Here is a 71,844-nt window from a genome sequence, read left to right as displayed (position 1 = left end):
TGAGAATGAGATCTGTACACCACCAATGTGTTGGTTTAGTCTTGACCCCTGCTGTCCGTCGCGTCAGAGGGCATTGGGTGATGGGTAGGGTAACCTGTTGATTCCCGAGGCGACTCAGATTCAGGTAATAAACATATCGGACATAAAAAGGCCAAAGCTATCGGGTGCTTATTTTGGAAAGAAAAGGAAAGAATAAAAGGAGAAACGGTCCAAAAACAAAGGTATGTAGCTAATGTTCCCTCTGTAGCGTACGACTGTAATGAAAATGGGCTAATGTTAATTGTTTAGCGGTCATTAGTTTGTTTGCTCTTTGGTGTGCTAGTTATAGTTAACCTGAACATTATCTGAGTTAACATACATACATAGGAATAAATGTGTCTACGGTGAAGCTATCACCACCTTTGCTGTCATTGCTTTGTGACCATTTGGTTATCGCTGGGTACTGTATTTGGCCGTCGGGATTTTCCGTGCAGTAAGCTGGCCTTAAAAAGACGGACGTTGCCCTGTCTGTCTCAGTATAACGTTAATAGAATTTGGGCAATGTAGCATTTCTACTTACCTGTTACTAGCATGTAATAGGCGTAATGGCATTAAGTGATAGCTAATGTATTTAAAGGGTGTCGTTCATGCATGTTTACACTGATGCACTTTTCCAGGGGCACTGCTAAAATATTTTGGAGCGCCTCCTGCTCAGGATGAGTCTCCAGCAACAGAGGCTTCATCTGTAGCAGAGGATCAGGAGATCCCATCCACCTCTATGGCTGCTATGGCTTCTGTGGCATCTCCTGCCATGTCTCAGGAAGGCCATGAGGAGTTTGCTGCTGCTTCTCCTCAGCAGGAGCCTATAGGTGGGTGGTATTTTGCTCTCATTTGTGTGTGTGTGTGTGAAGGTAGAAGTAGCAGTGTGTTTTTATCTGTGAATCTTACCTGCCTGTACACATTTTTTTCCCATTAGTTGTGATTAATCCAGTTTTGCTATTTCTTAAAACCCTGTTTTGTTCCACTGCTGTGTGCTTTGAATAATGTGCCAAACCAAATGTGCTGTTCTACAGAAATGCCTGAACCCCCACAAAGTTAAACTGCCACTGGGGAAGAGCCTCTTTCAACAGACCCTGCAGACTGGCTATCACCTCTGACAGACTGCACCACAGAGGCTATTCGCCCAGGGTGCCATTCAGGCTGGGGCTGCCACTGAGTTTCAGAAAAAAGGAAAAACAGTAAAATTTTGTGACTGAAGTCAACAAAACTTTACAGACATGAGGACTTTTCATCATCCTTGAATAAGCCTGTTTGGTTATCATTTTAAGCCATTTTGGTTGATAATTTTCAGGGTATGATTACTGAGAAAAGAGAACTCACCATGCAGTCCAAATGCCATCCACCAAATGACTTTCTACTTCCTGTGTAAACAGGAAGTACAATTAAAGATCCAAAAATAATGAATAAAATAACTTTTAATTTTTTTTTATTTTGTTCAGCCACCTTGCGCTGTTTTCAATTTACTCATACAAGTTATAATTTCAATTCTACATACTCTCAAAACAGTAAATAAGCCTACACTGGAATCAGCTTTTAATCAACAAGTCTGTGATAATCCTGATGTTAAAACAAACAAAAAAATCCCCAGAAAAAAAACAGAATGGTTGATTAGCAAAAGCCCCTAAAAATGTCTTGAAAAAATGTCTTGAAGTGATATATCTTTCTCCGGCTTCCTCCCACAATCCCCAAAACATGCACATCAGGTTAATTGGCTACTCTACATTGCCCCTAGGTGTGAGTGTGTGAGCATATGGTTGTCTGTCTTTGTGTCAGCCCTGCGATCGACTGGCAACCAGTCCAGGGTGTACCCCGCATCTCGCCCGTAGTCAGCTGGGATATGGTCCAGCCCCCCCACAACCCTGACGGATAAGCAGCATAGATAATGGATGGATGGATGATATTCCTGTTCAGCTTTGACCTCACTGGATGCGTCTCTCCTCTCTCTCAGCTGGTGTGGTGAGCCTGTGACAGTGTGTACACAGTAACATCTAGATTGCTATGGCCATCATTACGGAGGATCTACTTGCTGTTGGACATAAAAAGTAGCAGAAAGCGATGCTAACGGACCTCGGTGCAAGTGCGTTGATCCTGACTGCATCACTGTCGTGCCAAAGAATAAAAATCAAGAACCATGTAGAACTGTTTGTACCTCACACAAACAGTGACCTCTGTGATCTCTGCAAATGCATATAAAGGTGCAAGTGTGTGGCACAGCGCGTAGGCCGCCACCACATCCAAGTCACATTAATGTGTTTGTCTTTTTCTGGAGGCTTTTCATCAAGTGTCAAAGTGAATGATCCTGGCTTAATGTGCAGTCTCTTGCTGCCATCTAGTGGCCCTGGCATGAAAACTAATTTCAGCTTCCTCCTCTCAAAAATGACTGTTCTGGAGACATCAGCAAGATATGACTGCCAGTGTTAGGCATAGGCAGAGTATTATTTTTGCACTTCAATATTTAAACAATGTTGAATGACAATAGCCACAGTTATAATCGTGATTACTGTAATAATAAAAAACACAATTCAAACTATATGTTTTTATTTTTTAATTTTTCTTTCCACTGTCCTCATTCCCGCTCCTCCCTTTCTCCCTCATCCATGTCATCAGCATCCATTTGTTTTAAAGGCAAAGATAATAATAATTGTGTGACCATATGTGCTGACAAAAATGCCCTGTTTGGCTTCTGCACCCTGATCTATAGCATCAAGCACCTCCTTCAGCAGCTCCAACCTCCACCTCTACTTCACAGGGAGTCTGAAGACCTCCATGCTGGGGCCTGGACCATCTACAATGGTGTTCTTCTGGCCAAAGGCTTTCTATTCTGTTTTTAAAAACAAAGGATAACAGAAGTTTGTTTTAATGTTGTTATAAGCAGATGCACATCTCTGAGGGGTCCTAATGCAAGGAGCAATGATGTTCTTATTGGTGTATCCAGCTCTGGAACAACTTAAGAGACCACTGCAAAATTATCAGTTTCACTAGTTTTACTATTTATGGTATTTAGGTATGTGTAAATTGAAAATTTTTGATTTTTGTGTTATTCTATAAACTACTAACAATATTTCCAAATTCCAAATAAAAGTATTGTCATTTAGAGCAATTATTTGCTGAAAATGACAACTGGTCAAAAAAAAAAAAAGATACAATGTTTTTAGACCTCAAATAATGCAAAGAAAACAAATTCATATTCTTTTTTTAAACAACACAATACTAACGTTTTAACTTAGAAAGAGTTCAAAAATCAATATTCAGTGGAACAACCCTGATTTTCAATCACAGCTTTCATGTGTCTTGGCATGCACTCCACCAGTCTTTCACATTGCTGTTGGGTGACTTTATGCCACTCCTGGCGCAGAAATTCAAGCAGCTCAGCTTTGTTTGATGGCTTGGTAATATCCATCTTCCTTTTAACCACATCCCAGAGGTTTTCAATGGGGTTCCGGTCTGGAGATTGAACTGGCCATATAAGGGTCTTGATCTGGTGGTCCTTCATCCACATCTTGATTGACCCGGCTGTGTGGCATGGAACACTGTCCAATCCTCAGAGTTAGGGAACATTAACAAAGCAAAAGGAAGCAAGTTTTTTTCCAGGATAACCTTGTACTTGGCTTGATTCATGTGTCCTTCACAAAGACACATCTGCCTGATTCCAGCCTTGCTGAAGCACCCCCAGATCATCACTGATCCGCCACCAAATTTCCCAGTCAATGCAAGACACTGTGGCTTATAGCCCTCTCCAGGTCTCCATCTAACATCTAACCATTAGACAACCAGGTGTTGGGCAAAGCCGAACATTGGACTCATCAGAGAAGATGACCTTACACCAGTCCTCTATGGGACAATCCTTATGGTCTTTTGCAAACCTCAGCCTGGCTCTTCTTTGCTTCTCATCAAGAGAAGCTTTTTTCTAGCTTTGCAAGACTTCAGCCCTGCCCCTAGGAGCCTCTTTTCAACCATTTTTGCCGTGCATTTCACCCCAGCTGCCATTTGTGATTATTTTTGTCGTTTTCATCCTCTGCTGGTCTGTAGCTTTGTTGTCCCCAATGTCTGCTGCTTGAGCATGTTGTTATGAACCACTGCCTTTGAAATTTTAAGGATGGAAGCAGCCTGACACTCACTGTATCCCTCTGCCAGTAAAGCCAGAATTTAACCCTTCTTTTCCTCTCTCAAAACCTTTCTGTGTTGAAATTCAAGAAACACTTGAATGGAATGCCTGCCATACATGTAGAGATACTGATTTAAGAAAAATTTGGAGTGGTATTAGTGGTATTACTTAATATTTTCCGGAGCTGTATGTATCAGAATAAAATGCTGTATTAGGGCATCTGCCACACACTCCCAAGTCCATAACACTTTCAGTTCCCGAGATATAGGCCAAAATGTCTTTCCGGTAGAAAGGAAGGGGCTGAGGGGCTGTGTGTGAAAATTTGTCGCAGGGTGGCAGCCAAAACGTTTTCCCCAGAAAATGTTTAAGAGCATGTTTCTCCATTTGGAGTGGATTGATACCACTTTTGGAGGACTGTTCCCTAACCCTTAACACTTAATTTTACTGTAAAACTGTAACTAGTTCTTTTCAGTTTAAGGCAGGAATAAGCTCTGTTGGGTGGAGACTCCCCAGGATCATAGAGACAGGTACCCAATCAAAGGTAAGTAATCAAAGGTCAGTAAAAGTATGTTAATCGTTTATGCTTAAGGTACACTGATCAGGTGTAACACCGTGACCACTGACGGGTGAAATGAATAACACTGATAATCTCTTCCTCATGGCACCTGTTAGTGGGTGGGATATATTAGGCAGCAAGTGAACATGTTGTCCTCAAATCAGGAAAAATGGGCAAGCGTAAGGATTTGAGCGAGTTTGAAAAGGGCCAAATTGTGATGGCTAGATGACTGGGTTAGAGCATCTCCAAAACTGACGGGGCTATTCCCTTTCTGCGGTGGTCTGTATCTATCAAAAGTAATCTAAGGAAGGAACAGTGGTGAACCGGCGATAGGGTCATGGCCGGCCAAGGCTCACTGATTCACATGCAGAACGCAAGGCTGCCCTCTGCCCTGTGTCATCCAATCCAACAGACAAGCTACTGTGGCTCAAATTGCTTAAGAAGTTTGCTTTGTCAGTGCCAGTGTGCTCTGGCCCATGCTCTGCTGCGATAGCACAGTCTGTATTCGCGTCTTGCAATACTGACTGAGAAAGCAAATTGCCCGTGGGGGACAATAAAGCATCAACTGAATTGAATTGAATTGAATTAATGCTGGTTCTGATGGAAAGGTGTCAGAATTCATGCATCACAGTTTGTTGCATATGGAGCTGCATAAATATTTGTGTAAGTTTTAGTTTGAATGTATGTAACCATTTTTTTATCAGGTGTAGCTCACCTCCTGCCACCCCACCGACACCCCCAGCCTCACACACACCCACACTGTACCAAATGGCTTGAGCCAACCCCCAGCATTCTCCTGTACAGCACCTCTCCATCTGCCCCTCCTCTTTCTCCCCCACCTCCTCCTCCTCCACGGAAGACATCATCAGCCCAACGGTGACTACAGGCCAGGTTAGGAGGCAGCTGGATGGCATCACACCCAGGATCCTGGAGACCTGTAACAGCCAGCTGTCTCGACACTATGGAAGACGTCCTGCCTGGTTCCAGTCCCCAAGAAGTCGATGCCATCTGACTCGGCAGACTACAGACCAGTCGCCCTCACATCTCATGTGATGAAGGTCCTGGAGAGACTGGTCTTAGCCCAGCTGAGGCCACAGGTGAGGATGTTTCTTGACCCCTTACAGTTTGCATACCAGTCCCATTTAGGAGTCGACAATGCTGTCATCTACCTGCTGCAACGAGGCCATTTGCATCTGGATGGTGGGGGAGGCACTGTGAGGATCACATTGTTTGATTTCTCCAGTGCTTTCAACACCATTCAACCTCTGCTACTGGGTGAGAAGCTGCGGGTGATGGGTGTTAACGACGCAAGGATCTCCTGGATTACTGACTACTTGACAGGCAGGCCACAGTTTGTCCGTCTGGGCAACGTCCTGTCTGATGTGGTGGACAGTGATGTAGCAGCTACACAGGGAACTGTGCTTTCTCCCTTCTTCTTCACCTTATACACCACTGACTTTCAGTACAACTCTGAGTCATGTCACCTGCAAAAGTTTTGCGTGCCTATCGTATACACTATATTGTCCATTGCACTAGTGATTTATAGCTTAATATAACATCTGTAAATATCATTTGTAAATTGTGTTATAGTTTCCGCCTACACTGGATGCACATTAAAGCACATATCCATCTGTATAGTATGTTCATAGTACTTAGAATCCCTGTATATTATGACAACAATCTGTATATCATATTTATAGTATACCTGTAACATAGACACCTGTACATACCCTGTATATACTGTAAATTACTGTATACCTGGCACTTACTGCTTATTGCACTTCTGGTTAGATGCCAAACTGCGTTTCGTTGCATTGTACTTGTACATGTGTAATGACAATAACGTTGAATCTAATCTAATCTAATCAACAGACTGGACTGGACATCTAACACCGAGGCTGTGTACAAGAAGGTGATGAGCAGGCTCTGTTTCCTGAGGAAATCCTTCAACGTGTACGGCAAGTTGTCGGAGATCTTCTACCAGTCTGTTGTTGCCAGCGCCATTTTCTTTGCTGTGGTGTGTTGGGGCAGCAGCATCAGAGCCAGCGACACTAAAAGACTTGATAAGATCATTAAGAAGGCTGGCTCTGTACTCGGTCTCAGGCTGGAGTCTTTTGAGACCGTGGTGGAGAGGAGGTCACTGAACAAACTGTTATCCATCATGGACAACGATCAGCACCCTCTCCATCATACAGTTGACAGACAGCGGAGCACCTTCTCCCACAGGCTGCAGCAGCTCCGCTGTCAAAGGGACAGATACAGGAAATCTTTCCTGCCACATGCCATCACACTGTGCAATAACAGCTAAACTCTGGTCATACATACAGTCACTAGGCACTTTATATGTTTTAAACACTCGGTTCACTGCACCTTACATTCTACTTTATTTTGCACAACATTACACTGCTTTTTGTTGGATATGCACTTTTTTATATTGCTTTGTATGTTGGTATTTTTAACATATTTTGTATAGCTTATTATGCATAGTGCTGCTGCTGCTGCACTGTAATTTCCCAGCCTGGGATCAATAAAGTATATCTATCTATCTATCTATCTAAAACAATGACAGTCAGAGCATGTAATTTTTCATCAATATTGTTGAGTTTCTCCTGCAACACAGGAATATACCTGTTAGGGACTTCCTAACTCTGTTGTAGGTGTAGTGGGACTGAAATAGCCACACATAGAAAAGAGTTTGGTCTCGACCTGCTCTAATTGGAAAGTGTCATGAGATAACTTTTGTTGTGAATTGGCGCTATATAAATAAACTGAATTGAAATTGAACATATAGTTTATCATGTTAACAGACATCTCTTCTTTTTCATTTTAGAGCTTTTACCCATTGCTTGAGCACTATAGACACATGCTTAAACCAAAGTAACATAATGTGAAGTTGTTACTATACCTGGTTAAAATAAGGGCGCGAATCAGAGATGTTAGCCTTGAAGATTGTTGGCCGCCGTCTGAATGTGTGCAGATCTGGTCTGGTAAGTTCAACACGGAGGACTCTACATTTATTTATTGATGTCACTTTACTAAAAGCCCAAAAACTGTACAAGTGACCGTATTGTAATAAATTTCAGATCGACTTGAAAAGGCAAACAAACATGCTTCTTTCATAGTTAGGGCATCAAAAAAGATCAGTGCTCACCACAAAAGTGTTTTCTATAATGTGTATGTGTGCAATCGATAATCCTATCTAAGCTCTATAGATCTTTGCATTACAGGGACTGATCTGTAGAAACTGGGCTTTATTTGTGTTTTGTCTGATGAGATTTGCGTCCACCTTCTTTGCAAGACTACAGTGGTGTTTGGTAATGTTTGTGGATCCGGAGCGACAACACTTCTCTTGCGGGTTTGTATGCACAGATCTAGGTCAAATGGAACCTTGCGGAGTTTTACTTTAGGGGGACCTATAAGCTTAAAAATCTTCTTTCAATTTTAGATTAGACATTTCACAGAAAATAAGACTCGAAGAAGCAGCAAATAAACTTTTCACTAAAACAGTAATTTAGCAGAAAATAAGAAGGAGGATCAGATGCCACGATGAAGAAGTGACTATAATGTCTGCAAAAAAACTCCTGCAAACATCCACAAAAAGATCAATGCTATGATCCTTTAACAAGACCATGGAATTAACCAATCAGAAGAGACTCCTCATCAACTCATCAGCCAATCAGAGTCATGGCATGTGACCCACCTCCTTTTAGAGAGGTCAGTTTGGGGCCAGTCAGTCTGATGATGGCAGGAGTAATGGATGTACCCAGTTACGAGGTAAGCACTAACCTACAAGTTTTCACAAAGTTTGACATAATTCACTAACTTTCACAAAATTTCATAAGCCACTAGATGGGGTTAGGGATAAGTCAGGACACTCTGCATAACCAACCCTGCCTTAAGAAAAAGTAAACACAGGGACTTGTATATTCTGGACTATCACCTACTGCAGACAGAATTTAAAATTTGAAGCTTATGTGTGGTAAGGACTTGAAATGTTTGAGTAAACTATAAGCAATCTAAAAATGTAAATCTTAAATAATGACTTGCTTCACTACTCTAAATTGCCCCTAGGTGTGAGTGTGAGAGTGTGTGGTTGTTTGTCTTTGTGTGTTGGCCCTGCGATTGACTGGCGACCAGTCCAGGGTGTACCCCGCCTCTCGCCCGTAGTCAGCTGGGATAGGCTCCAGCCCCCCCGCGACCCTGACGGATAAGCGGTATAGAAAATGGATGGATGGATGACTTGCTTCATTGCAAAGGTAATGACTTTAAATACATTGTGTACTCTCCTATTTTATTTTGCTATTTTGTTCTGTGTTCTAAAAATGTATTTTTATTTACAGCTTGAGCCAGAGCCACAAAGCGATGAGGCCAAGGGAAAGAAGAAACAGAAACGAGGCTGACAAGGACATAAATGTCCAATTTGTGGACATATGTATGCAGGCATTGTCCAGCACCTGAAAGGGACAGAGCAGGTTGTCAATAAGACAGAACTGCTCCTTTTGAGCAGACTTGCTCACCGACAGTATTTCATCTAACGCTTAGGAGGTTTAATTTGTTTTATATATTTACTGACTCTATGCATTTTATGCACCAATGTTTTTCTTTTTTATTTTTGCATTTCCACAGCTTCAGAGCAAATCTGGATTGCCCAGTCAGGCTCTGTAAATCCAAATACATCAATAGGCTTGATAAGCACCTGATGACAGTCCATCAACTGAAGGTAGATTTTTTTTTTTTGTGATGTATAGCAAATTGCCATGTTCATGCTTTATGGTAGTGTAAACAGCACTTTGGAGACAAAATGTGAAATATACATGTGACTGATAGCAAATAACATACTGGTGATACTGGAATGGAGAACCCTGATACACAGCCCTGCGGCTGTCATTTGAAGAAAAAATTTAACTTAAAGCAATATTGTACATTTTCGGCAACCTATGGTAAAACTGTACATGGAGAAGGCCAGCCCAGATCCACAGCCTCCACCACCTGCTGCTTCTCCCGGTGAGGGTCTCCACGTTTTAGCATTTCACAAGATTGAAATTATAATAATGAAATTATAATGAACTGCTTTATCATTCATGTATGTTTTATGTGCTGTTGAAAATCACTATCCTATCAATTCTATTCAGTTCAATTTCGGCCCGCAGGGAGAACCACCCCGCCGATAGTCGGTGCACAAAAGAATGAATGACAGGCAGATGTCAACAGTAGACATTGGGTTGGTCATAGAGCCGGCTACAGTTCAACATGAAGATCTGGATGGAGAGATACCTGCAGAAAGATACAGAGAGAGAGAGAGAGAGAGAGACAAAGGGAGGGAGAGACACAAAACTACGAGGAGAACTGGACACACAGTTAGTGACATAAAATAATGAACTGTATGTTAATCTGACGAGGGTTTTCACCAGTCAAAGCCTTAATTCAGTACGGAGGGCTGAATTGTGGGAATTGGGGAAAAATTACGAACTGTTTGCACCCCCAAAGCTGGATTTTATCCCACCAGAGCTGCAGCGGACCACAGAGGCTCTTGCCATCTCCCCTCTGTGGCCTCGGAGACGGAGGAGACAACGTAAACAAAAGCGGGGTAAGCGGAGCGGGCTGTGTGCTAGGCTACATGCTAACCCACACAGACCGGCTCTGCCCAGTCTCCTCCTCGCCAACGTCAGGTCACTCGTCAACAAACTGGACGAGATTCGAATGAGGATCGTCTCACGTAAGACGGACAGCTGTGTGGGGACCTTCACCGAGACCTGGCTGGATAAAAACATCCCCGACGCAGCGGTGGAGCTAGTGGGGCGCTCGCTGTTACGTGCCGACAGGACTGCAGCTTCAGGCAAGACCAAAGGCGGCGGTCTGGCGCTGTACATTCACAACTCGTGGTGTACAGCGACGAACATAATAGGAACTTTCTGCTCCCCTGATTTGGAATACCTTGCAGTGAAGTGCAGACCCTTTAAACTGGTTAGAGAACTCAGCTCGGTCATGATCATAGCGATCTATATACCACAGAGGGCTAACGCTAAGCTAGTGCTAAAGGAGCTATACTGCCTGATTAGCAGCCAAATGGACGCTAATCCAGAGGCGGCTCTGATCGTGGCTGGGGACTTTAACCATGTGGAATTAAAGGCTGTTCTCCCCAAATTCCACAAATTCATAAACTTTCCGACCAGAGACTGCAACATACTGGATCAGATGCTGTAACATCCCAGGGGCATACAAGGCTGTAGCAGCTCCTCACTTGGGCATGTCAGATCACATCTCCGTGGAGCTGATCCCTGCCTCCAGACCTCTGATTTGCAGGACCAAACCCACCACCAGAACCATCCAGGTATGGACTGCGGAGGCTTCCTCAGCCCTACAGGACTGCTTTGAGCACACAGACTGGGGAGTGTTCAAAGCAGACGCTGACCTGGAGGAATACACGTCAGCTGTGTTGTCCTATGTTCACTTCTGCACTGATGCTGTCCTACCCACAAAGACAATCACAGATTTTCCTAATCAAAAACCATGGGTGGACGGCACAGTGTGGCCCCTGTTAAAAGCCCGGGATGCAGCCTATATGTCAGGAGATGGCTTACAGTAGGGCCCGGAAAGAACTGAAAAAGGGCATCCAGCTGGCTAAACACAGGCACAAGCAGCGCATTGAGGAGCACTTCAACAACAACGATCCACGTAACATGTGGAAAGGCATCAGGACCATCACAGACTATAAGCGGAATGACCAGCAGGTCAGCCATGTCCCGACCCTACCTGACACCTTGAACAGCTTCTTCGCACGCTTCGGCTCTCCGAGCAGCAGAAGAACTGCTGACCTTCCTTAGCCAGAGGTGCAGCAGCAGCCTCTCGTCCTGCAGCTGCACCAAGTGACCTCTGCTTTGAGGAGGATCAATGTCAACAAGGCTGCAGGTCCAGATAAGGTGTCAGGGCGCACACTGAAGTCATGCGCTGACCAACTGGCAGAAGTCTTCCTGGACATCTTCAACCTGTCCATACAGCTGTCCACGGTCCCTGTGTGCCTGAAGTCCTCCATCATTGTGCCCGTGCCCAAGAAATCAACCATCACCTGCCTCAACGACTACCGACCTGTCACTCTGACCCCGGTTATTATGAAGTGCTTCGAGAGGATCCTCCTGAGATACATCAAGGACGCCATCCCCGTTGGCCTGGACAGTCTGCAGTTCGCCTACAGGGAGAACCGTTCTACGGAGGATGCCGTCTCGCTAGCACTTCACACGGCCCTGACTCACCTGCAGCATCCTAACACCTATGTTAGGATGCTATTTGTGGACTTCAGCTCGGCTTTTAACACCGTTCCCCGGATATGCTGGCCCTGAAGCTCCACAACCTGGGTTTGTCAGACTCACTCTGCTCCTGGATCAGGGACTTCCTCACCAACAGGCCCCAGGTGGTGAGGATAGGGGAGTCTACATCAGCCCCACTGATCCTCAACACTGGCACGCCGCAGGGTTGTGTACTCAGCCCTGCCTTATTCATCCTCTACACACGACTGCTCTGCTATCCACCCCACAAACATGGTCGTTAAGTTCACGGACGACACCACTGTGGTGGGTCTCATATCCAACAATGATGAGACCCACTACAGAGATGAAGTCCAGAACTTGACACAGTGGTGTTCCAGGAACAACCTCATCCTGAACATCAGCAAAACCAAGGAGGTCATAGTGGACTACAGGAGGTCCGGGAAGACCGATCACGCTCCCGTCTGTATACTTGGGGAGGCGGTTGAGCGGGTGGACAGCATTAAATTCCTGGGCGTCCACATTTCCTCTTACCTCTCCTGGTCAGTGAACACCTCACACCTGGTGAAAAAGGCCCAACAACGGCTTTTCTTTCTCAGGAAGTTGAAACAGACTGGACTGTCTACTCAGCTGCTCATGAACTTTTACAGAGCCACAATCGAAAGCATCCTGTGTCTCAGTGTGACTGTGTGGTATGGCAGTTGCACAGCACATGACAGAAAGGACTTAGCCCGGGTGGTGAGGACAGCACAGGGGATTGTGGGCTGCAGTCTACCAGATCTGGACTCAGTTTACACTGCCCGAGTCCAGAAGAAGGCAAGACGCATTGCCACAGACCCCACCCACCCGGGCAACGAACTGTTTGTACCGCTTCCATCAGGAAAGCGGTACAGGAACATTAAAACCAGCATCAACAGACTCAGGGACAGCTTCTTCCCCAGAGCTGTTAAAGCAATAACCCCCCTACAGTGAAACACTCACGTCCCACCCCCATACAGGACTTCACACATACACCCTCCCCCGTCTATCTGCATACACACACTCAGCATACACATAGTCTGGCACTAAGTGCACTTTTTTTATCTACCTCATTTTGTATTTTATATTTTTATATTTTTTTCTTAAGTGTGCAATTTTAATTTTCTCTGACTATTTATAAGTGTGTTTTTAAGCTGAGAATCTGCACAAAATTTCATTATGCTTGCATAATGACAATAAAGACTCTTGAATCTTCTTTTTCAGGGGAGCAACCATACCTAAAACTGTGTGCAATGTGGCTGCAGCGTTATTAACAAAAGAATCAATTTCTGCAGGATTAACGTTTAAATCAGTATGCTCTGTTGTATTGGTACATGGTGCTGAGGGGAGCTGTGGATTTAGGATTGCATCCCTAAATCTGTCTACACTATCTTCAGAGAGGCATCTGGTATAGTAGACCTTTTTGTTGTGTGCTATAAAGTCTGTTAGAGTTAGTTCAAAAATTACAAGTGAATGGTCTGAAAGGAGAGGGTTTTGAGGGACAACTAACAGGTTCTTAGTTTCTAGGCGGGTAGGTAGGTGAGAACTAGATCGAGTGTGTGATTGTGGCAGTGTGTTGGTTCATTCACTATCTATCTTGGCCATATTGGTAGAAATAAGAGCCGCACCACCCCAAGTGGGATGAATGCCGTCTCTGCTAATGAGGCCAGGTTTTCCCCAGAAATTCTCCCAGTTATCTATAAAGGCCACGTTGTTTTCTGGACACCACCGTGACAGCCAGCGACGGAGCGATGACATGCGGCTAAACATGTCATCACTGGTCAGATTCGGGAGGGGACCAGAGAACACTACGGAGTCCGACATGGTTTTTGCTAAATTACACACCGACTCAATATTTACTTTGGTGACCTCCGACTGGCGTAGCCGAGTGTCATTAGCGCCGACGTGAATTATAATCTTACCATATTTACTCTTATCTCTCGCCAGCAGCTTTAAATTGCCCTCTTTGTTGCCCGCTCTGGCCCCCGGGATGCATTTGACTATGGTCGCTGGTGTCGCCTTCACATATCGCAAAACGGAATCGCCAATAACCAGGGTCGGTTTCTCAGCGGGTGTGTCGCTGAGTGGGGAAAAGCGGTTAGACACATGAAGCGGTTGGTGGTGAACCACGGGCCTTTGTTTTGGACTACGCTTCTTTCGAACCGCCACCCAACCTCCCTGACTTCCCGGCTGCTCGGGGGCTGCCGGGGGGCGGCTGACATCAGCTAAAGTAGCTAAAGTAGGCCGGTCCGCACAGGCTAACTGCTGCTGGCTAGCTGTCGGGACTAATGGACTATGATCTACAGTACGAAGCCGGGCCTCTAACTCAGTTAGCCTCGCCTCCAAGGCTATGAATAAGCTACACTTTCTACACATCTCACTCTCACTAAAGGAGGCAGAGGAATAACTAAACATTTCACACACCTTACAGAAGATGGGAGAGGGAGAGGCAGAGGGAGAGTGAGTGGAAGAAGCCATGTTAGCACTAAGCTAATCTGAGCTGAACGACAGACAGAACGGGTATCGGGAAAGGAAAGAATCTGGATGATCGTGCGGTTAATAAACTTTTCCTGAAGTGCTTGTGTACTTATTTGTAAGAGCCAACCACAGAAAAAGCTAACACAAAATATGTCAATTGAAGTACACCAATGCCACCGAATGCCAAACGCTAGCAAGAGAATAAGTAGTGCAAGAACAGGAAGTGACGTAATACGCAATATGTTACCCAACGCAGGTCCTGAGAGGTCCTGATCCTTCACTCTCCTTCCTCCACAGCATCCTCCACCTGCTGTGTCTCCCGATGAGGCTCTCCACGTCCAGGCCAGCCCAGACCCACAGCCTCCTCCGTCTGCTGCTTCTCCCGATGAGGCTCTCCACGTTCAGGCCAGCCCAGATCCACAGCATCCTCCACCTCCCGCTTCTCCCGATGAGGCTCTCCACGTTCAGGCCAGCCAAGATCCACAGCATCCTCCACCTCCTGCTTCTCCCGATGAGGCTCTCCACGTTCAGGACATCCCAGATCCACAGCATCCTCCACCTCCTGCTTCTCCCGATGAGGCTCTCCACGTTCAGGACATCCCAGATCCACAGCATCCTCCACCTCCTGCTTCTCCCAATGAGGTTCTCCACATCCAGGATAACACAGATGTACAGCCTCCTCCTCCTCCTCCTCCTCCCAGTGTGTGTGTCCTTGACATGGACCGCCCAGATTCCAAGCCTCCATCTCCTCTCCTTGACCAGGGCAGTCCAGATATACAGCTTCTTCCTCCCTATGAGGATCTGCTTGACCAGGTCATCCTTGATCCCCAGTCTCCTTCTCTTCCCCGCCCCCCCCTTTCTCCCAAGGAAGGTCTCCACAGCAAGACCAGTCCAGATATACAACTTTCAAACTCCTCCACTAGCAAGTCTCTCCCTGACTCCACAACAGTGTCCTCCATAGTGTCAGCCACAGCTGAGACATCATTACATACATCATCTCCATTGCAGCCCTCAGTGAGGAAAAAACAAGGACCAGCAACCAACAACCAGTTAGATCACCTGCACCTGGGTGCCGTAGCTGCCAGGTTCTCTATACAGAGCTACAGGTCGTGAAGCAGCTACTGGAATGCGAGCTTGAGAGGAACCATCAGCTCAAACAGCTGCATTCTTCAGCCAGTCGTTCTGTGAGTGTTTTATTCCTCCTGTGGAAATGATGAGTGTGAAGAATTATGCCAGTTATGCTCAGGAAATTGATGAATATGCCTGTGTTTTATTTCAGGTAGCCAAGTATGGTCGGCGTAAGCACTTTTTGCCCAGCAAGGCACCACATGGTAAATATGTCCTGTCAAAGTATTTGTATTCACAGATGTAATGCAAAATTGGGTAATTCATATTGTGATTTATAAGAAGTTCAACAGATGTGGGACACAGTGGGTTGACACGGGTGTATAGTGCACAACAATGTAAGATGGCTATTCATATATTTGTTACCGGTTCTTTAAAAGTATTTAATTTGTCATGATCAATAATTCATTCATTAATCCATTTATTAATTTTTGACTTGTCCTGTCAGTGAAACTGGTCCTAGCTTTTCAAGGCCATGTAGAAGAAAAATTCGAGAAAATGCCAAACAGAGAGCCACTCGTGACCCATTTCCTCGAATTCATGGCAGATGGTGAAGTCCCAGCTATCAGCCTCCTTTTCCTACAAAACCATGGGAGAGTTCGAGAGTAAGTATTAGATTTTTTTTTACATGGATTGTCAGTGCCAATATATAGGAAATTAACTGATCTTTATTTTTAAGATACTAATCTAAACTAATCTATTCTTTAAAGATTTTTAGCTCACCTGCAACAACAAGGGTTCAAACCCACAACGCAGAGAAGCTACCTGACAGATGTTGTGGCCTTTCTGAAATACGTCCTTAACATGGCACCACAACAAGTGCGACTCTCAACCAGGAGCATCAATGCCCTCTTGGTTGAAATAAGGGCGCGTATCAGAGATGTTAGCCGTGAGATTGTTGGCCACCGACTGAATGTGCGCAGATCTAAGTCTGGTAAGTTCAACACAGAGGACTCCAAATTTATTTATTGCCATCACTTTACTAAAAGCCCAAAAACTGCATGAAGGACTGTATTGTGAAAAATTTCAGATCGACTCAAACAAACATGCTGCTTTCATAGAGAGGGCACCAAAAAAGATCAGTGCTGCACTCGGTATGTATGAATTCTCACTACAAAAGCTTTATCTGTAATGCGTATGTGTGCAATGTAATCCTATCTAAGCACTACAGATCTTTGCATTACTGGACTGATCTGTAGAAAATGGGCTTTATTTGCATTTCGTCTGATGAGATTTGCATCCACTTTCTTTGTAAGACTACAGTGGTTTGGTAATGTTTGTGTATCCGGAGCAGCAACACTTCTTTCGCGGGGCCATACCCACAGATCTAGGTCAAATGGAAGCCTGCAGAGTTTTACTTTAGGAGGAACCTATGTGTACAAACTGGACTTTCACATATGGATCGGTATGTGGATGTAAATGTCCTCCATTTTAAACACTCTGTGGTCAGTGTGTTGTGTGTTTTGTAGTGTACCGCGCTCCTTTCCTTTGTAGTGTACTTTGTAGTCATAACTATAATTTTCTTATAACTTGTGAAATGTTGAAATCATATTGAGGTGGTAGCAAAAAGTGAAACTAAACAGTTGAGATTTTGTTTTACTTATCTTTTTAGTAATGTCATTTCTCATGTTGTTAACTGCTTTCCTGCCTGTACAACATCCATTGCACGTCTGCCCGTCCTGGGTGAGGGATCCCTCCTCTGTTGCTCACCCTGAGGTTTCTTCCATTTTTTCCTGTTAAAGGTTTTTCTGGGAGTTTTTCCTTAGTCGATGTGAGGGTCGAAGGGCAGAGGATGTTGCTGATGTTATGTTAAGCCCTTTGAGACAAACTGCTTGTAAAACTGGGCTATACAAATAAAGTTGACTTGACTTACTGCGCTCCTGTCCCATACTCTGAATTTTTACTGGAATTTTCAGAGTTCCTATCGAGTCTCGTCCTTAAACCTAATAAAGTAATTATCATGGGCGATTCAACATCGACGTGGACGATAGTAATGATAGCCTTTGCACAGCATTTATCTCCCTATTAGATTCAATCGGCTTCTGTCAGTGTGTACATAAACCCACTCACTGCTTCAGTCACACTCTTGACCTTGTTCTGACATATGGCATTGAAGTAGAACATTTAATAGTCTTTGAACAAAATTTTCTTCTATCTGACCATTGTTTAATAACTTTTGAGTTTGTACTATTTGACTTCATACCACCAAGAAAAAACTCCTACACTAGATACGTGTGTGTTAGTGCTGTGGCTAAATTTAAAGAAGCAGTTCTATTGTCATAAACTTCAGTATCATGTCCAGATACTAGTGAACATTACAGCAATCCCTCTCAAATGGACCATTTTGTGGACAGTGCTGCAAGCTCATTAAGGACAACGATAGACTCTGTTGCCCCGTTAAAAAAGAAATGCATAAAGCAAAATAGACTTGCACCCTGGTTATAATACAGAGGTTCGCAAATGCGAACAAAAACTTAAAAGGAAATGGCATTCCTCCAAACCTATTGAATCTCGCTCAGTCTCAGTCAAGACAGTCTTAGATCATATAGGTAGGTCCTACAGACTGCCAGAGCAGCCTATTACTTGAAATTAATTGAGGATAACAAGCATAATCCCAGGTTTCTCTTCAGCACTGTAGCCAGGCTGACAGAGAGCCATAGTGCTATCGAGCCTTGTATCCCTGTGATCCTCAGCAGCAGTGACTTTATAACCTTTTGTAACAACAAGATTTTAAACATTAGAGACAAAATTCAACACCTATTGACCTCAGCTGGTACTGATATAACATCAAACACTGGTGCCTTAGAAACAACAGTAGAAACAGATAATCATCTTGACTGCTTTTCTCCTATTGACCAGCTATATTCACTTATATATTCATCCAAGTGCAGCCATCTTGCACAAGAACTTTGCACTACTCTTTTCATTTGCACTACTCTGCCATTTGCACAATACCGCCGTAAATATTATTGTCATCCCAGACATATATATTTTTTTTATTCTGGTAATTCTTATATTTATATAGTGCTGTTTTATATTTATAGTAGTTAGTATTGGTTATTGGGCTTATACCGGGACTAGGGAAACTAATTTCGTTCCATGTGTGAAATGACAATAAAGCTCCTTGAATCCTTGAATCCACAACAACCAGCATGAGAGATCATATTTCTCCTGTACTGGCTTCTCTACATTGGCTACCTGTAAAATTCAGGATAGATTTTAAAATTCTCCTCCTCACATACAAAGCCCTGAACGGTCAGGCACCATCCTATCTTAAAGAGTTGATAGTTCCCTATTATCCCACCAGAGCTTTGCGTTCCTAAAATGCAGGCCTACTTGTGGTTCCTCGAGTCCTCCTTTCCTGTTTGATAAAGCTTATAGTTAGGGCTGACCTAGGCCAGCCCCTAGTTATGCTGCTATAGGCTTAGACTGCCGGAGATCTCCCATGATGCACTGAGCTCTTTCTTCCTCTCCCTCTCCTTCTGCACACATTTATGTCCCATTAACACATATCACTAACTCAACCTCTTCCCTGGAGTCCTTGTGCTTTCCCTTCTCGCAGGTTCTCATGGATCGTGGTCGGACCTCCTGCTGCGGTCCTGCTCAAAACTTACTTACTTAATTCTATTGCTACTCTGCTGCAGCAGCTACCATTATTATTGTTACTAATATTGCTATCATAATCACCATACTTCATTGAAATTATCATTATCTACAGTTCCAATACTTCTAGTGTTATTACTGCTGCTATGCATCTCTGCTTGTGTGCTCCTTCTCTCATGCTCCATCCCCTCCCTCTCTCTCTCTCTCTCTTTGTCTGTCTCTCTCGCTCTCTCTCTCTCTCTCTCTCTCTCTCTCTCTCCCCCATTCCCCATTCCTCCTTCCCCCAGACAGCAAGGAGGCACTGAGGGGTTTTTTTTGGACTCCTGGGTGGGTTTATCATCGCAATAACTGGGCACCAAAAGGGGGTTGTCATAAATATGACCACAGAAGAGGTGAGAGAGGCAGAAAAAGACAAAGATGGTGCTCGCATCATCTGTGTAAGTACAAAGAGGATTATAAAAAGGCAAAGTGATGCAGGTCACATTGTGATATACATTGATATACATTGTTTAATCAGTTGGTCTGTGACTACTATGTCCTTTGGTACGATAGGTGGAACAGCACAAGACCCAACGCTATCACGGACAAGCGGCTGTTCCCCTCCACCGTCACGAGTATGCCTGAATGCAGCGATACAACCAGCTAAGAGGTCAAGTTGAAGGAGTGTCTGCAGAGACCTTTTTTCACAACACCAATGGGGGGGGGTCCTGCTCAAGCTGCCAGAGCTCTTTCAAGCTGCTTGGAAGTCGATGAATTTGGGGTCTGCACCCACTTTCAACATGTTGAGGTCATCCTACAGCACTTATGTAAGACAAGTTCTAATCTGTTTTTAGCACAAATGTTCAACTGGTTTATTTTCCACAGCGGATGATCCGACGGAGGACATTCTTCAGAGCAGAGCACTGACAGTTCTGGCCATTTCAACCTATGCTCTGAAAAAAGGGGCCAAAGGTGGCGAAAAAGGTTCCAACAGAAGGAGATAGAGACTTCTGGCCAAGAGGAGCAGGTGAAACAAGGCCTCTTCTGACATACAATCATGTACAATATTATATCTTACACAGTAAGGGTGGCCACAACAATTAAGGGAAGGTTTTTTGTTCCATTCCTGCTCATTCAACACAGCCAAGTATCTATCTAGTTATCTATCATTCACAAGAGCATGTTTTGGGAGCTTTAACAGAGATAAAAACAAAATCACAGTATCAGATCCAAAATCAGCATAATGTACTAATGTACTTACTTACCTATAATTAGGTGGAGGAGAAGGAAGAAGAGGAAGACCACGAGGCAGAAGAAGAGAAGGAGCAAGAATTAGAAAGATCTTACGACCTGCGCAAAAAGGAACCCGTGCCTTCAAGCCAACAAAGACAAGTGAGTGTTTTAATATTGTGAGCTTTCACACAAGACAAATTTTTTATTAATCTCCCTTACTCTACCCCTTCCTGATAACAGAGAGTGAGCTCTTCTGAAGAGGACAAGGTGAGCTGTTAATTTTAGTTATTCCATACATGACTTAGATACTTAGACTTAGAGACTTAGACTTTCTTTATTTGTCATTTGGATTTTCATCACAAACGAAATTTCGGTACAGTGGCTCAAGCATAGCAGGAATTACCGACATATTCTTTTTAAAATGTTCAGTAACTGATAGAGCTAGTAGAAATTTGGTCTTTCCCAGTTGCCTTATTTTGTTTATATATTATACACACATATGTATATATATATATATATATCTATATAGATATAGTTATATATATGTGTGTGTTTATTTCTGCATGTGTCTATATACACACATTTCTTTGACCTGGGTTCTTTCTTCTTCCCACAGAAGGACAAAGTTGCAGTAAAAGTACCCTGTAAGTGTAAGTGTGTTCCAATTCAAATGTAAAAATTTCACTGCAAAACTAGATGATCTAGTTTCTACCTACGGGGGCAACAATTAATTTTTTTATTTTCTGTATTCTTGCTTCTTCTCTTCTGCTATTTTCAGATCCAGCAGGCCTTTGTTAGTCCAGGTACAGCAGCGATTTTAAAATGTCCTCCACAAAAAACTTTTCCTGACCCAACCGAGAGGCAGAGCAAGCTTGAGCAGTTATTGTTTCATCAGTGAAGCCTATGTAAGTTAAAATAAGAAAAGAAAGAAAGAAGAAGAAGAAAGTGACATATTTTAAATAAACCTTTAAATAAAGGTTCCATGGGGCAAACACCATGCCAGAAGAGGTTTTCAGACAGGAGTATAGATGAAGAGGAACAAGCAGAACAAGCAAGGAGGAGGGAGGATTTAGAGGGGATGAGGAGGGAAGATGAAAGAAAAGTGGGGGACACCGAGAGTAGGGAGGGAAGCAATTTGGTTTAAGAAAGTGCCAGAAAACACATTTACTGAAATGTATGGACACACTGGAAGTTTTGTCCAGGTGTTTCAAGTGTTCAGTGTTCAATAAAACTGTTCAATGCAAAACACAAGTTTATTCCTTATTTCTTATTTTGTTGTTAAATTGCTGATCTAAACTATTCCATACATTAAAACATAATTCAAGTACAATGAGGTACCAGCTTCTGCAGCATATTTGACTGAAGGAAGGCCAAGAAGACTTATACCTATAAAAATGGGTGTACTGAGATGTCACTTCTGTTGAAAGGCTGAGGTATAGCTGAAACTGAGGACATATGACTTGTCCATCTAACAAGACAGGAAATGACTGACCTTTGCCTGAAGTGTTAAAAAGATCAGTGAAAACCATCTTCTCAGTATGTCCTGGCTGGAACATTCAAACTTTACTTATAAGTTCCTTGATTGTAGAAAGTGCAATGTTAAACTCCAAATGACCTCAATGCTTTCAGGAGACTTTTGGAGACCCCAAAATTCATGAAGTCCTGAGGAGTGAGTTATGTTCATGGTCATCTCTCTCTCTCTCTCTCTCTCTCTCTCTCTATACCAAACTGCTTAAGGCAGATGGTGGCCAATTCTGAGCCTGATTTTATAAGATAAGATAAGATGAACTTTATTGATCCTGCAGTGGGGAAATTCACTTGTGGCAGCTCACAAGGACAGAAGAGGAGTGCAAAAAGCAAAGAGGGTGCAAAAACAGTTACAAAAGAATGTAGAGGTAAAATAAATTAACAATTTACAAGATAAGCAAAGAAAGACCTGCGGTAGCTCCTTCCTACACTGAGGGTGTAGCAGTCTGCCGCTGAAGGAGCTGCTCAGAGCCTCCACTGTCTGATGCAGAGGGTGACAGGTGTTGTCCATGATGGATGTCAGCTTGGCTAACATCCTCCTCTCACCCACCTGCGCCAACAATTCTGTGCATTAAAAGGAGGTTGTCACTTTTGAGCTTCGCTGACGAAGAAAAAGACTGATCCCCGATGCAGAGCGTTAAGGGCAGGCAGGCGAGGCAGAGGTCCAAGCAACAGTCTTTATTTAATAATAACAAAAAACCAACTCAGAAAGGCACACTCTCACCATGGCAGAAGAACAACAATAAACTGTGGCAAAAACTCCTGGCAAAAAGCATGGCAAACGAAACCTGGCATGACATGGCGTAAACGCAGACGCTCTGACAAAGGTGACTGGGAAGACAAGGACTAAATAGACATGACAACGAGACACAGGTGACACACATCAGGAGGGAGAAAGCAATCAGGAAAAAAAAAGCAAAGTTACAAGAAAACCAGACACACAGGGGAAGTGAAGCTTTTCAAAATAAAACAGGACATGACAAAAACCTTGAACATAATACATGGAAACAAGACACATATGGAGCATGACACAAGGACTCAAAAACCAAAAGACAGAGAACCAAAACGTGACATAAACCTGAACTTAAAACATGAAAAACATATGAGACTCAAACATAAAACATGGAAACACAAGAAACGTGACACATGGATTCAAAAACAAAAGGACAGAAAACCAGGACGTGACTGAAACCTGAACTTAAAACATGAAAAACACATGGGAGACAAACATGGAACATGGCACGTGGACTATCAAAAAACAAAGTGTAACCAAAAAAAACAGGCATGACAGAGGTATTTCTTCACCACTGTCACTTGGGTCTCTGTAAATAATAGTATAAAGAGTATGGTCTAGACCTGCTCCATATGTAAAGTGTCTTGAGATACTATTTGCTGTGAATTGGCTCAAATAAAATTGACTTCACTTGTTTTGGGACTATTTACACCTTGTGTTCGTTGAAGGGCTAACCTTTGTCAACATACAACTTCAGTGGCATTTGGCCATGGCTTTTCTGTAATCAAATTTTGTCTTGGATGTCTTTGGCCTCAGTCATTATTGCCTTGTGTTCAGTCACTGGATGTTGCAGTTCAGTGATCTCCTCATCTTGCTTTGTCACCACCATCATGTTGCTCTCAACCAGGTCTTTCCCATTTAGAAGCTTGTAAGGAGATGTTGGGGTTTTTACTGAGTACATCTCAGTATGAAACCCAACATCTCAGCATGAGACCCTTTGTACAAGTAAAAGGGCCTTTACAGACGGGTGTTGAGATGTTGGGTTCATAACACCCAACATCTCCATATTGTACTTGGAATCACCCAACATCTCAATGCTGTTTCCTGACCTGTTACCCTAACTCTACAAGAAAGGTTTTAAAGTCTTGCTAAGTTTGTCTAAAATGTATTACCATTTACTCTTAAAAAACATAAGTCCACATGTTTGAAATGTCTTTGTTTTATTTGAACATTAAAAAACAGAACTGTAAACAAACACATTGTTTTCTTTATCAAAACCAGTCTGAATTCTGTTTGTCCTCGAGGGTGTGGCAGTTGCATATGCCGGTCCTCTTTTGTGACTCAGTCTTATCTTTTTGACTGTTACACAAGCCAGCATCTTTGAAATGTCTCCATTTTATTTGAACATTAACAACAGTACTGTCAACAAACACATTGTTTTCTTTATCAAAAACAGTATGAATTCTGTTTGTCCTCGAGGGTGTGGCAGTTGGTTGTTCTGATCCAGTCTGCAATTTTTTGGGCTGTGGCACAAAAATGAAACAACAACATTTAGGGCATGTGTCAAATCTCTGATTTTAGCTTTCACATCTAATTTGGTGTGAGATAAACCATAGCCAATTCATGTACTATATAATACTCACCTTTGGTCCACTGCAGGTGCTCACACAAAGTTCAATGCATCTATATTCCTCAGCTGTTGTTCAATCCAGGACCACAGCTCCTAAAGATAAAAAGTTGATTATTTCTTTTTTTATTATTGAAGGCACACATGCAGAAATTGGCTTTTTACTCTCACTAACATCCTGTTGCTGAAGTTTTCACCACTAGTACATACATCGGGTTGAGTCTAACACACTGAAATGTAAAGCAAATCACTGATTTCTAGTCCTCAACACCAAGAACACTCAAGATTTTCTTTTCCACATTATGAAACTTAGTTACATCAGGTTTCTTTAACCCTCTAAACAGCAGCGCATTGTAAGGAAACATGACACCCTCTTTCCTATTGGTGAAACATGCATGATTTCAACCAGTCAGATTATGTGTATGGCAACCCATTTGGTTGCTAAGGAAAAGCTGTGGGAGAAACGGCGGCTAATGAGAGATAGCGATAGCAATAGCAACAGCGATAGCGAGTTTTGATATGTGAGAGATTTATGACATTGTTTGGAGTGTATGGTTAATGAGTAGTGAGTGTGTTTAGTGTATAGTTTAGGCGACTACTGAATGTGGAGCAGGCAGCGCAGCTCTTCTTTGAGCTGGGAGGTGCAGAGTGAGACGCGGAGCCAGAGCCTGAGCCAGAAAGTGAAGACTTTGACGACAAAGAAGATGATCCCTCTTTTGTTTTGGAAGAGGAAAGAGAGAACGAGGAGCCACCGATGTGCGCACAGAGTGCTACTCGGAGGTCTGCACAGAGGAAGGGACGGCTGGCTCAGGCTCTTGGCACACCCACCAGGTCCAGATGTCCGCTGACTCTGGCAGCAGAGCCACGCCTCCTCTCTGGGCCTTGGAAGACAAAGGAAGATGCTGACACTGCCCCATCTGTAAGCAGGTTTCAACCATGAAGAACCACCAGGAGTCAAGGTGGAGACACTTTCCCCCCAAAGTCCAAAATATCTTTTTCTGTTGTTTTTTTTGCCATTGACACAGTTAGGACAAGCTGCTGTAACACCAACAAAAGTGCTGTAAAAAACTGGGAAATAGGGAAGAAGTACAATTGGACTGACATAGAGACAGAGGATCTACATAAGTTTTTCTGTCTTCTGATCTACATGTCGTTGGTGTCGCTGTCAAGTCTCCAAGGTTACTGGAGACCGAATCACATTTTGTCTGTGCCTCTTCTAGCCAAAGTGGTGACAAGGGACAGGTTTCGCTCCATATTTTGGAACATCCACCTCAGTGATCCTGAGGAGGATCTAGAAAACGACAGCAAGAAGGGAACACCAGGCCATGACAAACTGTTTAGAGTCAGGCCTCTTTATCATGACATTCTGAGTGCCTGCCAGGCTTATTACCACCCGAGAAGAGAGGTGGCTGTGGATGAAAGGATGGTGGCAACTAAGGCAAAAACAGGCATGACATGAAGGACAAGCCAACTAAATGGGGATGAAACTTTTTGTATTGGCTGAGTCAAACAGTGGCTACACCATCAGATTCAACATTTACACATAGTCTATAACTGCAAGTGAGCATGGACTGTCTTATGATGTTGTCATGAACCTTATACAGCCATTCTGTCTTGGCATTGGGTACCATATTTACATGGACAATTTTTACACAAGTCCCAAACTGTTCATGGACCTGGCCAGCATGAAGTTTGGAGCATGTGGCACCTACAGTGAGAGCAGAAAAGGATGCCCCAGAGGGAGGGCAAATGCGCTCACCAAAAAATGTGAAAGAGGATCTGTGAGATGGATCAGAGAGGGCCCACTTGTTTAGGTAAAATGGATGGACACACAGGAGGTGTCTGTGTGCTCCACCATCCATCCTGCATTTTCAGGAGAGACAGTGCCAAAAAGGGTGAAGAATGGAGATGGACACTGGGCTGTGAGAGACATTCCCTGTCCTACACCAATCATGGCCTACAACAAGAATATGGGTGGTGTTGACCTGTCAGGTCTGTGATCTGCCCCTCTGTCTTGTGGTGGACAGGAACTGCTTTTAAGAGTGGCACAAATAACTCGTGGTGTATTTTTTTTGTGACACCTGATTGTGTTGTAAATAGCTGTACAAAAAGGCATTTACTGCATTTTAAGATAAATTGTTGTAAATAACTTGTTTGCTAAATTTGTACATATTTTGTTGACATTTACTTGTATATAGCTGTATATTGTACTGTGTTTACTGTACCTTGTAAACTGTTAATTTATTTTACCTCTATATTTTTTGTTTTTGCACACTTTTTGCTTTTTTCACTGTTCTGTTCTTGTGAGCTGCCACGACAAGTGAATTTCCCCACTGCAGGATCAATAAAGTTCATCTTATCTTAAATAACTTGTTTGTTAAATTTGTACATTTGTACATTTTGTAGAAATTTACAATTTATATTTGCATTCTAAGATATAAAAATGGTTCGTTAAACATGTTTGTTTCACGGTGAAAAATCAAACTTTTTCCCAAAACAGACAATTATATTAATTATAATGATAATTATATTATCGGGAATGAAGCACATCACAGGGATGAAGGGGAAAGACAAGCAGACATCAGGGAGCCTGGACAGAGCAAACCAGTTTAACCAGGTTTTAAACAGGTTTAGCTCACCTCCTGCCACCCCATCGACACCCCCAGCCTCCCACACACCCACACTGTCCCAAATGGCTCGACCCAACCCCCAGCATTCTCCTGCACAGCACCCCTCTATCTGCCCCTCCTCTCTCTCCCCCACCTCCTCCTCCTCCACGGAAGACATCATCAGCCAAACAGTGACTACAAGTTAGGAGGCAGCTGGAAAAAGTACATCAGCGGAAGGCTGCAGTTCCTGATGGCATCACACCTAGGACGCTGAAGACCTGTGCCAGCCAGCTGTCTCCTGTACTGGGACATCTGTACAACCTGAGCCTGGGTCAAGAGAAAGTCCCGACACTGTGGAAGACGTCCTGTCTGATTCCAGTCCCCAAGAGGTCGAGGCCATCTGACCCGGCAGACTACAGACCAGTCGCCCTCACATCTCATGTGATGAAGGTCCTGGAGAGACTGGTCTTAGCTCAGCTGAGGCCACAGGTGAGGACGTTTCTTGACCCCTTGCAATTTGCCTACCAGCCCCATTTAGGAGTCGACGCTGCTGTCATCTACCTGCTGCAACGAGCCCATTTGCATTTGGATGGTGGAGTGGGGGTGGGGGGGGGGTTTCTCCAGTGCTTTCAACACCATTCAACCTCTGCTACTGGGTGAGAAGCTGCGGCTGACTACTTGACAGGCAGGCCACAGTTTGTCCGTCTGGGCAACATCCTATCTGATGTGGTGGTCGGTGATGTACAAGCTCCACAGGGAACTGTGCTTTCTCCCTTCCTCTTCACCTTATAAACCACTGACTTTCAGTACAACTCTGAGTCATGTCACCTGCAGAAGTTTTATGATGACTCAGCTGTTGTCAGGTGTATTAGAGAGGGAGAGGAGGGAGTGTACAGGACACTGGTGGACAACTTTGTAGAGTGGTCCGAGCAGAATCACCTGGGACTGAATGTCAATAAGACCAAAGAGATGGTGATCGATTTCAGGAGGAAGAGGACGTGGTGGAGAGGAGATCACTGAACAAACTGTTATCCATCATGGACAACGATCAGCACCCTCTCCACCACACAGTAGACAGACAGCGGAGCACCTTCTCCCACAGGCTGCTGCAGCTCCGCTGTCAAAGGGACAGATACAGGAAATCTTTCCTGCCACATGCCATCACACTGTATAATAACAGCTAAAACTCTGGTCATACATACAGTCACTAGGCACTTTATATGTTTTACTCACTCACCTTACATTCTACTGGCACCTTACGCTCTACCTCTACTTTATTTTGCAATACATTACACTGTTTACTGTTGTATATATACTTTTTTTAATATTGCCTTCTATATATATTTTATATATGCCACTTTTAATTTAGCTATTTTTAACATTTTGTTTAGCTTGTTGTGTGTATTGCTGCTGCTGCACTGCAATTTCCCAGCCTGGGATCAATAAAGTATATCTATCTATCTATCTATCATCTCAAGGAAATTCAATTGAATGCAACTGGACTTATTTGTCTTTGAAGACGTTTCACCTCTCATCCAAGAGGCTTCATCAGTTCATGCTCGCTTGACTAGGCTGGGACTAGTCCAACTAGCTGGTGTGGAGACCCAGGTATTTAACCTCTGTGGAGGCATTCACATGGCCAGTGGTGTCATAGGCTCGTTTAGTGCCCCATTGTACCAAACGACAGTCGTTGGGGATGGTAAAGTTGGTTTCGACTTCGTTACTGCTCTATTGTGTTATAACGACAGTCGTTAGAGTCACATGGGGTCCTTTGTGAATGGCAGTTGTTCTTAGAGGCTAAGTTGTGGAATCTCCTGGGAAGAGATGCACTGGAAAAAAGGCCACTCCAAAAATAAGCAAAAAAAAATTAATACAAGATTTTTTTGCTTGTAATAAGCAAAAAAATCTGCCAATGGAACAAGTGAAAATTCTCTTGGTAAGATTTCTTGAAATAAGACATTATATATAAGCCTCATGAGATAAGAGTGATCTTGAAATTAGCTGGAAAAACTCATTTTTAGCTATATTTTACTAGTATTGTGATGATTTTGTGTCTCATAATAAGCTTGTGATGCTCAAAAATAGTATTTTCCCCTCAAAGCTAGCATCTATCATCCTGTTTGTTTCAAGTGTATTTAACTAAATTTTAATTCTATAATTGTGACACTGTACTAGATTTAAGTCCACCACCTACTTGAAATAAGATTAGAAACTGGCATTTTGAGACAAAATGTCTTAAAGTTAGCATTCCTGACTCATATTAGGCAGTGCCCTTTTGCCATAATAAGCTGTAATTTACCATCCCGTCATCATCTCAAGTGTATTTACCTTATTGTAAACTCTACAAAAGATCAAGACATTCACCTACTAGATTCAAGACATTAACTACTTCTTATAAGACAGAACAAATGAAAACTAGTCTTGCACTTAACCACCTTTTTTTTTATTTAAACAGCAAAAACGTATTTATGGAACTGCAATATGTAAACATAGCAGAATATACCAAATATGTGAGTGAGTTAAGGGCAGGTCCAGACATCTGACCAATCTGCCCCTCAATACACGTACAAAACTCAAACACTCAAAGCATATAGACACACTAGGGACACTAAAACTGTCTCAACTGTGACATTCATTCTTTATACAAATGCTTAATATTGTAACATTCAAATGAAAGGTTCTGGGTTTACATGAACAACTAGTCCCTCAATACACCATTAACCATTGTAACATTATCATTACGGATGCACCATACTGGACTTTTTGCCGATATCAGCATGTTGGCCAATATTGTTGTGCACCCCAAATTAACACTGGGCTAACTTAGCCAAATGCTGACCAAGAATCAATAGCAATGAGTATGGATTGTAGTACCCTTGGAGGGAAAGAAGAAGCGCTATCCTACACCATATGTGACCACTGGTTTTATTGGCCAATAAAAGCTTTCCAATCAGCCATGCTTTTCTTGTAAGATGATGTGAGATCCCTCTCATGGATTCTGTCTAAGAGGACCTCCGTCTGTATGACTGAAAGCAGAGTGGCTACAAACTTTGGATAAGTCAGGTGTAGGGTATAATAGTAGGCCATAAGATATAAAGCACTCTCGGTAAGCTTGTCTTTTGGAAAGGTGGTTATTGCCACATCTCCTACCACTAGAAGGCAGTTGGACGGACTGACAATCAGGACCGGGCAGGAGAGAGGGCGTTTCTTCAAGTAGAAATTGGGGTCTTCTTCTTCCTGTAACACGTAATACAGACATCCTTCTGTCAGGATAATGCATTTTGGTCATTTGGAACCTAGAGTAGAGGGTTGTTTACAAACATAACTTTACATAGCAAAATTCTGATTAGATTTAGATTTAGTTAATTCTGAAGTTACAGTACTGAGAAAGCTCCATCTGAAAGTGCTGCTTTGAACTATCCCCAATTCATTTACTGTTTATATACATCTAGCCTTCTAAAAGAACTAAAAACAAAGGCTAGGCTAGTTTTGCTTGGTTATCATTAGGGTGATAAAACCTGCTACCATGTAATACACCCATTTTTGTAGATACTGTGACATCGCCAAGACATCTACCCAGTGAAAATCCTCTTTCTAAAACAAATGTTTTAGGTGTTTTTGAAGGCTTAGAACATACAGTGTGTGAATAGGAAATACATTGGGAGTGGTCAGAGGCAGCACCTTCAGTTGTAATTTTTTTTCCAATACTGCTGTGAAAATGATCCAACAACACAGCTCACCTCAAGGACATGGACCAGAGCCTCACTTGCATCTCGTAGCCTCTTTGGAGGAGCAGACGTGGAGGGGAACAGTGATGGCAGCACACGTAAGATCTCAAGAGCCTGTTCAGCTGCAGGAAAAGATTCATTACTTAACCTGTTAACACCCACCTCTTTTTGTAATTTTTGCCAATTTGACGTACCCAAACGGAAAAGCTTCTAACACAATAACTGCAAGTCCTAGATGGATGTATGATACTTCATTTGAAAGCTGACAAATTCTAGTTTCTGGAAATGTGCTCATTTATCATACACACAACCTGAATTATACCAGTTTAAACATGGCTCTTAAAATTTTTTTGTCTTGTTTTTTTTTTTGAATAACAATAACTACAATGTGCCTTATGCCAGGTATATGGCAGTCACCACGTACCTTCTACATCGTGTCAACCACACCTGTTAAATCTGATCAAAATGTATACAACAGACACAATGCTTAAAAAAAACAAAGATTCATCAAATATGGGATAGCCATCATAGATGAAAAAGAAGAATGACAAAACACTAGCTCATATACTTGACAATTAACATGCCTGAAGTCCCCCCTAATCACTAATAACACCAAAACAGCATTCCCTACCTTTGTCCATTCCTAGTGGGGGTTTCAGCACCTTCTTCCAAAGACCAAAAAACTGCACCTTCTGGCAGAAGTCTTGCCATCTTTCCTTTAGTTCATCGATGAAGTTGGTATTATCCTTATCCAAAATGCGTTGAAGCTCCTCCATCGCCTATGAAATATCAAATATACCAATACAGACATTTGAATATATCATGTAGGAGGAAATTGGCATTTTAAAGACTGTGTGTGATACCATGGTTTTAATCATCCACAGTCAATAATGACTTACATGTCCAACATCCTTGAAACAAGGATATGCTTCAAGAACCTTCTTGTGTCTGTCCTCCTCGCGAATGGTATTTGAATCAATGAATGCTCTTCTGGCCACAAATTCTAAATCCAAGAGATGAGAGACATCCTGGTGGTTTGGATTTTTTCTTTTATACAAAGTTTGTAGTGTCTCGTAGTGCTTTGCCATGGTTGCTGGACTGTAGGTGTCTGGACTGTCAACATCTGCAGACATGTTAGCTGTAAGACACAAAAATACATAATTAATATGCCTTAGTTAAAAAAAGTTCATCTCATGTTGTTGCATGACAAAAAATGTCTGCCATAAAAATCATACATTAATATTGGATTAAACTTTCATGGAATTAAATCTTTTAACAAATATCAGCCTGTCCCTAACTACCAAATACCTATTCATTTTTGGAATTTTAACCATAGAAATGCCATTTTAAAAAATCAACTCATCTTTTGTATATTAAATGCATGAAAACTATTTGCTATTTGCAAAACTCATATGATCATGAAATCACATACAACTGCATGTAGGCATACAAGTACACCCCTACAAAGGTTTGCGCACACCCCAACTATACACAGTCATGAAGCAGTTGGACAAACTCACCATCAAGACTAGACAGGGCAGAGGCTGTTTCTTTAGGTAGGCTCTGGGATCTTCTTTGTCCTTCAACACATAACACAGACATATTTCTGATAGGATAATGTACTTTAACCCATTAACGCCTGACGGTGCCTAAAAACACACCCTCTGAAACCTCAGCATTGTTTGTGGACAGCTCCCCAAATCCTGAGGGTTTTCTGAAAAACTGGTCCGAATTTCATCATTCAGAAAAAACTTTATTTCTCAGCTTCTGTAGTACATACAAACATGAAACAAAAAGCATTTAATAGTTTACAATGTTGGCTAAAGAATAAAAGTGAAACTATCTAAAATAAAAATACCTCATAAGGGCAAATGTGTGAATGCAAAGTTGAAACTCACCTTCTAACTCACTTTCTTTACTGTCTGAGCCTGGGCTGACACTTCCTTCTGTGGATCGATCTAGAATGATTGTTGAGTCACTTAAATCGATTTCATCTGTGTCTGTTGGCTGCTCAAGACAGCGCCTCTTCGTAGAGCTGCGAAGATTAGTCAGTTAATCAATTAGTTGTCATCTACTAAATCAATCAATCCATCTGACTATATTTGTATAGCACTTTTCATACAAACAAAATGTAATAAAAAGCTATATCTCCCACACACATCCAAAGCAATTACTTCACAGTCAAACACTAAAATAAGAGCACTCATTACAAACAGAAAGTGAGGAAATACGAGACACAGATCACCCAAGACATTGACATGACTGATCATTTTGAGTAATTTTTCTTTCTTTTTATGAATATCCAAATATGATTTCAGCTTCTGAAATGTGAATATTTTCTAGCTTTTTTAGTTCTCTATGACAGCGAAATTAATATCTTTCAGTTGTGGACCAAACAACCTTAGACTTTATACTGACCAGACAACTGATCAATTTATCTTGAAAATTATTAACAGATGAATCTTTGATGAAAATAATCATTAGTTACAACTCACCTCTTTGAATGTCTCCCATCTGGAGTTCTTTTTTGGGGAGATCTCACATTTTGCAATCTTTTGTATAGCTGTGCATACACAGTGACCTGCACAAGACATTTAATCAATTTTTCAAATCACGACTAAAAATGTCCAACATGAAACACAGCCATCAACTGGAAGCATTTCACTTACCCATGTATGGAGGCCTTGGTCCTGCAGCATGGGGTAGTACAGTACTATTCTCTTTGCCATAGCTGTAATTTCTGGCTTTGATGGGTATCTGTGCGATTCTCCATCCCCCTTTGCTCTCAGGATTGCAATCATACTGCTCATGGTGTTTCGAATGAGGCGACATCTGAGCTCCTTTGACATCTGGCCTTTCTTCGACAGCTCAAAGTATTGTTGTCGGACTTGCTCAAGTTCTGTGTCGGTGTGCAATACATATTCTGGAAAGGATAACTTCACAACCTTTTCAGGGGTTGTGTACCTTGCAGGACTTGCGTTCACTGGAGTGGAAGTCTGTCGCATGGGTGACGCATTAAAGGAGGAACTGCCCGATAATTGTGAGTGTTCTTGGCCAGACTCCTGTAAAATAAAAGGTAATGAACTACTGCAAAAAGTAACTTTTTTTTTTGTTTTGTGTGACAACACAAAATGCAATGTAGCATTGACAGCTCTGCACATGTATAAATAAGCAATGTTCCATTTTGTGGGTGAAATTGCTTACATCAACTAACTGAACACCTGTCAATTAATCTAAACTGAATTGAACACACATGTAGACTACAATGCCTATTCCAAAAACTGACCTCCTCCGACGCACCATGACAGACACGCCAGACCGCTTTTCTGCGTAAAAAGTTCTCTGGGCCTGGGAAAAGATCCCGCAAGTCTTCACGAGACAGGGTGCCCATGATTGTCTCTGTGATGTTTGCAGCTATGAGCACATTGGAAGACAAAAATAGCAAGATGAAACAGTGCCCTAGAAATGAAACTGCATGAGACTATTAGAAGTTAACACTTCATTCAAATAAGATAGCTAGTGTTAACCAACTTAGTATAGAAATGTAGATACCTCATTGGTTGCTGTTGTATGTAATATAGTTACTAGTATAACTATAGAATGGCGCGAGTAACGGGAGGCGAATATTCACTTTTGGTCTCCCCAAGCGCAATACAGTCACCAACCACACATAACACTTCACACAACAGGTGACAGAAGGAGTGTGATGTGACAAATGGAAGAAAGATTTAAGGGCCCACAGTGCAGGGCCAGGAAGCAATTAGCTTCCTTTTTTTAGCTTCAATTTCATTTACACACCTCTGCATTCGTACGTTCATATATGATGAAGAATAATATTGGCATACTTTACCCCTTAAAATCGACACTGCGACATCATACAATTCTTCCATGCTGACTTAGCTGGCTAGTTAGCTCCGCTAAAGTTAGCTCCGCTAGCTCACCTCAATGTCTCCCTTTGGCTGCAAAATACACAATAAACACTGAAAGTAAATTGAAACGTCGATAACACTGAAAGGGTGTGCGACATGAAATACAAAAAATGAGCACTGGATTCAGCGCTTTCATTTACCTGCAATGAAACACATCAATCCGTCAAATCCAAGTTGTCTGAGTCGCTCCAATATAACGGTCGTTTATGGCATTCTCATTTGCAGCAGCGAGCTGGCGGGTGTAACTATAGTAATGAGCTTCAGCGTCGCGCTGGCGCGTGTAACCATAGTAACGAGCGTTTACGGCAGTCTTCCTCTACCGAGTCCGACCTGTGCTGTGACCAGTTTATCGTGCTTGCCTGTGATATCTTTGCTTCCAACATGATTTGCCGTTGCTTTATATGCTACATATTTTTGGCATTGACTCTGAAACAACTTTTGAGTCACATTAATACTATGCACAGTCGCAACCCTGACTTTCGCGTGGTGTGCGGGATTGATGGCTGTCCAAGTGGGTGTATAACTCCTTCTACTATCACGTGAAGCGTACACACGCACAGCATCTTCTCCAAGTTGAAGCGGCGGAGGAAGAAAGACCGACTTGCCACGGTTTACCGGGAGCAGGTGAAAGGACAGCCACAAACGACCAAACCAATGCAAGCCCTGTGGCTGAAGCGGAGAGCTCAAGCATCTTAACTCCAGTGGTAAGTCGTTACACAAGCTAAGATTTAGTAATGTTAATTTATTGGCAAGAAGAGAGCAAGTGAACGGGTAAAATGAAGTACAGATTATTTTTCTAATGCTGTCAAAGTCACTGTCTTTTGTAGTATTGTTGTTTTTATTAGTTGTTTTTTATATACTCGAAATAAAGACACCAATCAGTAATAAATATGCCCATTTTGTACCTTTTTATTGGAAGAAATCTAGCTAACTAGCTTACCCAGGTTAGATTGTCTAGTGGTGCTACCTACAAATGTCAATATTTCCCCTGTTTTAATAGATATGTTTGTTGTTAATCTCTTTCAGAGTGGATTTGAAGAAGATGGAGATGGTCACATGAATGTTGACCTTTCTAAACATGCAACTGCATTTCTTCTTCAAGCCAGAGAAACCCATCGACTGACACAGGTAATTTATGCCATTGATTTTCCAATTAATTGTATTTCATTCTTAGTTGCAAGCTTAAAAGAAATAAGCTTAAACTGTAGAATGACAGTCACTGTTCAGACTATGAGGGTTACTTGAAAAAGTGTCTGTGAGTTTGCATGTTGACTGCATTTTTATATGAATTTTATACTGTAGTATTTTTTTGTTTATTGTATTGTTGTTTGTTTGTTTTCTACTCTCCAGAGAGCTGTTAACCAAATGGTGAGTGGAGTCCAGCAATATCAGGCCGCATTACTGGAGCACCTCAAACAGCAAATGAGTGACATGATTGAGAGACATTCTGGGAACCTGGATCAACTAAAGAGTGATGCAATGGGGATATTTGACCAGTTTGTTGACCCTTTCAGTCAAATTGCTTCCACCCATTTGCAGGATAAGACCATCAAAGAACTGTTAGAACCAGTTGAACCAGAGATTGTTGTCACAAAACAAACAGTATGTTATGTGAAACATGGAGACTCCAGAGTTCTTACCATTAAGGACCACTGTTTTCATTATATACCGTTGGTGAAAAGCTTGGAGCAGCTGCTATCACATCCAAGAATTATTGCAATGATTGATGAGAGGCCACAGACATGCAAGGATGGATTTTTTCATGATTTCATTGATGGAGACATTTTTAAATCGCACCCACTGTTTTTGAAATTGAGCTATGCTATGCAATTGAGCTATGCAATCCTCTTGGATCTCGGCAAACAAAAACAAATTGTTATTAATTTATTACACCTTAGGTAACATCGACCCTAAATACAGATCAAGACTTGCTGCCATTCGTCTGCTTGCCATGGTAAAATCAAAAGATCTTTCCCATTGTGGTATTGATGAGATGTTTGAGAGGACAATTTATGGTGCACTTATGTCTGTGTGCGGAGACACTCTAGCTCAGCATGAAGTGGCTGGATTTAAGATAGGAGTGGGGTTTGCCTACAGTAAATGCAGGCACTGCGAATGCAACTTTGAAGACATGCAGGAGCAATTTAATGAAGATTTGTTTGTTAAAAGGACAATGGCAAGTCATAACAGGCAATGTAATGACATTGAAAAGGCAAATACTGACTTTCTGAAAGACAATCTAAAAATGACATATGGCATAAACAGGAGAAGCAAATTAACAGAATCTCCTCACTTTGACATAATCAGTCAAACCCCACAAGACATCATGCATGTCATTCTTGAAGGTGTTTCCCCGTATGAAATCAAATGTGTTTTAAAGCATCTTGTGCTGTCAGGTCATATGGACTTGGACGCATTCAACAGTGCAATTATTTGTTTCCCTTATTCTCCTGTGGATGCAAGGGATAAGCCTTGCCCCATATCTGTCAATACACTGTCATCAAATGACAATAAATTGAAACAGTCAGCTGGGCAAATGCTGGTTTTGTTAAAGATCCTGCCATTTCTCATTGACAGAATTGGAGAAAATGATTACACACAAATGCTACTCAAGTTGTTAAAAAAATTGTCAAAATTCTGTTTTCACCTATTATTGCTCTCTCAACTCTTTCAAGGCTGAAGCTTTTAATAGAGCAACATTTGAAACATTTCAAACAACTGTTTCCAGATGCAAATATTATACCTAAACAGCATTACTTGCTGCATCTTCCCTCTCAGATTAAGGCACTTGGGCCTACAGTGAGGCATATGTGTATGCGTTTTGAGTCAAAGCATTGCTTTTTTAAGCAGTGGGCTTTGAAAAGTAGTTTTAAAAATATCTGTAAGTCTCTTGTTAAGCACAACCAACTTTATGAATGTAGTCAGAATGTGCATGAGAAACATCCAATTTGTTCAAGTGAAGTTGACATGGGCCCAGCATCTGAGGTGAAAAATGTTCACTATGTCGAAGGAAAGATCAAAGACTTCTTAGGAATAGAGCACGTTGAACACATAGTTTCGGTACAGTGGATTATGCAACATGGAAATAAGTATACATGTGGAAAATCTTTGGTTATTTCTAATGTCATCAATGATAATCCAGAGTTTGCACTTGTGAAAAACATTTATATTTTAAATGCGTCAGTTTATTGTTTTGAATGCCAACCACTCTCTACAGTTGGGTGCAATGATCATTATTTAGCTTACGAGGTAGAAGTTCCCGACCTAGCTCAAGCAAATATTTTCATGGATGCTGAAAAGCTTGTTGATTATACACCATACTACTATGTAAACTTCAATAATAGCAAGTACATTCCACTGAAGTATGATCTCACAGACAATCATCAAACATCATTCTTGAGTCTGTATTGAGTGTACAGTTGGGCTGATTTTTTTTAAGCACTGACAAACACTGTAATTGATGACAGCATTTATTTGTACTTATTACTTGTTTAATAATGTGGTACAGTATGTCTGTCTTTTTTTACATATCTAATGGACATGGTTTGCCGGAAATGTAATAGCCACACTGTACTGTGAGTTGCAAGCCCTGCATGTTTTCAATAAAGCAAATTTGTAGTCTCAATTCAAGTCAAGTCTATTTCTTGAAACAAGACGATTCATCTTTTGCAAATAACACAGCAGCTTAAAAACCTTATGACATATTAAAAAAAACTTGTTTCATCTGAGATATAACTCAAAACAAGATGTTTTCAAGACTGTTTCACTTAGCAAGATATTCAAGATGCACTGTCTAAAAACAAGCGCCTTTATCTCACTTAAATCTTACTCTTTAGGTGATTTTGTCTTGTATTAAGTGTGATGAGATGTTTTGACTAGAAATTAGAAAAATATACTTGGCAAGATTTTGAGTTTTTGCAGTGTGAAAGGGCAGCTTTGTAAATTGGAGATAGGTGGTGTCGCAGACCTCCTCCTCTGTTGAGAGATGGTTTTTCTAATTTCACATAGATGGCTTCTTTTACTCCTCTTTCAAACCATCTATCCTCTCTGTCCAAGATGTGAACATTGTTGTCCTCAAAGGAGTGAGCTTTCTTCTTCAGGTGTAGGTAGATGGCGGAATCTAGGCCTGAGGAGTTGGACCATCTCTCAACAGAGGAGGAGGTCTGCAACACCACCTATCCAATTTCTGTCTCTCTACGACTGTCGTTTGGCACAATGGGGCACTAAACGAGCCTATGACACCACTGGCCATGTGAATGCCTCCACAGAGGTTAAATACCTGGGTCTCCACACCAGCTAGTTGGACTAGTCCCAGCCTAGTCAAGCGAGCATGAACTGATGAAGCCTCTTGGATGAGAGGTGAAACGTCCTCAAAGACAAATAACTAAGTCCAGTTGCATTTGATTGAATTTCCTTGAGATAACCATGACCTGGATGAATGCGAATATTCACTGGCTTATTTATCTATCTATATATACACACAGGACTCGAGAGGGTTAACCACCCATGGTCAAGCAGACAAGTCATGGCTAAGAGAACACATTCAGAACCACCACGCTACATTGACCACAATGAAGGTACTCACATTTCATCTTTGACATGGCCCACCCCATCAGCTTTGCAGACATCAATCTCTGACACGTTCTCCTCCCTGGGTTTCTGATTGAAAAGATACATTGTGGAATTTGTGCTCTGCCTTTTGCATTTAAGGTGCTCATACAGAGAAAATGGGTAGTTTTCTTCTGCTCAAATGTCAGAATGGTTCAAGCTTTCATCAACACATTCAGTGTTTTCAGAGTAGTAAGACAGTGTCTCTTTATTTTGTAACTAAAAAATCTCAAAAAAGCACACACTTACTGTGGGAAGGGATCTCGGATAAACCGTGGTGAAAACACTTGGTGTGACAAAACATGGCATGGAGACGAAACAAAAGCATAAGCAATTCCTGACATGAAGACAATGCAAAGCACTGACAAAAGGTGCTGGGGAAACAAAGACTAAATAGACAGGACAATAAGACACAGGTGCAACACATCAGGGAAGGGCAAGCAATCAAGGGGAACTAAAGCAAATATACATGAAACAGACACACAGGGGAAGTGACAAAAACCTGGAACATAATAGATAGATAGATACTTTATTGATCCTGAGGGAAATTCAGCACATGACAAGACAAACATGAAACATGAGATGAGGACTAGAAATCAAAAGACAAAACATAACCAAAACAGGGCGTGACAGATGTCATAACATAAGAACTTTATTGATCCCGCAGGAAATTGTTGAAATTTCCTGTCATTGTGTGTGAGTTAGTGTAAAATTGTAATTCATGTGCACAACATTAAAACCAGTTTACTACCACTCACCTTCTTTTCATCACAGGCACCATGCTTCCTGGATTCAATCGGCTTCCTTTTTAAAGGAGAGTACAACTCCTAAAGATAAATCATGAGATAAATCATCATTTGTTTAACTCAGGGCTCACAGAAAGATATTGGGTTTAAATATAACTGTATTTCATGTACACAGTACTAAACTCTGCTTACTAACACTCACCTTTTTTTCATGATGGGTTGTCACACAAGGCTCAATGCACCCATTCCCCTCTGACTTTTCTTCCTCCAAGGAACACGGCTCCTAAAGATGAATCGTGAGATTTTGGTTTTCAGAAGATACATAGACAGAAGTGTTTTTTTTTCCCTCAATAAAAATACCAAAATGTTTCACCATCAATACATTCAAAAGGTTCAGGTGGCCAAACTATGAACTGTATAATAAATCACTCATTTTGGTTCACATGTACCGCACAAGTTTATTGGTGTTTAGTTTAGTTTAGTTCAGACTTTTTCAGATATATTTGGCTGTTACTAACAAGGTCCTCCTGTTCAAGGCCTCATACTCAAACTCTTTGTCCTCAAACTTCAGCCCTTTGTCCATGTCCTCGTGCATGATCAGACGTCGCTTCTGGAGCGATACCGAAAATCATTATATCGATGTAACTTTTTAAACATGTGAAGTGTAATGAGATGATTTCAGTTAAGAAAAGGTGCTGCTGCTTCAACATCAATAACAGTATAAGTCTGATAAAAGACCCAGCTAATTTAATCTTGAGTTATTGAACTTGGCATAGACGACTAACATACTCTTAAAATGAAAAAAAAAAAAAATGTTGCTTAACTGTTGCTTAACATTTCCTTACCTGTACACTGTGCTGGGAGCTTTCATAAGTCCAGGCCCGTACTTTGTCACTTGTGCAACGGAATTTATGAGGAGGGAAAGTATCCTCCAATATTTCATTGCCAAATTGCTCCTCCTTCTTTTTTCAGTGGCAGTAGTAAATGACTGCAATGGCAATGATGATGCCCACAACCACACTGACAACATCTGCTGCTATAGTTCCATGTTCATAATTTACAGTCAGCTGTGATGTGACACTGAGTGTAAACTTGCAGTTGTCTGTACCAACAAGGTTTTCAACTTTGCAGAGGTAGGTTCCAGAGTCTCTCTCTGTGATTTCATCCAAATACAAATCGCCTTGTATAGTGTCAATAACAGCATTCTGAGGCAACACTTGGTTTCCGCTTGTCTTTGACCATCTGTACTTTAGAGGGGGACTACCTTCTGAGGATCTGCATCTCAGCCTCAAATCTTTTCCTACCACAGCTTCACCTGCAATGTAACACATTGGCTTACTTGGCTTCTCCATTACTGACAAGATAATGTGTTTGAACTGGATTTCAGGTTTTCCGTTCAGGGTTGAATGTTTCACCTTGCATTGGTAAGTGCCTGTATCTGTAAGCTTCACATCGGTGATTGCTATTGAAGCAATGCCATTTTGAGGATGAGGAGATGTGAAGTAGACCCTACCCTTTAAAGGATCATATAAATTATTATATGTCATGGTTCCAGTGTACCAGATAATGATCTTGTCATCTTGCTCTCTTTGTGGAGACAGAAAGTTCCACTCTATCTCAATGCGTTCCCAATTCTCAGAGGCAAGGACAAACTCGCAATTAAGGATCACATTTGAATCTCTACCTATATAATAGTACTTAATGTGTGAGGTTATTTCTAGAGCAGAAGTTGGTCCTGTGGTATAAGGGTGACATATTATCATGATGACAAAAAGCCATAGCACAAGCTTCCTGGATAAATAACTTGAGAACAAGGAGGTTGTCAGGAGATGACGGTGTGGTTGCATCATACTGATGTGCTTGCATATTGGGGTGGGCTGCAGCTTACTGTCTCTGTAAAATTAAAAGGTTGGGGTTAGGAGTTTGGGTGTAGAAGTTGGGCCTTTTGTCAGACTTATATTCATATGGTAGAGTTAGCACAATGAACTCAGTCTGAGGTTTTACAGTAGAGGATCTTTTATAGTGAAAATGGATGTCTGTTTATCTTGATATAGAAAATGGACAGCTTCACCTGCACAAATTTCAACTACACCTCATCCAACTCTAGCTCAGAAATTTCACACAAAATAACATTAAAGATAGAGGAAAAGTTGGGCTACAATGTCACAAGAGAATAACACTTTAGCAAAAACTATCGAGGAAAAGTGGGCAAAAACTTTGCACTAAAACTGCACTGTAGCAGAGCAGAAACAAAAAAGTGGGCTAAATACTGTGCTAAAGCATAAACAGAAAGGGAATTTACTCTTACCTGGACATGAGTGGCCAGTCCTGAAAATATCACGGAAATAGCCCCCGAGGTACAACCCTTCCCCTCCCCCACCACAGCCCAGCCCCATTGTCAGCAGCCAATCAGAAGAGACATACAACTAGTTCACATGATCAAGAGAAAGGGTGGGGGAGGGGCAGGGTTTCTGGGAGCGCTTACTGGGAAGATGGAAGGGGACCATCTTCTCAGTATAGACCACCCAACATCTCCCCTTAAGAGCATTGAATGTAAAAGCTGAAGCAAAAAAAGCAAAAGCTTAGAGAGACAACTAACAGAGACACTACCATCCATCATCATTATTTTCACCCTTTCTACCGCGTTTTCCCTAGGCTAGTTCTGTTCAGGGCCCACACAGGGGCACCTAAACCACTGGGGTTCAATTCAGCTTCTCCCACAGATCATACAGTGTTACTGCAGTGCCAACATTTATTTTACATTGTAGTGAATGTCTACAATTGGCTACAGATCACCAAAAGTCACCGGTCAACCCGATAAGGCCAGAGAAGTTAAACAAAACACTGGCCAGTTCTGCAGCCAGCAAACCCGCAGGTCGACTTTGCAAGTGTATTACTGAGGCTTGATCATTCAAATATGGGCGCATGGACTTGCGTTTGCTCTAACACTGAGGTCTAACTGAACACCATGAACCATGACCTGTCTGTCCACCGCAACAGAGAGTGACCTAAATTTCAAAGCAAAGGTCAGGAGGTCAGGTAAGACCACCTTCTCATTATAGAAATCCAAAACACCCAACATCTACACTTAAAAGTCTTTAATGTAAAAAAAAAAATAACACTGAGTTGAGCTCCAAATGGCACAAAAGCTTAGAGAGAAGACTAACTTGTTCCGTTCAGTTCCGTTCTTATATTATTTTGCATTTGTTTTTTTATCTGCTTATAAATATATTTCACATTACACATTTCTGATTGCACAACTTTAAAATTTTCTTTCAATTCTACATTAGACATTTCACAGAAAATAAGACTCAAAGAAGAAGCAGCAAAAGGTGGGCTAAAACTTTTATATATAATATATATTTACATGAATGTGTATCTTATCTTCTGATTAGATGCCATGATGAAGAAGTGACTTTAATGTCTGCAAAAACACTCCCACATGAAAAAATCAAAGTCAGGCTGTAATCCTTTAACAAGCCCATGGAATCAACCAATCAGAAGAGACTCCTCATCAACTCATCAGCCAATCAGAGCCATGGCATGTGAACCATCTCCCTGTGGAGAGTTTAGGGCCAGTAAGTCTGATGATGGCAGGAGTAATGGATGCACCCAGTGACCAAGTAAGCACGAACCTACTTTTTTTCACATGAATTTTCACAAAATTTCATAAGCCAATAGATTGGTTTTAGGGATAAGTCAGTCTTTGACACTTGACTACTACTTTGACTACTGCAGACAGAATTTAAAATTTTAAGCAACGCGCTCCTTGACACCAAAACAGTGTCAGCCACAGGTGAGATCATTACATACATCATCTTCATTGTAGCCCTCAGTGAGGAAAAAACGAGGACGCCAACCAGTTTGAACACCTGCACCTGGGTGCGGTACCTGCCAGGTTCTCTATACAGAAATGCAGGTCGTGAAGCAGCTGCTAGAATGCAAGCTTAAGAGGAACCATCAGCCCAAGTGCCTGCAATCTTCAGCCAAGCGTTCTGTGAGTGCTGTTATTCCTCCTATGGAAATGATGAGTGTGAAGAATTATGCCAGTTGTGCTCAGGAAATTGATGAATGTGTTTGTTTTTTATTTCAGGTAGGCAAATATGGTCGGCGTAAGCACTTTTTGCCCAGCAAGGCACCACATTATGGTAAATATGTCCTGTCAAATTATTTGTCTTCACAGAAAGACAGAAAGTAGGGAGGGGGTGTTCCAGGAGAGGATGAGGAAGGAAGATGAAGGAAAAGTGCAGGAGACAGAGAGTAGGGAGGAAATTTTGCAGGAGAGGGTGACGAGTGAAGATGAAGGAAAAGCGGAGGAGACAAAAAGTAGGGAGTGGGTTTTACAGGACAGGATGTGGAGTGAAAATGAAGGAAAAGAGAGTGACGCACTGGAGACGCACTGGAAAACACGAGTTTATTTCTTCTTTCATTGTTAAACTGCTGGTCTAAACAAATTTCATTAAAAATTAACGCAAGTACAATGAGATAACATTAAGTTGCCAGATTCTGCAGCATATTATATAAGGAAGGTCAAGAAGAGTTATACCTATTAAGCGAAAAAATATCACATCTGTTGCTGTCTGCAGGTCTCTCTTCATCCAGATCTACATGTTGAACTGCAAACAAATACATACAATACATAGTCTTCAGAATTCCAATCATAACAACCTGTCATGTTTGTCCTTTAGGATTCAAGGATTCAAGGATTCAAGGAGCTTTATTGTCATTTCACACACGTAAAACATGAGTGGAACGAAATTAGTTTCCCCGGTCCCAGTATCAGCCCAGTTTCTTAACAAAATAAATATAAATATAAACAATGCTATATAGTATAAAAACAGTGTAATATAAGTGAAAACAGTAGATGATATAAACACCAGTGTAAACAGTATAAACAGTAGTGCAAAATGGCTGACAGGGTAGTGCAAAATGACCGTAGTGCAATGAACATGAGCAGTTTGAGTTCTATGCAAATGCTGCATTGTGCAAAATGTTCCATGGGTGGTTGTTTGTGTATTTGTTGGTGTGTGAGGTGTGAGTTTGGCAGCAGGGGCTACAGAGGACCTCCAGAGTTCAACAGTCTCACAGCTTCTGGGAAGAAGCTGCTCCTCAGTCTGGTGGTCCTGCTCTTGATGCTCCGCAGCCTCCTGCCTGAGGGGAGAGGGGCAAACAGTTTGTGTGAGGGGTGGGTGGGGTCCTTCATGATGCAGGAGGCCCTTTTCCTGCACCTGGAGGTGTAAATGTCTGTGGTGGTGGATAGGCTGTGTCCCACAGTCTTTTGTGCAGCTTTCACCACCCTCTGCAGAGCTTTTTTCTCTGCTGCAGAGCAGCTGCCGTGCCACACAGTGATGCAGGAGCACAGGACGCTCTCCACCACACATCTGTAGAAGGATGTGAGGACCGAACTCCCCAGTCCGGCACGCCTCAGCCTCCTGAGGAAGTAGAGGCGCTGGTGTGCCTTCCTGATGAGGCAGGAAGTGTTGTTGCTCCAGGTGAGGTCGTCCGTTATGTGGACGCCCAGGTACCTGAAACTGGAGACCACTTCCACCGCTGTCCCTCCGATGTACAGGGGAGGAAGGGGGAGGTGTCTGCCCCTTCTGAAGTCCACGATCATCTCCTTGGTCTTTTTCACGTTGATGCAGAGGTTGTTCTCTCTGCACCAACCCTCCAGGCGTTCCACCTCCTGCCTGTAGTCGGCCTTGTCGCTGTTGGCGATGCGTCCAACCACAGCTGTATCATCCGCAAACTTCACGATGAGGCAGCTCGGATGTTGCGCTGAGCAGTCGTGTGTTAGCAGGGTGAACAGGAGGGGGCTCAGCACACAGCCCTGGGGAGAGCCGGTGCTGAGGGTGATGGAGGAGGAGGAGATGTCATGGATCTTCACTGTTTGCGGCCTGTCCGTCAGGAAGTCCAGGACCCAATTGCAGAGGGTGGAGCTCAAACCGAGAGCACTGAGCTTATGGATCAGTGTCTGCGGAATGATGGTGTTAAAGGCTGATGTGAAATCCACAAAGAGAAGGCGGACATAGGAGTCTTTATTCTCTAGGTGGGTGAGAGTTGTGTGGACCACAGAAGATATGGCATCCTCTGTGGATCGGTTCTTCCTATATGCGTATTGGTGTGGATCCACAGTGACGTCGATGCAGTCTTTGATACGGGCCATGACCAGTCTCTCAAAGCACTTCATGACTATCGGAGTGAGGGCTACTGGCCGATAGTCATTCAGGCTCGTCACTGTGGAGGTTTTGGGAATGGGGATGATTGTAGCGGTCTTCAGACAGGTGGGGACCGTCGCTTGTTGGAGAGAGGTGTTGAAGATGTCCGTCAGTACCTCTGTGAGCTGATGTGCACAGCCCTTCAGCACCCGCCCCGGGATATTATCGGGACCTGCAGCTTTGTGTGGGTTTATCCTCTGGAGGGTCCTCCTCACTTCAGCTGAGGTCACGCTGAGGGGCTCTTCACCAGGTGGGGGGGTGAGTCTGGTGCTGAGGGGGGCGTCCGGGTCCTCAAAGCGGGCAAAGAAGTTGTTGAGAGCTTCAGGCAGAGAGGGGTCCCTGGGGCATTGTGCATCTTTGGTGTTATAGTCTGTGATGCACTTAATGCCCCTCCACATGCTCCGTGGATCGTTGGACGCAAAGTGTCCCTGGATCCTCTGGGCGTATGCGGTCTTAGCCCTCTTCACTCCTGCCGTCAGCTCTCTCCTTGCCGCCCTGAGTGCCATTCTATCACCTGACCTAAACGCAGCATCCCTGGCTTTCAGCAGAGAACGGACCTCCGTGTTCAGCCAGGGTTTTTGGTTTGGGTAGGTTGTTACTGTCCTGGTACTGGTAACATCCTCTGCACACTTGTAGATGTAGCTGAGGACCGCAGATGTGTAGTCCTCCAGGTCCACCTCTCCCTCACAGACAGCTGCTTCCCTGAAGACCTGCCAGTCCGTGCGCTGGAAGCAGTCCTGTAGTGTAGGGACTGCATCGCTGGGCCACACGGTGATGGTCCTCTGCGTTGGTGTGTGGCGTCTGAGCAGCGGACGGTAGGCAGGAAGCAGCATGATGGAGATGTGGTCGGAGAAGCCGAGGTGGGGGTGGGGGACAGCTCTGTATGCGTCTCGTCTGTTCGTGTAAACACGGTCCAGCGTGTTATTTCCCCGTGTTGGTATGGTGACATGCTGGTAGAACTTAGGCAGAGTGTCTGTCAGGTTTACGTGGTTGAAGTCTCCCGCAACCACGTAAAAAGCCTCCGGGTGCTTGTGCTGGAGCGAGCTGATGTTATTGTGTAGCTCCCTTAGCGCCTCGTTAGCATTAGCACCCGGCGCGATGTAAACAGCCATAACAAACACCGCCGTAAACTCCCGAGGCAGATAGTGTGGCCGACATTTCACAGTCATATACTCTATCGCCTCAGAGCAGTGGCTGTTAACTTTTATACAGTTTGTACACCAACCTTTGTTAACGTAGACGCATAGTCCGCCCCCCCGAACTTTCCCCGATAGCTGGTTACGGTCCGCTCGGAAGAGAAGCCGGCCGTCGATCTGGAAGGCTGGATCCGGCATGTTCTCGTTTAGCCATGTTTCCGTGAGACAAAGCACTGCACAGTTCCTCATTTCACGTGAAACCCCTAGCCTCAGTCGAAGTAGGTCCATTTTGTTGTCCAGAGAGCGGACATTGGACAGGAACAGGGACGGGATCGGTGGTCTCCCGGCGTTAGCCTTTTGCCTGGCTAACAGGCCGCCCCGTTTGCCCCTCTTCTGCTTCCGCGCACACGCTTCCTCTTGCCCTCCGTCCGGTGTAGCCTGCTACGCCAGTCCGGTGTTCTTAGCAGCTGCAGTCTACCCAGCGAAGCCCTGAGTTGGTGTGAGGCCGTTGTTGTTGTTGTTGTTGCTGTTGTTGTTGTAATGTTCGAGCCGTCCCTTATTTTAAAGAGTTCGGCTCGGCTGTACCTTATTCGCTCGGCTGTACCTTATCATCTTTACTGCATGATGTTTACTGCATGTATGTTTCTATCTCTCTCTTTCATCCTCTCTGTCTCTGACCCCCCACCCCTTCACCCGGCCAACTAGCAGCAGGATGGTTCTCCCTTGCAAGCCGGGTCCTGCTCAAGGTTTCTTCCTGTAAAAAGGGAGTTTTTCCTTGCCACTGTCTGGTTCAGGCTCTGGGTCTCTGTAAAGCATCTAGAGACAGTTTTGACTGTATAAGGTGCTATACAAATAAATTGAGTTGAAATTGTTGAAAGGCTGAGGTCTAGCTGAACCTGAAGACATATGACTTGTCCATCTCACAAGACAGGAAGTGACTGACCTTTGACCCAAGTGTTTAGGAGATCAGTGAAGACCATCTTCTCAGTATGTCCTGGCTGAAACACTCAATCTTTACTTATAAGTTCCTTGATTGTAGAAAATGCTAAGTTAAACTCTAAATGTCCTCAGTGCTTTCAGAGGAGAATTTTGGACACGTTCATGGTCATGGTCATCATGGGTGTCACATTATCCGATGATATAGCAACCCTAGATGGCATTACTCTGTTCCTCAGCACTACTGGAAGAAATCTGGGAGTTATTTTTGATTGGGAAATGTCCTTTAACTCTCACATAGAACAAATGTCAAGGATTGCCTTTTTCCACATCGGTAACATTGCAAAAATCCTATCCTGTCTTACATCCTTTCTCACAGTGATGCAGACAAACTAGTCCATGCAAGTCTTCCTTCAAGGTTGGACTATTGCAAATCCTTATTATCAGACTGAATTCATACCCCATTAATGCATGTAACTCACTTATCCAATTATCTTAACTGGAGTCTCTGTGCTTTCTTGTCTTGCAGCTTCCTGTCAATCATTGTTGTGGACCACCTTAACTCACACCGATACTATTTGTCCTTTTAGTCATATTTCTGTTATTACCACATTTATTGTTATCTCTGTGCATCTCTATTGGTTTGTCTCTCTTGCTCTCTCTTTACGGAACTGCTCAAGGCAGATGGTGGCCGATATTGAGCCTGATTTTGTCCAAGGATTCTGTGCATTAAAAGGAGGTATTTCTTCGCTACTGTCACTTGGGTCTCTGCAAATAATAGTATAAAGAGTATGGTCTAGACCCATAATATTTGTTGTGAATTGGCCCTATATAAATAAAATTGACTTGACTTCTTTTTTTTTTACACCTTGTGTTCATTGGAGAGCTAACCTTAGTCAACATACAACTTCAGTGACATTTGGCTTGTGTGTAATCAAATTGGGTTCAATTCAATTTTATTTATATAGCACCTTTTACAATCAAAATTGTCTCTAGGTGCTTTACTGAAACCCAGAGCCTGAAGAAATCCAAGATGGTGGCGCAGGTGCACACAGCGGCTCGAGGTTTTTTGTGTTTGTATTCGTGTTTTTGTTTGTGTTTTCATCACCTGAAGCCTTAATTAATAGACAAGATGGTGGCGCGCAGTAGTGCAGCGGCTTCTCCCGGGTATAAGCCCTGTTTTTGTAGTTTTTGTGTTGGTTTAAAGGCCACTACTTGACTACTACTTGTTTCTACTTGTTTCGGTTGTCTAAACAAGCACATAAGGTACAGCCGAGCCGAACTTTTTAAAATAACGGACGGCTCGAGCACCATGACCACTACGACAACAACAACAACAACAACGGCCTCACATCAACTCAGAGCTTCGCTGGGCAGACTGCAGCTGCTAAGAACACCGGACTGGCGTAGCAGGCTACACCGGACGGAGGGCAAGAGGAAGTGGTGTGCGCGGAAGCAGAAGAGGGGCAAACGGGGCGGCCTGTTAGTCAAGCTAAAGGCCAACGCCAGGAGACCACCGATCCCGTCCCTGTTCCTGTCCAATGTTCATTCTCTGGACAACAAAATGGACCTACTCCGTCTGAGGCTGGGGGTTTCACGTGAGATGAGGAACTGTGCAGTGCTTTGTCTGACGGAAACATGGCTAAACGAGAACATGCCGGACCCAGCCTTCCAGATCAACAGCCGGCTTCTCTTCCGAGCGGACCGCAAGCAGCTGTCGGGGAAAGCTCATGGGGGCAGACTATGCGTCTACGTTAATAAAGGTTGGTGTACAAACTGCACAAAAGTTAACAGCCACTGCTCTGAGGCGATAGAGTATATGACTGTGAAATGCCAGCCACACTCTCTGCCTCGGGAGTTTACGGCGGTGTTTGTTATGGCTGTTTACATCGCGCCGGGTGCTAATGCTAACAAAGCGCTACGGGAGCTACACAATAACATCAGCTCGCTTCAGAACAAGCACTCGGACGCTTTCTACGTGGTTGCGGGAGACTTCAACCACGTAAACCTGACAGACACTCTGCCTAAGTTTTACCAACATGTCACCATACCAACACGGGGAAATAACACGCTGGACTGTGTTTACACAAACAAACGAGACGCATACAGAGCTGTCCCCCACCCCCACCTTGGCTTCTCCGACCACATCTCCATCATGCTGGTTCCTGCCTACCGTCTGCTGCTCAAACGCCACACGCCAACATAGAGGACCATCACAGTGAAACCCTGGCTGTATGCGGAGGTCTGGTCTCTGCTGAAAGCCAGGGATGCTGCGTTTAGGTCAGGTGACAGAATGGCACTCAGGGCGGCGAGAAGAGAGCTGACGGCAGGAGTGAAGAGGGCCAAGACCACATACGCCCAGAGGATCCAGGGACACTTTGCATCCAACGATCCACAGAGTATGTGGAGGGGCATTAAGTGCCTATAACACCAAAGATGCACAATTCCCCAGGGACCCCTCTCTGCCTGAAGCTCTCAACAACTTTGAGGACCCGCTTTGAGGACCCGGACACCCCCCTCAGCACCAGACTCACCCCCCCACCTGGTGAAGAGCCCCTCACTGTGACCCCAGCAGAAGGACCCTCCAGAGGATAAACCCACACAAAGCTTCAGGTCCCGATAATATCCCGGGGCGGGTGCTGAAGGGCTGTGCACATCAGCTCACAGAGGTACTGACGGACATCTTCAACACCTCTCTCCAACAGGCGACGGTCCCCACCTGTCTTAAGACAGCCACAATCATCTCCATTCCCAAGACCTCCACAGTGACGAGCCTGAATGACTATCGGCCAGTAGCGATCACCCCGATAGTCATGAAGTGCTTTGAGAGACTGGTCATGGCCCGCATCAAAGACTGTATCGACGTCACTGTGGACCCACACCAATATGCATACAGAAAGAACCGATCCACAGAGGATGCCATATCTTCTGTGGTCCACACAGCTCTCACCCACCTAGAGAATAAAGACTCCTATGTCCGCCTTCTCTTTGTGGATTTTACATCTGCTTTTATCACAATCATTCCACAGACACTGATCCACAAGCTCACTGCTCTCGGACTGAGCTCCACCCTCTGCAATTGGGTCCTGGGCTTCCTGACGGACAGGCCGCAGACTGTGAAAATTCATGACATCTCCTCCTCCCCCATCACCCTCAGCACCGGCTCTCCCCAGGGCTGTGTGCTGAGCCCCCTCCTGTTCACTCTGCTAACACACGACTGCTCAGCACAACATCCGAGCTGCCTCATCGTGAAGTTTGCGGATGATACAGCTGTGGTTGGACGCATCGCCAACAGCGACGAGGCCGACTACAGGCAGGAGGTGGAACGCCTGGAGGGTTGGTGCAGAGAAAACAACCTCTGCATCAACGTGAAGAAGACCAAGGAGATGATCGTGGACTTCAGAAGGGGCAGACATCTCCCCCTTCCTCCCCTGTACATCGGAGGGACAGGAAGTGGTCTCCAGCTTCAGGTACCTGGGCGTCCACATAACGGACGACCTCACCTGGAGCAACAACACTTCCTGCCTCATCAGGAAGGCACACCAGTGCCTCTACTTCCTCAGGAGGCTGAGGCGTGCTGGAATGGGGAGTTCAGTCCTGTCACGGCACGGCAGCTGCTCTGCAGCAGAGAAAAGGGCTCTGTAGAGGGTGGTGAAAGCTGCACAGAAGACTGTAGGACACAGCCTATCCACCACCACAGACATTTACACGTCCAGGTGCAGGAAAAGGGCCTCCTGCATCATGAAGGACCCCACCCACCCCTCACACAAACTGTTTGCCCCTCTCCAGGCAGGAGGCTGCGGAGCATTAAGAGCAGGACCACCAGACTGAGGAACAGCTTCTTCCCAGAAGCTGTGAGACTGTTGCCAACCTCATACCTCAACCCCCCCCCCCCCCCAACACACACACACCCCTCCCGACAACCACCCATGGAACATTGCACAATGCAGCCATTTGCACAGAACTCATTGCACTACTGTATTTGCACTACTCTGTCAGTCATTTGCACTACTCTGTCATTTGCACAATACCGCATTACTGTTCAGGCAGCTTTATTCTGATGTTTATATCTTTTATTCTGATTGCTTTTTTTATATTTATATTGCGTATTTTGTTAGGTAATTGGGCTTACACCGGGACCAGGGAAACTAATTTCGTTCCACCTCATGTTTCTACATGTGTGAAATGACAATAAAGCTCCTTGAATCCTTGAATTCAGTACGGGCTGAATTGTGGGAAATGGGGGGAAAACTCTGGACTGTTTGCACCTCCAAAGCTGGATTTTATCCCACCAGAACTGCAGCGGAACACAGATGCTCTTGCCATCCCCCCTCTGTGGCCTCAGAGACGGAGGAGACAACGTAAACAAAAGCGGGGCAAGCGGAGTGGGCTGTGTGCTAGGCTACATGCTAAACCGCACAAACTGGCTCTACCCATCCCCCCACCCTGTGGGTAACAAGGTCCTGGCAGAGGAGCTGAACAACATCTACTGCTGATTTTCACACCCATCACCCACCCCATCCACAACACTCAACCTCTGTGCCACACCTGACACCACCCCCTCCCCCCTCAACTCAGAACTCCCACCAGCACTGAAGGTCAATGCGGAGGAGGCAGAAGACCAGGAAGGCTCCAGGACCCGATGGAGTGTCCCCCTCCTGCCAGATAATCTGCGCTGACTAGCTGGCACCCATCTTCACCCAGCTCTTCAACAGATCTCTGGAACTGTGTGAAGTACCGTCCTGTTTCAAATGCTCCACCATCATCCCAGTCCCCAAAAAACCCATCATCACGGGGTTGAATGACTACAGACCCATCGCCCTGACGTCTGTGGTCATGAAATCCTTTGAGAGGCTGGTGCTGAACCACCTGAAGTTCATCACAGGCCCCCGGCTTGACCCCCTGCAGTTTGCCTACCGGGCAAACCGGTCGGTGGATGATGCAGTCAACATGGGACTGCACTTCGTCCTCCATCACCTTGACACGTACGTCAGGATCCTGTTCATGGACTTCAGCTCTGCGTCGACCAGCTAATCCTGTGGTGTGGTCTGAACAATCTGGAGCAAAACCCGCTAAACACTGGAGATGACAGTGGACTTTAGTAAGAACCCACCCACCTTACCCCCTTCACCATTCTCAACAGCACAGTGTCTACTGTAGACTCCTTTAAGTTCCCAGGAACTACAATTGCCAAGGATCTCAAGTGGAAGTCCCACGTAGACCTCATCAGGAAAAAGGCCCAGCAGAGGTTGTACTTTCTGCAACGACTGAAGAAGTTCAACCTGCCTCAGGAACTGCTACCCTAACCCATCTGCAGCCCGGATGTGGAACTGTGTGCCGTTGGACTACGTCCATATTACTTGCCCAGGGAGTTTTCACATGTTGTCATGGTGACTGTTTATGTTCCCCCCTCTGCAAACCCCAGCAGGACATGTGACACTATTCACTCTGCAATAGCCCGGATACAGACTCAGCACCCGAGTGCATTCATTGCAATCTCGGGTGATTTCAACCACACTAACTTGGACAAAACACTCCCCACTTTCACTCAGTTTGTGAACTGTCCTGCCAGAGAGGGAAGAACAATAGATCTGCTGTATGCTAATGCAAGAAGAGGGCTTTCAGAGCAGGCAATAGGGACGAGGTGAGAGCTATTCAGCGCACCCTGAGAATAAAGATCAGGGAGGCAAAGGAGAGGTACCGGAGGAAGCTGGAGTGGAAACTCCAGCAGAACAACACGAGAGAGGTGTGGAGTGGCATGAGGACCATCACAGGTTACGGGCCAAACAGCGGAGGAGTTGATGGTGGTGTGGAACGGGCAAATGAGCTGAATCAGTTTTTTAACAGATTCGACACTGGGACCCTAATTCACGCTTCAAACGACTCCTCAGCAGTACGGTTGCAGCAACCGGCCACTCCAGCCTCTCTCCCTCCCCCCACATTCCATCTGGATGGCCTCGCTCACACCTCGTCCCCAGAAGCCTGGGTGGACCACTCTCACCTGGGTACCACATGCACTCCTCCCCCACCCATCACCCCAACGATGACCTTCACAGCTGATCAGGTGAGAAGACAGCTGCAGAGAGTCCGTGCAGGCAAAGCTGCAGGCCCAGATGGTGTGAGCTCCAGGGTCCTGAAAGCCTGTGCCCCCCAGCTAAGCGGAGTACTCCATCATGTCTTCAACCTGAGTCTGAGTCTTCAGAGGGTCCCCGTGGTGTGGAAGACGTCATGCCTTGTTCCTGTCCCGGAGACGCCGCGTCCCAACGACCCCAAGGACTACAGGCCTGTGGCCCTGACGTCACACATCATGAAGACCCTGGAAAGACTCGTCCTGGAACAGCTCTGGCCCATGGTCCAACCACTTCAGGATCCCCTTCAGTTCGCCTACCAGCCCCGCCTTGGAGTGGACGACGCCATCATCTACCTGCTGAACAGAGTCTACACTCACCTGGACAAGCCGGCAAGCACTGTGAGAATCACGTTCTTCGATTTCTCAAGTGCGTTTGACACCATCAGGCCGGCTCTGTTTGCTGAGAAGCTGACAGCGATGCAGGTGGATGCCCCACTGGTGTCCTGGATCGCAGACTATCTGACGGGCAGACTGCAGTATGTACGCCTGAAGTGCTGCCTGTCAGATGAAGTGATCAGCAACACCGGGGCTCCACAGGGGACCGTCCTCTCTCCCTTCCTCTTCACGATCTACACCACAGACTTTACGCACTGCACAGAGTCCTGCCATCTTCAGAAATTTTCTGATGACTCTGCAGTGGTTGGGTGTATTACTGGGGGGGATGAGAGAGAGTACAGGACGGTAGTGGACAACTTTGTCACATGGAGCGGGAAAAACCACCTACAGCTCAATGTGGCAAAGACCAAGGAACTGGTGGTGGACCTGAGGAGGACTAAGGCTCCAGTGACCCCTATCAACATCAAAGGGGACACTGTGGAGGTGGTGGAGGAATACAAATACCTGGGGGTGTACTTAGACCACAAACTGGACTGGTGCAAGAACGTGGACATGGTCTACAGAAAGGGCCAGAGGTCCTTCAACATCTGCAGGACGATACTGAGGATGTTCTATGAGTCGGTGGTGTCCAGTGCCATCACATATGCTGTTGCCTGCTGGGGCAGCTGCCTGAGAGTGAGGGACACTAACAGACTCAATAGAATCATCAAGAAGGCCAGCCATGTTGTGGGAGAGGAACTGGACTCTCTGACAGTGGTGTCTGAGAGGAAGATGTTGTCCAAAATAAGAACTATACTGGACTTTCCCTCTCACCCTCTCCACAATGTGCTGATCGGCTACAGGAGCTCGTTCAGCAAAAGACTCATACTGCCACGGTGCACCACAGAGCGACACAGGAAATCATTCCTGCCTGTCGCCATCAAACTGTTAAACTCAGCACTGTGACGGACACACTCACTTTATATATACAATGTATATATTGGTTTTCTACACATGTACATCTACATTTTAAATTTTCTTAAAAAATTTGAATACAGTTTTTGTAAATACCTGTACTTTGAGATTTTAGTTTTTGTTTATCCTTTCTTTATTGTTTATCCTATTTTTTATACTTCTCACTTTTCTCCTTTCTTGGTCGGGAATACTGCATGTGCAATGTCTGTAAGAACAAGAATTTCCCTCCAGGGATAAACAAAGGAATTCTGATTCTGATTACTCTGACGACTTCGACATCTCACACAGCTGACTTCGCTGAAGTCGATGTCTATGGGGAAGTCTAGGTATCTCTGCAAACCAAAACAGCAGTGAGTCAGAAAAGAAAACAACAGAAAACTAAGACTGTACTATGTGGATACAATAACAGATACATGTAGCCTATTGTGAAATGTAACAGGAATGGGTACCTAAAAAGATGATAAAGTCAAAGTCAGCTTCATCAAAGTCAAAGTACAGTAAGTTGCAGTTGTATGTATTGTACTGGATGCAGACAAAAGTTGTTGTTTTTTTTTAACCTGTTTTCCTGATGAAATATTTGAATTACTGACGCTACTGTATATCTGCTGAGATTTGGCTGAACTCTTAGTCCAGCCTCCCTTAGTGTGAGTCCGTGGTTTATTACATGGTCAATGAGTGTCGTGCGGATTTCCTTGGTTAAAGTTGGTCCTCTTCTCCTTTGTTCAAGTGCTCTCTCATTTTCAAGTCCCTCTCTACGTCTACCTCTTCCTCGGCCTCTTTCTTCTCCTCTATAAAAAAGCAGCAAAAATGGAAGGAGCTCGAAGAAGAGTGAGAACGCATGCCATTTGGCCTCTGTAATGCCCCTGCAACCCTTCAGAGGCTGATGCAGAGATGCCTGGGGGGTCTAGTCTCTTTCAAACTTGCACAGTCGCTTAACACCCTATTGTCCCCAAAAGTGAAAAGAAAGCCATGGTACAGTGGTCCACAGAGTGTGAGGAGTCCTTCAAAACTCTGAAGGAGGCACTTGCCCAAGCTTCGGTTCTTGGTTATGCAGATTTTGCCCTTCCCTCCCGAGTTTACACTGATGCCAGCCTTACAGGCTTAGGCGCAGTCCTGGCACAAGCCCAAGATGAAAAAGAGCGTGTGATAGCCTATGCCAGCTGCAGTCTTCAAATTATAATTCATTTAAGCTTGAACTTCTTGCTCTAAAATGGGCTGGAACTGGCAAGTTTAAGGACTTCCTCTGGGGCACGCAGTTCACCATGTTCAATCCCCAACAATCCCGTTGTCCACCTTCAGTCAGCTAAACTTGGGGCCGTCAAGCAACGCTGGGTGGCTCAGCTTGCTAATTACCACTTTGATGTGAGGTATAGGCCAGGAAAGGAAAATGCTAATGCTGATGTGCTGTCTCAACTACCACCACAGGTCCAAAGCTCCCATCCTGCAAAGAAACCTCCGAGGTGGAGGCATGTACAGTTCATGCTGTACGGGCCCTTGGTTACTGGCAGCCATTACAGGAGGGAGACCCTATCACTCAACACCTGAGGTATTATGTCAGCAGAAGAAAGCCACCTACAAAAAGAGAGTGCAGTAAGGAAACGGAGTGACTAGGCTCCTCTTGCAATGGTGGATGGAGTATTGACTTGGTGATTCCAAGACCCAGCCTCTAAAAAAGTAATGTTTCAGATTCTTGTCCCCCTGCAGCATTGGTGGGCTACATGGGATGAGTATCACAGACGCCAAGGCCACTTGGGTGCTGCAAAGATCTGTTCCATCTTCCGTAGAGCTTTCTACTGGCCTCGAATGGAAAAAGATGTGGCTGAGTGGACATCCAGGTGTGAAAGATGCGTTCGACGTAAGTCACATCCTGAAAGTAAAGCACCCATGACATTACTCCTCTTGAAGTTGTAGCCCTTGATTTTTTTGACTTTGAGTAGACCTACCGATGCATACCAGTATGTACTCATAGAAACTGATTTATTCACAAACTATGCATGGGCCGTCCCCACCCGGGACCAGACGGCGAGTACCACAGTCAAAGTTATTCTCAAACATATAATCCAGACTGTGGGATGTATTGAATGTTTTCATTCGGACCAAGGGGCAAACTTTGACTCTGCTTTGCTGAAAGAACTTTGTCAATGTTATGGATGCAGGAAAAGCAGGACAACCTCCTACCATCCAGAGGGTAACGCCACCTGTGAACGCTGGAACCAGACCTTACCTGATATGTTGGGTACATTGGAAATTGTGTCACTACTGATGTCATTACTTACCACACTTTATGTTTTGTAAATCCCCCACGCAGACTGTGTACAAACATATATCTATATATAGATATGTAAGAATTTCCCCTCGGGGATAAATGGAGGAATTCTGATTCTGATATATATATATATATATATATATCCCTTTACTGAATTTGATTGCACCAACCTCACCAAGTCAAATTCCTTGTATTTGTAAAGTACTTGGCAATAAAACTTATTCCGATTTGGCACTTTAACCTGGTTGGACTCCCTTCCTTGTCACATGCTTGTGACACCCCCTTATTCATTTAATAGTCTTACTTGACCCATTAAGTTTGCTTTACACCTTAACTGCCCATCTGTGCAATTACTCAACTCAAACTTTACTTGGAACATTGGAAACATTAACAAGACCAAGGAGTTGGTGGTAGACTTTTCAGAGAACCAGAACTGTGAAGCTCAGTGCTGTCTGATTTAGTGTAGTCTGCTGGGGGAGCAGCATCAGTGCCAGATATGTCAGCAATCAACAAGCTCATCTGCAAAGCTGGGAATGTGACTGGACACAAGATGGAGATGTTTGAGTCAGTGAGGGACAAGAGATCAATGAAAAAACTGCTCTCCATCATGGACAACCCATCCCACCACACTTCATGATACAATACAGAGACAGCGGAGCTCATTCTCCAACAGACTCATTCAGCTCTGCTGTCATAAGGAACGCTATACGAAGTCACTACTGCCACTCTCCATAACACTATACAACAACTCAAATGTGTGTGTCAGGTGAATACTGACAATTGTACACAATTTCTACACACTACATGACTATATATTTGCACATTACTTGAAGTATTTTTCTTTATATACTTCAAAATATTTGTCTGGTATTTATACCCTTACAGATATTTCTATAATGTTTTTTTCTTTTTGATTGATAGAAATTTTATAATGTTTCAACATCCAACATCAGACAGGTGTAATCACAATTGATCTCAGCATCCAATATTGACACATACAATTATAATGGATCCCTGCATCCAACATCAGGGTATGATATCACACAGGACGCTGGCATCCAACATTAACACACACAATTACTATAGATCCAGGTATCCAACATTAGCATGCTATTACACTGGATCCTTGTATCAAACATCAACACAGTACTCTGGAATCCACTACCATTATGGAAAATTATACTGGATCCTGGTATCCACTGTAAGGGCATGCAACTATGCATAACTCTGACATCCAAAACCATGATTTGCAGCTTGAAAATAACCAACCAAATATGCTTTATTGCAATGCAAACATTTTATGACATTTTGATTAGCAATGACAGCCAGATCAAATATGTCATCCCCCTTTCAGTATACCACTGTAATATTTCTCGTGACAAAACCATTTAGACAAAAACCTTCTCAAAATCTAAAATAACTTCAGAACTAACCAGAAAAGCTATTACCAGTTTACAGCTTGTCAGTATAACCATAGCATAACACTGCATATAACACAATCTCCATATCTTTGTTAATGAAGTATTAGCATCCACCATCTCAGTATACCTATGGAAAAACACCCAGCATCTCTATAAATACCACTTTGTGTGATCCAACATCTCTGTGTCCATATTTATGACGTATTAGCATCCATTATCTCAGTATACACAGGCTTTGGTCCACTACCTAAGTATATCCATGGAAAAACACCCAACAAATCAAAATTTTCCACTATCTTTGTATGATAGCTGTTGAAGATCAACATTTCCATGTGACCATGCAATAAAAACCAAGTTCTAGCTACAATACACTATGTCAGTATATAATGTAACATTACATTAATATTAATATTACAATCATTTTCAAATGAGTGATGGCCCCAAGTGGCCCTGTAAAAAACTTCCATCCATTTTCTCAGTATACCTTTGTGATGAAACCAAACTTACACTTAAACTAACAGAAGCCTTTCTCTGGGCTGAATTAAAGCTCACAAGCTGGTAATCTTTGAAAGTAATGCTCCCATAACTTCTCCATCTACAAAGGAAAAGAGAGAAATAGAGCTATTTTAATTGAATGGAAGATTTGGCTTGCACGCCACAATCCCTTAAATTCAATACTGCAGTGAAATATGATTTCTCAGCTCAAGTTCTTACCCTCATAATCCACATTTGTTTCAGGTATCTCTTCTGTAGAATCTTCCTCCTGCCAAGGACAAAAATGACATTTACATTTCTGACGTAAAAATGTTATGAACAATAAATCAAGCCTCTACCCTTAACCTTAATGAGGTTTACCACTCACCTTGATTTTCATAAGGGTTTTGGTTATGTTACACACACATCTTCTCCCACAAATTCCATGTGTTCTCTATACAGTCTACCTTTGATATAAAAAATTATTTAGATTTTATTTATTGAATTATTTTACAAAACAGGAACTGTAATTACTACTACATCAAATTCCTTCATTACCGTGGTCATTTCTGGCTGTGCAGGGTCAAACCTCTCTTCATCAGTTGAGACATTTTCTTCATCAGACTTCTGCTGTTTTTTTGTTTCCAGCAGCGGAAAATTACACCTGCCGAAATTATGATAATGAAAGTAATAGAAGCAGCCACTGTGACTGATACTTTCCCATCCAGTGATGAAGTGTTTTGAGATTCCGTGGTGAGGCTCAAGTGAACCGTGTGGGTTTCAGCGGTGTCATGGACCATTCCAAAAACTTTGTTGAATACTGACATCATTACCACAACAGTAGTTGCCTGGAGTGTGTGAGGGTAGGTTCCTGTGATAGTTCCTGTGGTGATTACAGTGGTGGTTCCTGTGCTAGTTCCTGTGGTGATTACAGTGGTGGTTCCTGTGATAGTTCCTGTGGTGATTACAGTGGTGGTTCCTGTGGCGGTTTTTGCATTGTCTTGTGAAGACAAGTCATCATGAGAGCTTGCAGAAGTTTCGGTGGATGGCAACAAACTGTAGTTTGCAGGGAAGGTGGTGATTAGTGAAGACTTGTTCCTCAGCTTTAAGTCCACATCAGACTCAGTGCCACCATCGGAACCATAGACTGGAACAGACACCTCCTCCATTACCATCAGCTTAATCTGACTGCTTTGGACTTCTCGAAACTTTTTTACTGTACATTGGTAAGTACCTTTGTCTGTAATCTTAACACGTTTAATGGTTAGTGAAGCGTCTCCATCTTGGGGATCTGGAGAGGAAAAGTGGACTCGGCCTTCAAAACCAGTGAAGTGGTGTATTACGCCCTCAGTGTAACAGATGAGGTGTTCCTCTTCCTCTTGACCATCTGAACGGTTGACCGTCCACTCAATCTCCAACTCACCAACATCCACAGAAGCAAGGGTGAAATGGCATCTGAGGCTGATGTCATGTCCTAGCGCTGCTTGGTATTCAGAAGAGGGGCTGGTTAAATTCAATCCACAGGTGGATGTCAAAAGTACTGACACCAGACCGATGAGCAAGACCAAAGCCATGGGAATGTTTGGGGGCTTGAAGGATTAACATCAATGTGATCTGTAGGGTGTGATAGAAATAATAATACATTTGTATTTTAAAACACAGTACTTGAATATGTTATTTCAATATTACCCTTTATTTCTGTACTTCAATGTTTAGGGTAACAGTCTTGTCAAAGTCTAAAAGAGCCCTCTGAAAACAATTTAGAAAGCTATTACAACTCTACTATTGGACATTACAGCTGGCCTTCCCAAGATTTCAGTGTAGTAGCAAATTTGAGTCTAAGGCCCACAAGGACCTTGGCCACATTTTCATGTACTGTTTCAGTATGCCACAGTAATTTCACCAAAGTACAATCACCTTTAGGGTAAAAACCCTAGTAAAGTCTAACATCTGAATACCACCTAAAAAGCTATAACAGCTTTACCACTGATAACAATATCCTCTGTATAATCAATCACTTGGGGGCAGTCGTGGATCAGCGGTTAGGGTGTCGGACCCGTAACCGGTGGATCGCTGGTTCGATTCCCCGTCCCGGTGTCCATGGCTGAGGTACCCTTGAGCAAGGTACCTACCCCCACTGCTCCCCGGGCGCTGCACGCGGTCGCCCACTGCCCCGGGTTTGCTGTGTGTGTGTGCACGTCACTTGGGTGGGTTAAATGCAGAGAACAAATTTCGTTGGAGTGAGTTCCCTCCAATGACAAAAATATGTCACTTTACTTTAAATATCTTCACGGTATGTCCAAGAAGAGTAAAAATTGAAGTAACAATATGTAAACCTGTTGACTAGCTTTTAAAATGGTTACTGCAGGCCAAATTCAAAACACTACAGAGAGAAAACTAGCATTTCCTCCAGTGCATCCAAAGCCTGTCATTTAAGGAAAGTAATGATATGATTTTGTGTGTGTGCTGTAACGACTCCATTTTTCAAAAGCCTTGTTTAACCACATTTCTGGTCATGCAGTATAGAGATTTTTAGAAACATGCTGCAGCTTTTTTTGTCAGATAGACTCAATTAGATCAGTTGAACACAACACGTAAATATGTAGACTATTGAAAACAATCAGTGGCGGCTGGTGCTGATTGAGTGGGCTAACAAATAAATTATAGCCACAGAATTGCAAGTTAAAGTAAAAGTAACATTCTCATTCTCTCTCTCTCTCTCAATATATATATTTATATTTCTATATGTATATTTATATACTTGGGCATGCACATGTACACACACATGCACTGTTTTGACAAATTTTTTCTTCATAGGACATTGAAAAAACACGGATTATTAAGAAGATGATCCACCTCATTCATGTTAGCGCCCGGCATTTTTCATCTTCTTTTCTTCTACTAGGTCATTACCAGCCGTCACTGAAAACAACAGTCCTTAATGACTCTTTATTTGAAGAGCTCTTTTCCAAAACGCTATAATTGCATTTTAATAGTTTTCAGGAAAATTTTTTACCTAGACCCACACATTTTGTTAATATTCAATTTATCCTGTTAAAATGGTTAGTGTTCAGACATTATTGCTTGAGTAAATGGCATGGTCTCATAGAGGACTTCTTATAGCTCAATTAAAATAGTTAGAATATCGTTTCAGATGTTGCTACTGAACCACAATATTTATTATCACTATCAGGCACAGTTTTATTAACTGTCTTTGTATAGTGCAGGCCTGGTGTTTGTCGCCATATGAGGAAGTAGCGGGTGAGGAGATTTTCCTTTGCCTGACATATCAATGACATGTTAAGGATAAATAGAAATAAGCAGAGAAAAATTAACAGTTATTCATTTTATTTTCAGATTGGTCGAGAGGACATATCGCATTTAGGCTAAAAATAGTTTCAGCGCTCATCGCGGTTTGGAAATAAACTGCATCTTGCAGTACATTTTAAACAAGGAAATGTAGCGATTCGTCATGAAATGCTGGAGCAGTGAATAAGATCAGTACATAATGGCATGACGAACTCAGCATGCACTATCGTAAGTATAAAGTTACAATCAGTTTCTTACCTCTTACGTCCATTAACTGCACAATTAAGTCTCCCTGTGTTTCGCCTCATCCATTTAGCACGTCTTGCTTCAACTTAGCACCTGGGAAAGCATCGCAGATTGGCTCTCCAAATCTCGCGAGATTACGATATACCTCGCTGCTAATAATGAAGCACAACACTGACAGTGACTTTAATCCTCATCAGAATCCCCAGAGGTTTTTCCACAGTGGTCTGCAGGTAAGACTTGACTGATGTTTGGTCACACAGTTTGTGAAACTGAGAGAGTTGTTGGTTTTCTTACATTGTAATATAAAGACAGTGGACCACAATGTCGATGTAGGTAGGCAGGGGCGAGTATTTCATTCCACTGATGTATCTTTGTTAAGAACTTGGTGAACACCCCCGTGAAATAGTTTCAGAATCAAAATCCTTTATTAAACCCTTGCAGGAAATTGTTGGATTGCAGTGCTCCATTTCACAGTACAGGTAAATAAAGAGGAAAGTAACATTAAAAAGATACAAATAAAATAAAATGGTAATTAAACCCAATCCACAAATAGTAATATAATAATAGTAATAATAATAATAAAAAAATGGAAATACAAGAATAGAAAATCAAGAAGTAAAGAAATATACCCTTCAAAATGGACACTATATACATTGTTAATATTAACTTAAATTGTGCAAATAGAAATTATATACAGAGTAGTAGGATATTTTGTGTATTGCACATATAACAAGGGTTGGGCTTCAGAAAACTGGACAGTCTCTGTGACTCTTCTGTTAACATTTGATTCCACTTGGAGATCAACTCAGAGTTTTTTTCATTTAAGGCTGTAAAGGTTAGATGTTTGGTTTGTTGGTCTTTACATGCAGAGAAATTGGTCTTCAGTGACCTCTTGAAATTTGTTGTCAATTTTGGGCACTTCCTGTTGTGGTAGATATAGACACCATAGTTTTCTCTGGTCCCCTGCCCAATTTGGCTGGTGACCACATGTTTAGTCGCATGTGGTCGCTTCATTGCTGGATGTCTCGGTGGTGTTCGGCAAACAACGTGGCCTATATAGACAACTGGAAAAGTTTCTGGGGAAAACCTGGTCTGGTTAGGAGAGGTGGCATCCATCCTACTTTGGATGGGGCAGCTCTCTTGTCTTTGAACATAGTAAATTCTGTACACCACCAAAAGCCATGACAACCACCCAGATTCCAGACCAGGGGGCAGAGCTGCTGTCTTACACACCCTTCTGCAAGCTCCTTTCTACTGTCGCCCCCCCAACCCTCTTCACACCCCATTGAAACTGAGTTGTTCATAGAGTTGTTCATGAAAATATAGTTAAAATCAAAACAACTACTCTAGTTAACCAGTCCAAGTATTAAATGTGGTTTATTAAATATTCAGTCCCTCATGTCCAAATCTCTGCTAATAAATGATCTGATACTCGATCACCATATTGATGTAATGTCACTCACAGAAACCCGGTTGCAGCAGGATGAATTTCTCAGTTTAAATGAATCGACCCCTCCGTGCTGCATTAACTACCAAGTACCCAGAAATACTGATAGAGGAGGAGGAGTGGCAGCAGTTTATCAGTCACGATCTGCATATTAAGCCTAAACCTACTGCTAAATACAATTCATTTGAAACTCTTACTCTTAGCTTCTCACACACAGACTGGAGAGCAGATAAACCACTTTTATTTGCTGTGGTGTGGTCCCCCAGCGCCTTATTCTGAGTTCTTAAATGAATTCCCTGACTTTCTATCATATTTAGCAATAAACTCAGACAAAGTTATCATAGTGGAAGGCTTTAACATTTGTGTGGATGTTGAAAATGACTGTCTAGCTTCTGCATTCAGATCACTGGTAGACTCAATTGGCTTCCCTCGAGGGTAAATAAACCCACTCACTCCTTTAATCATACGCAGACCTGGTGCTAACCTATGGCATTGAGACTGACCACCTTACAATTTTCCCCCAAAATCCTATCTTGTCCGACCACTCCTTAATAACATTTGAATTTACTTTGGCAAACTATACTTTGCCTGGAAAAAAAATCCACTACAGCAGATGCCTTTCTGACACTGCTGTATCTAAATTCAAAGAACGTGTCCCAGCAGAGCTACCCTATATTAATACAATGGAGGGCAACTATGCCAATTTCACTCCCTCACAGGTAGACGTTTATGTAGATAGCACTGCAACATCATTTCTTGGGACCCATAATTCTGTAGCCCCTCTGAAAAAGAAGGTTATTGACCAGAAGAGAGTAGCCCCTTGGTACAATTCAAATCTACACATATTGAAACAGAAAACTAGACAGCTGGAAAGAAAATTACATTCCAGCCAATGTGTCGAGGATCGTCAAACCTGGAAAAATAGTTTATTAATGTATAAAAAAGAACTTTGTAGCACCAGAAGGGCATATTACTCCTCATTAATAGAAAGGAACAAGAATGATCCTCGATTCCTCTTCAATACTGTGGCCAGGCTGACTAAAAACCATAGGGCTGTTGAGCCATGCATCCCCTGACTCTCAGCACTCATGATTTCTTAACTTTCTTCACTGATAAGATTGTGAACATCAGAGCGAGGATTGGCAGTAATACGCCACCAAATACAGTTTCTCTTATAGCAACCTCCACACCGTTAGTATGTTTGGACAGCTTCTCCCCCATTCACCTCTCAGTTAAGTTAACTTCAGTCAATACCTCACCCAAGTCATCCACTTGTCTACTCTAACATTTCTGTACTGAACCAGATCAATCTCTCTTTAGTCACAGGTTACCTCAGGCCTTTAAGGTGGCTGTCATCAAACCACTATTAAAGAAACCTTCCCTTGACCCAGATGTATTAGTTACTTACAGATCTACATCCAACCTTCCATGCATCTCCAAGATCCTTGAGAAGGTTGTCCTAGAGCGGCTACATCGACATCTCCACTCTAATCTGGATTTAGAGCACACCATAGTAGTGAAACAGCACTGATTTGCAGCAGTGCAACAGCACTGAAATTTCTAATGACCTTCTCCTGGCATCCGATAGAGGTCTTGTCTCCATACTTTTATCAGAATCAGAATCAGCTTTATTGGCCAAGTTTGTGTGTACAAACAAGGAATTTGACTCCGGAATTAGATGTACAAGTCATGTGTACTAGGCTTAAGATAGATGTTAGCTTTTCCGCAAAAGTGAGTGCAAGTCAATACACTTATATTTTGCTGAACAGGTCTCAGTCATACACTTGCACAGTCTGTTAGTCACATGCTGCAGAGACTGGCTAATGGCTTTTTGAGCCTCTTAAACATCTGCCATTGGGATGATGGCCTTTGCTTATTTCTGGACAAATGTTGTTATTTATAATTTAATTCAGTTCAATTTTATTTATATAGCACTGTATACAATCAAAATTGTCTCTAGGTGCTTTACAGAAACCCAGAGCCTGAACCCCCGAGCAAGCAGACAGTGGCAAGGAAAAACTCCCTTTTAACAGGAAGAAACCTTGAGCAGGACCCGGCTCACAAGGGAGAACTATCCTGCTGAGAGTCGGCTGGGTGAAGGAAGAGAAGAAGAGGTAGACAGGATAGAGAGGATGAAAGAGAGAGAGAGAGAAAGAAACATACATGAAATAGACATAATAAATTACAAAGGACAAACATGATAGGTTGTTATAATTGGAATTGGAATTCTGAAGACTATGTATTGTATGTATTTGTTTTTTAGCTGACAAGTTAGTTATAACAGCACTACATAGAAGAACGACATAGGCAGATGTCGACAGTAGACACTGGGTTTGTAGTTCAACATGTGGATCTGGATGGAGAGAGACCTGCAGAAAGATACAGAGAGAGAAAGAACCCCGATTTTCTGGCCACTGAGCTAAGGACTATCAGCACCTTGCTCAAAGCACTTGAACTTTTATTATCCACCACCTGAGAAAACAGGATTGAACTGGCACCATTTCCTTAGAAATTATTTTTGCAAATAATCCAGGCTGTTAGTGATGATGCAAACTGGGGCTTCATATGGACAATACAATTACACAGTGTCTGAAGTATGTATGAAAAAAAAATCCATAACATTGTATACACAGATTTACAAATGTTTGGATAGTTTCTGGCCAGAAACACCTCCCTTTTTCGGGAAAACAAATGTCAGCTGGGGTAAAAGATTGTCCAATCGCACCATGAAGTTTGTCTCAAGTGGAAGTGTAATCTGCATTTATCTGTTAGAAGTTAGAACACTAGCTTGCCGTAGAGTTTTTCTGCCCCCAAGTGGCCAAAATAAAGAACTGCTTCCTCGATGTTTTTTTCTCTCCAAATATTGATCATCTTCTGTTTGTTTTACAAAACAATTAAGTCTATACTCATGTTTACTGAAATAATTCTCAACAATTAAGTAATGTAAGTAAAGTTTTATGTCATTTGTACATAAAATGTGTGTTTTTCCTGTCATAACGTTTTTGTCAACACCATTACACCACACAATAGAAAGTTAATGATTCCTATTTTGGTTTGGTCTGATATAGATTTAGAGCATTTAAACCCTTGTGTCTGCACCTTTAGTACATGTTAAATGTGGAATATTCCTTTTTATTTAATTTTTATGCTGTGTCACATGTGCTCTTTGAGAACTCTTATCATTTGCATTTAATATAAAGAATAACAGTTCTGGACATAAATGAACACATTCTTTCATTTAAAGGAACAATTACATGAATAATTTGGCTGTTTTAGACAAACAGATTGAAAGTATTCAAAAATACATACAAAATACAAAAGATTTTCTCCACTCAAATACATTTAACTTTGCTCATTCACTTAATTTAAAAATTTGGTGCAACAAATCACTTATCATGTAAATTTTACTTTCTTTCACCACCGTCGGACAGAGAAAATGACGGTGTTGATAAAAACAACAAACCTACAGGAGCCTTTTTGCCCTTTTTTCATTTAGCAGATGTGCAAAATTGTAAGGGGGTCCTCAGGAATATATCTGACTAACTATCTAACCAGTTTTATCTTATTTGTTTGATTTAACTGCTAAATTATAAGTGGCTTTTTCCTGTGACACTAGTTTGGATGCTTCTTTCATTTTATTTTATTCCAGGTTGTTAAGTACAATGGCCTCAAGGCATATTCGCCATCACTAACACCTGCTTATGGTAAATATACCATATTTCATCATATTTCCATTGCACAGTCAGTAGTGTAGATGTCAGAGATAGATGTTAACTACTGTCTGATATTATTTTGCTTCTGGATTCTTTCTCTTCAGAAAAATTGATCAGAGATTATCAAGGCCATGTTGCAGGTGCCAACCCCACAATGAAAATGCTAGAGAACGCTATATGGCATGCAATTCACATCATTCAGTCTTTGCAATTCATGGCCAACTCAAAAATCCCATCCCCATCCCAATTTCCCAATTCAATTTTCACCAAGGTTTGTGGCTGAACTCAAAGGGCATGGATTCAGTCCGACGACACAGAAAATCTACCTCACTGATGTTGTTGGATTTGTCAAATACATTTTGAGCATGAGCCCTTCAAGTGTGAGGCTTGAACAGAACGCTTTCAACGCCAGCGCCGTTACTCTGCACACACACATTACGCACAGCGCGTAGGGCACCAAGTGCCAGTGGGGGCACCAAAAAAAAACAGGCTCGTGAAAAAATCATTTCAATAGGCTAGGTACTAGTGACGATATGGCACCACAAGGCATTTGTGCTTAGGGTACCCAAATGGCTAGCAACGGCGCTGTTCAACCTCAACTTGGAATTGTGAGCATGGTTGAGAGACATTGGGAGGAAAGTAGTGGGGCGCCAGCACCACAAATAAGTCAGGCAAGTTAAGCAAATAATTAACAACATTAAAGATGATGTCATTTTCCAATTTGGGGTATATGTATATATACTTAACTGCATTTGTCTTTTTCTGCAGCCACACTCATCAAGACATTGAAACATACAAGCTCAGTTTATTGAAATGGCACCAAAACATATAGGCACAGTCCTTGGTGAGATAAGATATAATATGGTTCAATTATTTATATAGCGCTGTGAAGAACAGGCTGTGCAGCCTACCCAGACTTTCAGGAAGGCAGTGTAGGCTGCACGGCTTATTCTTCACATTTGGTATTGCGGTGGAAAAAATGAGGGGAATTAAGAGACTGTGAGAAAAGAAGAAAACTGTCTAAATGTATTTTATTTTAGCTCTTGCAAGAGGACTGAAACCAATAAAGTAGCAACAGGTACACTAGAAGGAGACAGTGCAAAAAATATTCTCAGCCACGTTTTTATATGAAACAGCTCACAGATAACAACAAGGCCACAGAGAAGATGATTATTTGGATTTCTGGCTAACAGTTATTGTGTCTGAATGGGTGCCATGGCAACTCAAGGTTGCTCGTGTGTGCAAGTGTAAATCTCAGGAGAGTATGTGTATTGTGTCAATCACTGGTGCGACTAAGGTGGGCTCAACTGCCACCTGTAGCCATGTTGGTCCATGCAGCCCCACTCTTATTTGTCGTGTGTGTATAGTGGGTGGCAGCTCACCTTCAGGTTCGTTGGTAGCTTGGCACGCTACTCTCCGCTGACTTGGGAGTCATCGATGGATGGGTGTCTTCTGGCTCCGGGATGCGCTTTCAATGGTTGGCGTGGATCCAGGAGATTCTCCCAGCGACCTTTACAGCTGTCTGAATGATAAGGAGGATCTGAAAGGGGCCTCTGAACTGCCACTGTTTCCAGTGCTTTCTCCTGAAGTTTTTGATAATCACCCAGTCGCCAGGCTTTAAGTGGTGTTGTTTTTACCCATGAGTGGAGAGAGGAGAGTGAAACCGAGAGACTTACACAGTAGTTTAACATGTCATCATCATACAGCTTAGAGTCTAAAGAGAGTCCCTGGCCTAAGCCCTGTGTTTGGAGGCTTCCCATGAATCTCAAACGGACTCAAACTATGCTTGTTACTAATTCGCGCGCATGTGGAAAAGCACAAGAGTTGGTATCTTAACCAGCACTGGGCAGACAGATGTGAAGTCTTTTGTGTTGAGTGATATGACCCACTGCATGTGGAACCATGAGTGTGAGTTCAAAATCTCTGGAGGATGTCATTGTCTTCTCTGCAGCTGCTACAGCTCTCAGGCAGAAAGGCTGCCCTGTTGCTACTGGATAGAAAAATAAGCAAAAGGTCTAAGTTTGTCCCCATGTTTTTGATAGAGGACAGAAGTGGCATATCCACCTTTTTGGTCCACAAACTGTACAAATGGTTTGTTTGGGATTGGCAAGCCAAGTGCACTTTTCAAATCTTCAAAGGCCTTGCTTCTGGAGTGCATATGACTTTGTTGTGAGCTGCCAATTGTTTACCATGGACTGTGGCTGAGAGAGGCGCCTCTCACCTCTGAGTAAGTAGGGATCCACTGTCTACAAAATGACATCATTACTAGGAAGCTCAAAACTTGTTTTTTTTAGTTACAGTCCGTGTCGGCCGACCCTCATCTCTAACTTTTTTTAACAGGAAATATTGGAGTGCGCACTGGTGAATCATAACATGGGACAATTATGCCTGCCTTAAGTAATCAAAGTCAAACACCAGTGTAATGCCATTTATGGCTTCTTGTTTTAAGGGGTACTGTTTTAGACCTGTAGTCTGATTTAGAATGAACTACCACAGGTGTTGCATCTTTCAGTCCAACATCATACTTATGTTTAGCCCAAAGGATATACATTATTGGTTTTGCTATACACTGTCCTTGGATCCTCTGTTCTGCAGTACTGCACTTTGTCCAGTAGATATGTGTCAATGTTAACCTCTCTGGTTTCTCAACCTTCCAATGCCAACCTTTCTCAAAATCTGTGTCTTTCCCTTTACTGATATGTGGTGTACAATGTAATTCCTGTGGTGTCATGTAGTGTCCTGTGTGTGAATGACATCAGGCTCTCTGGAGTGTGTGTGTGTGTGTGTGTGAGTCGTGTAACAGTTGCCACTCATAGACATAGAGCAGTCCCAATGGGCTGTATTTAACCATTTGTGTTGGATATTGATAGCCTAGATCATCCTGTTTCAAAACTTACACCATCTGGTGTGGAGTGGAGAGTTATGCTAAAACTGCACATTAAGTCCCTGCCCAGCAAATTGACCGGGGAGTTCTTTGAAACAATGAATGAGCGTTTAGTCATCTGATCATCCAGTTCACAGTGGATAGGGACCGAATAACTGTCCCTCACATGTCTGTCCACTCGTGTCAATAGTTAAACAAGTTCTACCATTGAGTTTTGGAACAAATGGTAAGGCTGATGTTGTTAAAAGAGATGTAGTAGCTCCTGAATCTACATGTCTGCATCATGTCACATCATGTCTTCCAACAGATAAGGTTAACGTAGGAAATTTTTTGTAATCTTCATCATGATACATTGCATAGGCAAATACATCACTTTCAGGAATCCGTTTCGAATCATTTTTCTTTCCAAACAATACTAGTCTTGTGTTTGTGTCCCTGTCTGGTGTGCGAGTGTGTTTGTGTGTTACCTCAT

General features: G+C 43.0%; 2 protein-coding genes and 5 long non-coding RNA genes across 10 annotated transcripts in view; 3 read left to right on the top strand and 4 right to left on the bottom strand.

Annotated features, from left to right (window-relative positions):
• Window positions 1–189, bottom strand: part of LOC124055926 — a 2,594-nt gene extending 2,405 nt beyond the window's left edge. The window contains exon 1 of one of the 2 annotated variants that reach the window (XR_006842869.1): window positions 1–189. This exon is cut by the window's left edge and continues 240 nt beyond it. This is a non-coding gene — a long non-coding RNA (uncharacterized LOC124055926). The other variant, XR_006842871.1, reaches the window with a different exon arrangement.
• A 617-nt stretch (window positions 190–806) lies between these two features.
• LOC124055935 lies at window positions 807–6,926 on the top strand. The gene is made up of 3 exons (XR_006842879.1): window positions 807–848; window positions 1,053–5,797; window positions 6,573–6,926. It is a non-coding gene; the product is annotated as an uncharacterized LOC124055935 (long non-coding RNA).
• An 8,530-nt stretch (window positions 6,927–15,456) lies between these two features.
• LOC124055920 lies at window positions 15,457–19,845 on the top strand. Its single transcript, XM_046382953.1, has 7 exons — window positions 15,457–15,642; window positions 15,738–15,789; window positions 16,032–16,188; window positions 16,294–16,517; window positions 16,614–16,677; window positions 19,478–19,623; window positions 19,739–19,845. Exons 3-7 carry the CDS (start codon window positions 16,082–16,084, stop codon window positions 19,843–19,845), a joined length of 648 nt encoding a protein of 215 aa, XP_046238909.1. The 5' UTR covers window positions 15,457–15,642; window positions 15,738–15,789; window positions 16,032–16,081.
• Window positions 19,846–24,301: 4,456 nt separating this feature from the next.
• Window positions 24,302–39,157, bottom strand: LOC124055924. Its single transcript, XR_006842867.1, has 3 exons — window positions 39,137–39,157; window positions 25,114–25,202; window positions 24,302–24,381 (listed from the first exon to the last, which is right to left on the bottom strand). It is a non-coding gene; the product is annotated as an uncharacterized LOC124055924 (long non-coding RNA).
• On the bottom strand, window positions 30,243–34,345 carry LOC124055921. 2 transcript variants are annotated; one of them, XM_046382954.1, is made up of 9 exons: window positions 33,909–34,345; window positions 33,292–33,684; window positions 33,118–33,203; window positions 32,521–32,657; window positions 32,143–32,202; window positions 31,522–31,760; window positions 31,254–31,401; window positions 30,635–30,744; window positions 30,243–30,488 (listed from the first exon to the last, which is right to left on the bottom strand). In XM_046382954.1, exons 1-9 carry the CDS (start codon window positions 34,011–34,013, stop codon window positions 30,378–30,380), a joined length of 1,389 nt encoding a protein of 462 aa, XP_046238910.1. In that variant the 5' UTR covers window positions 34,014–34,345; the 3' UTR covers window positions 30,243–30,377. The 2 variants fall into 2 exon arrangements, with proteins under 2 accessions (XP_046238910.1, XP_046238911.1); XM_046382955.1 differs by having other exon boundaries at window positions 32,533–32,657.
• On the top strand, window positions 33,566–36,359 carry LOC124055922. 2 transcript variants are annotated; one of them, XR_006842865.1, is made up of 4 exons: window positions 33,566–33,698; window positions 35,097–35,255; window positions 35,578–35,679; window positions 35,902–36,359. It is a non-coding gene; the product is annotated as an uncharacterized LOC124055922 (long non-coding RNA). The 2 variants fall into 2 exon arrangements; XR_006842864.1 differs by lacking the exon at window positions 33,566–33,698 and having other exon boundaries at window positions 35,070–35,255.
• On the bottom strand, window positions 39,154–41,785 carry LOC124055923. Its single transcript, XR_006842866.1, has 4 exons — window positions 40,751–41,785; window positions 40,108–40,188; window positions 39,918–39,986; window positions 39,154–39,210 (listed from the first exon to the last, which is right to left on the bottom strand). It is a non-coding gene; the product is annotated as an uncharacterized LOC124055923 (long non-coding RNA).
• Between the last annotated feature and the right edge of the window lie 30,059 nt (window positions 41,786–71,844).

Source organism: Scatophagus argus, unplaced genomic scaffold (genome assembly GCF_020382885.2).
Source record: "Scatophagus argus isolate fScaArg1 unplaced genomic scaffold, fScaArg1.pri scaffold_28_ctg1, whole genome shotgun sequence".
NCBI classification, from domain to species: domain Eukaryota; kingdom Metazoa; phylum Chordata; class Actinopteri; family Scatophagidae; genus Scatophagus; species Scatophagus argus.
Note: the sequence above shows the minus strand (reverse complement) of the source record. Positions and strands in the feature narration are given on the sequence as shown.

What these genes read in the sequence shown, in the direction of transcription:
- LOC124055921 (XM_046382954.1), bottom strand. Translation starts at nt 34,013, where the DNA reads ATGGGCACCCTGTCTCGTGAAGACTTGCGGGATCTTTTCCCAGGCCCA. An exon ending in ACCAAGGCCTCCATACATGG is followed by an intron (nt 33,204 to 33,291) that starts GTAAGTGAAATG and finishes TGTCTTGTGCAG; the next exon opens with GTCACTGTGTATGCACAGCT. An exon ending in GATGGGAGACATTCAAAGAG is followed by an intron (nt 32,658 to 33,117) that starts GTGAGTTGTAAC and finishes TAATCTTCGCAG; the next exon opens with CTCTACGAAGAGGCGCTGTC.
- LOC124055920 (XM_046382953.1), top strand. Translation starts at nt 16,082, where the DNA reads ATGCCAAACAGAGAGCCACTCGTGACCCATTTCCTCGAATTCATGGCA. An exon ending in TGTGCGCAGATCTAAGTCTG is followed by an intron (nt 16,518 to 16,613) that starts GTAAGTTCAACA and finishes GAAAAATTTCAG; the next exon opens with ATCGACTCAAACAAACATGC. An exon ending in AAAGATCAGTGCTGCACTCG is followed by an intron (nt 16,678 to 19,477) that starts GTATGTATGAAT and finishes TCCCCCAGACAG; the next exon opens with CAAGGAGGCACTGAGGGGTT.